This window comes from Sminthopsis crassicaudata, chromosome 5, assembly GCF_048593235.1.
Source record: "Sminthopsis crassicaudata isolate SCR6 chromosome 5, ASM4859323v1, whole genome shotgun sequence".
NCBI lineage: Eukaryota > Metazoa > Chordata > Mammalia > Dasyuromorphia > Dasyuridae > Sminthopsis > Sminthopsis crassicaudata.
The window spans coordinates 63,584,254-63,656,342 of record NC_133621.1 but is presented as its reverse complement, the minus strand read 5'-3'; the positions used below and the strand labels follow the sequence as shown (position 1 = coordinate 63,656,342).

The 72,089-nt window shown below is 34.3% G+C and overlaps 1 protein-coding gene across 1 annotated transcript; it reads right to left on the bottom strand.

Moving 5' to 3' along the window:
• Positions 1-22,741: 22,741 nt before the first annotated feature.
• RAB18 (RAB18, member RAS oncogene family) lies at positions 22,742-70,580 on the bottom strand. The gene is made up of 7 exons (XM_074266997.1): positions 70,230-70,580; positions 62,795-62,850; positions 42,995-43,056; positions 27,107-27,179; positions 25,561-25,679; positions 25,421-25,487; positions 22,742-24,056 (listed from the first exon to the last, which is right to left on the bottom strand). The coding sequence occupies exons 1-7, from the start codon at positions 70,295-70,297 to the stop codon at positions 23,884-23,886; spliced, it is 618 nt and encodes a 205-aa protein (XP_074123098.1). The 5' UTR covers positions 70,298-70,580; the 3' UTR covers positions 22,742-23,883.
• Between the last annotated feature and the right edge of the window lie 1,509 nt (positions 70,581-72,089).

Here is a 72,089-nt window from a genome sequence, read left to right as displayed (position 1 = left end):
ATTAGACCCAGATTCCATAAGATTTTTGACCACCATATCACACTTCAAGATGCAGTTGGGGCCCCAAGGCTCTAGAATACCATTACTAACCCTAGTCTCCCTGAAGTTGGGCTCAGCAATCACATAAATGGGGATTTCCACCATTGCCTCCACCCTTTACGTGGCACATTATTTGAACACTACTTTTATCACTTAAAAAGACTTGAAGTATTGCCTCCAAATACAATGTTTATCCAAAGTCTCTCAACCATATGTGAAACATCAGAAGCCATTGAAAATTCAAATATGTAGAATTAGTTTCCCAAAACGAAAACTTAAAGAGTGCAAACTCTTTAAAGCCTTTAAAGCACTCTCTAGACTACCCACAAAGCTTTCTTTATTAAACGTCTTGTTTCTTTTAGTTGCTGATTTAGCTAAGTCCACATAGGATTACAGAAAGGGAAACAGCACACTTCTTGTATAAAATACAATCTTTCCCCCAATGGCAAGAAAATCCTGATGCCTAAGAATTCTTCACTGTATTTACCTTTGGAGCTTATTGACTTTGCCTCTCCTGGTATTTTGCAGTCTAGGAATAGCTCCATGTTACCTTTGCTAACTTAAGCCCCCTGTATTTGAGTCTCTAAGCAAGTCACACCCATTTAAGGAGAAAACATTTGGGTGGGGAAGCAGTTCAGTCTAGAGCAGGTAGCAAGTTTCACAGAAAATAATTTACATAACATTTCCCCTAGCAAGGGGAATAAAAATGCTATAAATTTGGACATGGGACAAAAAGGTGAAATTAATTTCCTCCTTACCAAGGACATTTTATAAATCAAGTTGATATTTAAATGTCTATTATCTTGGATTCTATGCTAAAAGGCCTTATTAGGTAGGATGATTTTTCCATTATCCAGCCTCACTCTAATGCTGTCCTTGGGGGCTTATGTTGAGGGACCACTTTATAGGTCAAACAGGCCTATAATGAGTTCCTTTCATTACTTCAGTAACTAAACCCGCTTGGATGGGGTCCAAGATGGAGCTGCGTTATGCTGGATTCTAATGTGAATAGTATAAACATATCATTATGGTTAGTCAAGTCTACTGATCTATGCTTCCTGTCCAGGTGTGGGTCCCTTGGAGAGCAACTTGCCAGGTGACACCTGCCTCACAGACAAATCCTACTCTAAATGTGCTCAGGTCAATGCTTTCTAATTAATATGTAGAAAACAGCACTTGGATTAGATAAATGGAGAACTGGGTTCTAGTCTTACTTCTGGCACTAATTTGTTATGGGGTTACAGGCAGGCTAATTAATTTCTCGTCTGGTTTATTCCTGTGGAAAATGAATGGGTTGGGGTGGATGATCTTGAAAGTCTTAACTCCCGAATCCTGCATTTCCAATGGCATAAAATAAGATTCCTTCAACCTCAAATGAACAGACTGAAAAAAATCCTCTATTTATCCTATCTCCAACCAAGCAGCCCGGGATGGAGTTTATAAGGGAAGGCACAAAGTATGAGAAATCTCGGAACATAAAGCACCATCCTCCCCATTTCTACAGGGAAAATATACTGAGTGCAACTCCAAGCCAGAATCTGTCAGAATCTGTTTTCTGAAGACTTGACATTTTATGTTCATATATATACTATAAAAAAGTCTTGGAGAATTAGACACATGAATACGTTCACACACACACACACACACACACACACACACACACACACACACCCGTAAATAACCTCAAAATGCAATCATTATACTCCTGATTTCTGGCATTGATCTGCACTGTTAGCTGCTCAAAATGTCCTGATGTGATCAGGCAGAGTCCAGACTATATAAGCCATTCTACAAAACACTCATTTTGAACTCAACTCATAACACACACTCTATAAACAATGTTCTATGTCCTATAGTATAAGTAGGTGTTATCATGCTTATATAGAACCCAGAGACATACTTTGTAAGGCGTGTTCTTGTAGCAGGCTCTGTTTCCCACAGGCAGGGTTTTCAGCTGAGAATAGCAAACAGACTGGGCAGCAATTTTGGGGAGAAAACAAAATTTATTTTCTCCTATTAAAAGGAAAAAAAAAGTCAAAGAGAAAACCGGTCTTCAATTTTTAAAAAAGGACTACCTTCAAAAATTCCCTGATGTTTTATATAGATGGAAGGAAAGTGTGATTTAGTTGGTATAGGAAATATCTAATGAGGAAGTTGCTTTCCACCAAAGTAGGTCAGTGTCCTCTTTGCACTCTATACTCTTAGAAGTTTCTCAGAGCAGAATTATCAAACACAGAACCAATATTTACTAAAAGGACACATAAGACTACAATAAAATGTCAATAACATTTTGAGTCTGATCCCACTGACTTAGATTTGCTCAGAGCCCAAACCAGTATGTTATAGGCAGGATTTGAACCCAGGTCTTATATTTTAAATTTCGTTGATACATTGTTTTTATATTACAAACATTTACAGATTACTCCCATGTTATGAGTGATTTCTTATAACAAAGTAAAACAAGTAAGTAAATCTAATAAGTCAAGGACTTTATCTAGAAGTGCATGCAATAATCCATATCTGTAACATGCTCTCACCTCACAATTAAAAAAAATTAATATAAATCTATCTTCTCTCCCTCCTGGGAGGAAAAAAAAGAAAAATAAATTTCTTCTAACATATGTATAGTTAAATAAAGCAAATTTCCTCACTGCTGTATATAAAAACATCTCATTCAACACCCTCAATGCATTATGGCTCTGAAGAGACAGAATGTTTCATCATCAGTCCTCTGGATTCATGAATTGTCCTCATAATGATCATAGCTTCTATATCATTCTCTCTCTCTCCCCTAAACCATGCTGTTTCCAAGTCCTAGGAAGTTCACTATGAAGTCTTTCTGATATGGTTTTAGGCTGATAGTTCTAGAGAATACATAGAGGTTGTTAAAGTACCAGGGCTACCTCTTCCTTAGCTGATGGAGAGAATCCTGGGGAAGAATATTTCTTATGCTGATTTAGAATTACTATTAGAGTCCTCTGTGCCTCAGTTTCTCTAGTATCTAGTTTTTTTGAACCCACAAAAATGGTGGCTTCTTCAACTCTTGAGCAATATCTTAGATAAAACTCACCTCTTCTCCTGGAAAATCAATGCATGGGGCCCTGAAGCTGTGCACCTAAAGCATTACACTGAAAATCTTGGTTCTTATTACTTTTACACATAGTAAACACTTAATAAGTGCTTACTACCTGATTGATCTACACAAAAGGGAAGCAAACTATATAAAAGGATCACAGGCCACATTTTCCAATGAAGAAGGAAGTTAGCTTGTGCTTAAAATAGGGCTTTGATTTGCATCATATCCTACACCAAAGTACATCATTTTTATAATGATAATTGGTATCTATAAAACACTATTATTTCTATCTGTATAATCTATCTGTGATCTTCAAAATTTTTGCTTCTGTTCAGTTATTTTCAGTCACATCTGGCTCTTTGTAACCCCATTTGGGGTTTTCTTGGCAGAGATGCTGAAATGGTCCGTGGTCATATAGATAATGAATGTCCAAGTCAGGATTTAATCCCAGCTATTCTGACTAATAAGAAATTATTTCAGGTTTTTCATTGGAAGATCAAATACTGAAGCTGAAGCTTAAATACTTTGGCCACATAATGAGAAGATAGAATTCATTGGAAAAGACCCTGATGCTAGGAAAGAATGAAAGCAAAAGGGAAAAGGGATGGCAGAGGATAGAATGGATAGATAGTATCATGGAAACAATGAACATGAATCTGGTCAGACTTTGAAAGATAGTGGAGAACAGAGGTACCTAGCAAGCTGTGGTCCAGCTTGTGGTCCATCACAAAGAATTGGACATGACTAAGCAACAAAAACAACAAATATTCCCACTCAAACAATCTTCCATGCGCTACCAGATTTGTCTTCTTAACTCTGTTAGAATATTGCTCAAAAACATTCAATGAATTCCTACTATCTATTGAGAACGTTTCAAACCACTCCATCTCACAATCTACTCTCTCACAATCTGATTCCAACCCACCTTTCCTTTCGATCCCACACTAACTCTGTCCATATCTTTTTCTAACTACACTAAACTCCTTGGTACTTTATATATAGACCTTCCCAGAGGTACTTAGATGTGTCATGTTTGTTTTTTTTTTTTTTTTTTTTTTTGTACTCTAGTTATTGCTGTCCTTCCTAAATCCTGTTCTGATGCTTCATGATGGTGCAAGGGAGACTGGTATTCTAAAGGCTATGCAGATACAGCACAGATTTTGGAAGGATCTACCATGTTTAAAAAGCTTCAGGATGGGACTAGTAATAATCTATGTATATTTTCCAAGGTAAAGCCTGTTTTCTCAGCTGTAAAACTAATTTAAACAAAAATAAAATGAATGTTATTAATATGCAGCTAAATGTTGCCAAGGCTGGACTCAGGAAGATCTGAGTTCAAATCCATCTTCAGATACTTACTAGCTGAGTGACTCTGGGCAAATAACTTAACCTTTGTCTGAGTTTTCTCATCTGTAAAATGGGCCTATAAATAGCACCTACATCCCAGAATTATCATGAGGATCATATAAAATAATAATTGTAAAGCATTTAGCATAATGCCTGACTCATTGTAAGTGCTACATAAATGTTTAATATAATTACCTTCAAAACAGGTTGATATATAGTGAGACTACCAAATATATCCAAACTAGAAGAATAAAAAGTGGAAATGTATGGTACAGAGTTAATACAACTCAAACCTGAATGATTTAAATACAATTCAATGCAAGAGAGAATAATTAAAAGAACTGCCACTGATGTGGGTTATCACCATTTCCTAAAGCACACACCACAACAAGGAGACCAAAAGAACCTAGAAACAGTCTTAACTGGAAACTATTTCATCTCTTTGCCAGGTGGGGAAGTATGGCAGCCAAGGGCAACACCAGTTTATAAAATCTTATGGAAGAGGATAGTAAGAGACTATGAATAATGTCACCTCATAAAGCATTAAAGAACAGTGAAGGAAAAAACAAGATTATGGAAAACTTGGCAAGAAAACCAATAAATTCAACTCATATGGAGAGTATTTAAGGCTGAAATTGGATAGAAGCCAACAGATTTTTAAAAATAGAAAATGACCTATCAAACTTTTTATAGCAGACTTTTATGCATCAATAAGTGTAAAAAAATATTATCATGTATTTTTACTTGTATCAGAAACAGTAAGGTAGTGTTGTGGATAGCACTGGACCTGAAGTCAAGAAGACCAGAGTTCAAACCTTTCCTCAGATACTTACTAGCTGTGTGATGTTGGGCAAATCAGTTAACCTCTCTTTGTCTTTATTTCCTCAACCATAAAAAGGGGGATAATAATAGCACCTATCTCCCAGGGTTGTTGGGAAAATGAAAACGAAATAATATTTGAAAAGCACTTAGCAAAGTGCCTAGCACACAGAAAGAACTATGTACATATTATTTATATATAAATATTTATGAGACATATTATATATATAACATAACAGTATTATTTAACATAACAACAGTATTATAGAAGGAAAGTATCTATATGTACAAGAAAATTTTAAGCAGAACTTTTTGTAGTAGCAAAGAATTGGAAACAAAATAAATGACTGTCAGTTAAGCTATGGCTAAACATATTACATATTACATACATGTAATGAAGTATTATTTCACCATAAGAAATTATGTGACAGATTTAGCAAACTAGGGAAAGGTTTGGACATATGAATAGAGTAAAAGATGAAGGATCAGGAGAATTTACATAATGACAATGCTAATAATATCAAGGAATAAAAACTTCACAAATCTGATCAAAATAGGGAATGACTTCAAAAGGCTCATGAAACACTACCTTTTAATGGATAGGTGAGGGACTAAAGATACAACAACTCAAATAGAAATGGGGTACACTAAACCATATAAAAGGATTACTGTGGGCCTCATGTTGACTTAAAGTGTAGTGAGATATTTTTATGTATTGTTAACTATTTCCCAATTCCATTTGACACCTCTGCTTTAGATGATCCTTTTTGCAAATTACATTGTTGTGACCCTTGTATCAGTGTAAAATCTTGCTGAGGATGGAGTCACATGCCTGTAATCCCTGCTGTTAAGGAGGCTAATGCTGGTGGAATGCTTGTGCTCAGGAGTTCTAGGCTGCAGCAAGGTAGAGAACAACAGTAGGGTGTTCTTACTAAGACTAGCACCAATATGGCAAATCCCAGGAATAGGAGGCCAACAAGTTGTCTAAAGAGGAGTAAACTGGCCCAGATCAGAAACGGAATAAGTGAAAGTTTCTGTGCCAAGCATAAGTGGGATAGACTCTGTGAGTGGCTGTTGATCTTCCAACTGTGTGAGGTAGGAAGATTCAATTTAAAAAACAAAACACACAGGAGAATGTCCTAAATGTTATTCAAAATCACTCAGAAGCATTCCACACAGGAAAGACAAATGAACAAAGGATGCTTATTATCTGGGGTATAAGATACAGTGTTGGACAGAGAAGCCATAGAGCTAATATATCTTAAAAGGACACTGCAGCTGGACAAAGAGACTAAAATAAAAAAGGACACATGAAGACTGGATTGGCTGCACCATGAAATATAAGGTTCATTTTTTAAATATCGATATTCTTTCAATGTAGCTGAGTCATGGAATAGCATTTCCCAAGAGTTAGATGGAAAATGAAGAGATGGATGGACTGGGCACCCACTTTAAATGGAGTGTTTGGGAGGAACTTTCCACTTCATCTTCCAGTCTGAGAGGCCCCAGGGACAGAAGGTACTATTGAAATGTGAGGACCAAGGCCAATATGATTTTGCAGGATGATGAGGTTCCTGGAAATGTGATGCAGAAGTCCAAAGAAGTACAGCCAGGAAAGAAAAGCCAATAGTCTTATTATATGAACTGATGCTAAGTGAAATGAGCAGAACCAGGAGATCACTGTACGTAACAACAAGAAGATTATACAATGATCAGTTGTGATGGATGTAACTTATCAACAATGAAATGATTCAGGCCACTTCCAAGGATCTTGTGATGAAGAGAGTCCTCTACACCCAGAGAGAGGTCTGTGGGAACTGAGGGTAGATCACAACATAGCATTTTCACTCTTTTTGTTGTTGTTTGGTCGAATTTTATTTTCTTTCTCATTTTTTTTCCTTTTTGATCTGATTTTTCTTGTGCAGCAATGTAATTATATAAATATGTATGCCTATATTGGATTTAATATATGTTTTTACCATGCTTAACATATATTGAATTATTTGCCATCTAGGGGAGGGGATGGGGGGAAGGAGGGGAAAATTTGGAACACAAGGTTATGCAAGGGTCAATGTTGAAAAATCATCCTTGCATATATTTTGAAAATAAAAAACTTTAATAATAAAAAAAAGACAATAGTCTAAGGGATTAGTGCTAAAAATCCTAAAAAAAACCTTAGTCCATAAATACTTGCCTAATTGTATAGCACTTATATTTACTTTAACCTGTCATATTTTCCAAACCATCACATGGTTTTGACATTAGAGTGCAAACCATTTCCCAAATGATGGTCAAACAAATGTGCATACTTTTGTTCGCATTCTGCAGACTGCACTAGAGTAATTATTTCATTCCCCTCTTACTCTGTAATCATACCTCATCAGCTGCATAATCATGTGATCAAGTTATTGTCAAAGTTCGTATTCTTATAGTCCCAATATCTGTCTATTTGGATTAATACACATTTGTATTACTTGTACTAGAACGTTATTATATTTAACAAGTATTGAATATAAAAGTAAAATTTTGCTATAAATATATTTTTATTTTTTAAATTATAGCAATCCAGTGGATCATGAAATAAAGATAGGTAGTATATAGAAAAAGAATGATAAAAATATGTTAATGAGGAATCACAAAATATTAATTCATATCTAGCATGCTGCTATCAAGAAACTGGCAAAAAGTCATTCAATAGGTCACAACTACAAATACAATGTCCAAAATATTTGTATTACAACAGGCATGGGAAGAAAGAAATATTATGAGGATTCAATTAAATTTGGCTATCTATTTCATGAAGATAATGAATCTCTATGACTGATGTGTATAACTTGGAGAAATTCTTATAGATAGGAATTTAAAATTTTCTCTTTTGTCTTGACATTTTCAATTAAAAGATGAAAGCTATATTTATAAACACTGATTTTCTAGGTATAAAAATTATCTGAAAACATATAAATGATTATATAAATAAAAAACAGAAAAGCAAAGTGTCATATTTAGTAAGTTATCAAACTACCAAAAAATGGAAAAACTCATATTATCACAGAAAATTTAATTTTGTCACATGCCAAAGCCACTGTCAATAGGAGACAATTCCATTAAGAAGTTAGAAATGATATTTGTTTCTACAATAAGTGTTTCATTGGATACATGCTATATTTAATGGTGTTGAATCAATTACTATAGAGTTTTAAAAGCTATATTTACACTTTGCTATTAGATAACTGGTGTTTGTAACCTAGCAATTTAAATTGCATTTATAAGATATATACAATAATAAAATGGAAGACAATATGCTACTGTTATCAGCTAACAGAATATGCAATTGGAGAAGGCATTTTTAATCTCATTGATTAATACTCTGAATGGAAAACAAATCAAATTCGTCCTTTTCTGTTATTTGTAAAGAGAGTGCAAAATAAATGACTGAAAAATTTGGCAGGCATGGTTTCACATATTAAGAAAATTAACAAATATAATATAGGCACATTGCAACATACACAAAAGTTTTGGCATCAAAGGCATAACAACTTTAAAAAACATGCTAGATGATGCTGTCAAAATCATTAACTTTATAAAATCCAGATGCACTAACTCTCAAATGATCATTTTATGCAAAGAGATGGGCAGCAAGCATGTTACATTTCTAATGCATAAAAATGGCTCTGCCAAGGTAGAATTATTATTCATCTATCAGAACTGGTAGAAGAGTTAGGGTCTTCTTCACTGACCAGCCAATTCACAGAGTGAGTATATGAGCGCTATGACATGGTTACAAAAATTAGTGTATTTAGAAGACATCTTTTTAAAAATTAACAACACATCATCATAGGATGCAAATACAAACACATTCAATGTTTAGGATACAAAGTAAAAAAAAAATATGACTAGGAAACAAAGTTTGAAATTGCCCAACTGAGAACAATATTGACATCACATAATTCCCTATTAGAAAAATGAACTGTCTTTGGAACAGGCTACCAAAAAGACATCTGAAATTTTTAGAAGTTACTTTCAATGACTATTTTCCTGGAATTTTGAATAAATTAAGTTGGATTCCTAATCCATTTGATGTTTTTCACTTCTCTGGCTGATGAACTGATAGTGGATGAAAAAGAAATTTTAACTGACACACCAATGGATTAGACTGCAAACAACATTTGCAAATGACAGCCATGTAAAATTTTGACTAAAAACAAAAATGGATTTTCATTTCTCAGCAAGACAGCTTATAAAAATTCTAACATTTTCTGCCACATGTTTGTGTGAGGGAGCATTTTCACTTTATTCTTGTTTTAAATCTATAGAAATTATAAACCAATGCAAAACCGGATTTAAGATTGTATTTATCTGGTATAAGGCCAAACATTGCAAACTTTGTTCAAACAAAAAAGTGCAACATAATAAAATTAAATTTACATATTTATTGTGTTAAACATCTTCTGATCTGTAACATTTCATTAAAATGTTATTTATATTCAATAAAATTTGCAAAAATAAAAAATCTATATAGTCATACAGATAATAGCAAGCATGTGAGGTCTTGTTGGATTGCTTTTTTAAATTCTTTTAGAATATCCCATGTTTTAAAAATATTTGTAATTATTGTATAAAAATTTATTATACAATTTTATTATAATTACATAATGTATTAATTTGTATAATTTGCCTCAAATATAATTTATAGGCAAAGTTAATGTAATTATTATAACTCTTTAAGGAATAAATCTAAAAGATTGTGAGTAATATATTTATCAAATTATACTGGGAGTTCACAGCACATTTTGTTATTGTTGAAAATGTTTCATAAAACAAAACAAAACAAAAAAATGCTAGGAACCAATGAGCCATGTTTTCCACCCAACTCTGCCTTATGCAAAGTATTTCTAGTACAAAAAAATAACATCATGTGAAAGAATGCAGGAGGAAAATGAGTGAAAACTGGCTATTTAGATTTGATAAAAGAAAAAGCTTCCTAAGAATGAGATTTGTCCCCAAGTGCAATGGCTCTTAAAAAAAGCTGGATTTCCTTTCAATGGAGCTCTTCACATAGAGACTTGATAACTTGTTAGGTTTCTTTATACAGTATGGATTAGACTAATGGCTGCAGAGGTCTCCTCCAATTCTAAAATTCTATGATTCTGAGCAGAATTTGCAATTTATATTTTCACTGCATACTTATGTCATACCTCTGCCCTTGTAAGACTTTTTGGCATGTCATGTCTTCTCTGGAACTGTTTTTTCATCTGAAAAATTAGAATCTGGACTATATTATCTGGAAATTCCTTCCATTTCTACATTTCTGATTATTATTTTTTTTTTCTTTTGAGAAATACATCTCATTTCAGGGAGGTGGCCTAGCTTTAGGGGTGACCTAAATTTAGAATAATTTGATGTGTTTTATAACTAGTAACTAATGTTTTATTTATAATACTTTTATAACAGAATTTACTCTTAAAGAAAACTTCTATCCTCTCTTTAGTCCTACATATTATGCTTTTCAATGCAGTCAGACATCACATATGGTGGCCATATCAAATTGTTTTAGTCCACTACAATCTCTAAATCTTTTAACTGCTATCTAGTCATATCTCCCCCATTTATGAAGTTGATTCTTGAAACCCAAGATCTGGCTTTATTTTCATTAATTTTCATTTTAGAGGCAACCATGGCAGAGTGGATAGAGTTGACTTCAATGTCAGAAAAACCTGGGTTCAATTTCTACCTCAAAGCCACACTATCTATTTCATCCCAAGGCAAGTGCCTTGTAGGCAATTCTCTAAGACTGTAAATTGCAGATAAGATGCAGTCCCATCTCAGTAGAAGGAGTTTTCGCTTTGGGGAGTTCCCAATATGAGTGAAATAGGTCTAGTCTTTATCTTCCACACCAGATATTCTCTCTTGGCTCCAGGCATTTTCTGTGGCTATCCTCCAAATGCTCTCTCATCTAGGCTGCCCCCAGACCTTTAAGTCCCAATCAAAATTCCATATTCTACAGGAAGCCTCTACTAACCCCTCTTAATTCCAATGTCTTCCATCTTTTAGTTCTTGTTCAGTCCGGGCATGTTCTACTCTTTTGAGTACCTTGTACAAGATCATAGTGGATGCTTAATAATTTTTGACTGGTTAGGGCTTTCATCCTGTTATCTGTCCTTGTTCCATCTTCTATTTTTAAATGAATTTCTTTTACATTTGCATGTGCAAATTCTCTTTAGACAAATTCCCCTTTTTTTCTCATTAGAATTTCTTTGTTTCTTCATAATTTCATTCTAGAAAGCATCCTGTCACTTCAGGGTTTCATTTATCTATCTGAATTTTGGGCCATAGCATTCTACCCAGTCATCCAATGAGCCCTTCAAAATCTGCTTTCCAAAAATTTACAACACATGGCTTTCTTATATTTCTCTATCACATTATTCCAAGTCAAAGTGACCATTTCAACAAACATTTATCAAATGCCTATTATGTACCAGGCAAGAGGCAGCAGCCTCAGCTAGGAAGACCTAGGGTAAACCCTGCCACTTTAGTTGTGTCCCATCAACTCACCAACCTCATGTTCTTTCCTTTGTAAAGAGTTGGACCACAGGATCTGAGAGATCTCTCACTTATAAATCTCAAGGAAGGGGCAGCTAGGTGGCGCAGTGGATAGAGCAACAGCCTTGAATTCAGGAGGAACCGAGTTCAAATCCGATCTCAGACACTCAACACTTCCTAGCTGTATGACCCTGGCTGGGCAAGTCACTTAACCCCAGCCTCAGGGAAAAAAATAGATAAATCTCAAAGGAAACAGCACATGTAAATGAAGATATGTTTGTGTGTACCACTGGAGAAATTAGGGAGGTGGCACTTGAACTTTGTAAAAGGAGCCAAAAGTTCCAACACAGAAGTGCAGCCTGGTACAAAGGCATAGAGAGCAAGCCAGTATTGTTGGAATGTCAATTCTTAGCGGCCAGTGTCACTCTAACATTAGTGATTTTCCCTTTTGTTCATCTTTGTCAACCTCAAAATTGTTTTAATGTGCACTTTTCTATTTATTGGCTTGGAATTATCTTTTGGATCTATCCATTTTTATCTATCATTTTAATATATTTATCAATTCCTTGTATATCCTAAACATCAGACTTCTACCAGAGAAGCAAACTGCAAAATTTTAAGAGTTAATAATTTCCCTTCTAATCTTAGCAACATTTTGTGAGAGGTAAATTTTCATTTTAGATAATTGTCTGTTTTCTATGATACTCTCCCTTATCTTTTCATGAACTTCTCTCCTATATTTCATTATAAAAGGTTTCTATTTTTCCTCCAAATGCTGCTAACGTCACTTTTTTTCATGTCATATTTGGATGTTGTAAACCTAATTTCTGCCTTTTTCAAGTTTTCCCTATCAGTTTTGCTGAAAAGTGAATACTTACTTTAGGATTTTTGGATTTAAGTTTAACTGTATTAATTTTTTTTCCTCTTATGTTGAGGACCTAAAGCCCTCAGATACTATTAGGCCACCTTCCTTTTTTCCTACTTTTAAAATCTTTTCCTAAGAAAATTAAGATATTATTCCAATTTATATATAAGGAAACTGAGGAACTCTGAGGTAGTGAGTTGCTCAGGGTCATACAACTAAGGGTCTCAAGTTGGAATTGAATTCAGGTTTTTCTGACTCCACACAATGTTCTATCCACAGCATGCTATCTAGTTTAGTCGCCTTGGTGAATCAATTAATTTAGGTAGCTGTCATCTTTATTATGCTGGTATGGCACAACATGAATAATAATTGTCTTTCCATTTATATATGCCAAAATTTCTAGTGTTTTGAAGCTACATCCATATAATTCCTATGTCATAATAGGTAGACCCCTAAATATTTCATACATTTTTTTATTTTGGATGGAATCTGTCTTTTTCAACGAGGTTTTGTTGGTAACATAGAAGCTGATCATTTATGTGGGTTTATTTTACATATTGCTATTTTCTTAAAGTTACTTTCAATTTTTTTTTTCCTCTTTAGGACTTACTATGTAGATCATCATATATGCAAAGAGATAATTTTGCTTATTCACCACTGAAATCTGAACAAGGGAGTTACATAGTTAGACTTATGCTTTTGAAGAATCAGTTTGGAGATCAGAAGCTAGATCAATTAGAAAGCTAGTGAGTGTTTTCTTGTCTTTTAAGATGAGATTATGAGAGCCTGAATTAAGATGGTAACTGTGTAAGTGGAGAGAAGAGGAATGGTGTGAAAAGTGGAAAACAAATTAATAAAACTTGGCAACTGATTTGAATATGGAAGGGAAATGAGAGTCAATTCAAGATAACTTATACATTGCAAGTCTGAATAACAAGAAGAATTGGGGGAGGGGAGCTACCTTGACAAAAGTTAGGAAGGGGTCAGTTTAAAGGGAAATATGAACTCTATTTTGGACATATTGAGCTTGAAATATTGAAGGGACAAGGTGAAAATGTCCAGCAGTGGGGAATGACAGAAATCCGAGAGAGAAGGCTGGATAATATAAATTTGGGAGTCATCTTCAAAGTGATAATAGCTAAACCTATAGAAATTGATGAGTACAAGAGAAAGAATGTAGTTAGGAAAGAAGTCTCAGCACAAGAGTCCTAGAGTTTTAGTCAGAGAGACGGAAATGGAATAATGATTCTCCCAAAGAGAATTACAACTGAATACTATTAGGAAAAGCCAAGATGAATAAAGTATGCTATAGAGAAAGGTGTTTAGCAGTATAAAAACGCTACAGAAAGACAAAGTATGAGAACTGGAAATTGGATTTTATTTTTAGGAGAAAGCAGTTTCAATTAAGTGATGGAAACAGAAGTGAGAATGCAGAGGTTGAGGAGTGGAAGAAAGGAGTGTAAAGAACTTTGTTCTTTTTTCTCCCTTCCCCCAAACCAGTTTAGCTGGCAAAGTAATAACAGACAACCTGAGAGATGGTAAGGTCAGTGGAAGCTTTTTAAGGATGGGTGACATTTGGGCATGTCTGTATACAATAAGAAATGAGTCAGGACAAAGAGATTGAAAGGGATGAGGTTAAGACTATATGTTGAAGAATTGAATATGACAAGAAGAGCAATCTCATCCTGAGAGAAAAGAACGGATGGGAAAGGATGAGGGATGAAAGGATATGAGAAATAGGAGTGTGGGAGAGAAAATTGAAAAGGATGGCCCCAATTTTTTTCAATAAAATGAGATAAAATTCACTGGTGAGAAGAGAGAGATGGTATAGAAGATTTAGATTGGATATGAGCAATGCAATAGACTTCTTCAAGCAAGAGTTGTAACAGTAACAACAATATTTCTATAGGACTTTAAGACTTGTAAGGCATTTCATCAATATTGTCTCATTTGAAGTTCATAACCACCCTAGAAAGTAGATGCTGTGATTACTTTCATTGTACAGTTGAGGAACTGAGGCAGCTTTGTTAAAATATATGCCCAACATAAAGAACGAAATCATAAATAAATTGGAGGAACATGGGATAGTCTACCTCTCAGACTTGTGGAGGAGGAAGGAGTTTGGGTCCAAGGGAGAACTAGAAACCATTATTGATCACAAAATAGAACATTTTGATTACACCAAATTAAAAGTTTCTGAACAAACAAAACTAATGCAAACAAGATTAGAAGGGAAGTAACAAATTGGGAAAACATTTTTACAGTTAAAGATTCTGATAAAGGCCTCATCTCCAAAATATGCAGAGAATTGACTTTAATTTATAAGAAATCAAGCCATTCTCCAATTGATAAATGGTCAAAGGATATGAACAGACAATTTTCAGATGATGAAATTGAAACTATTTCCACTCATATGAAAGTGTTCCAAATAACTACTGATCAGAGAAATGCAAATTAAGACAACTCTGAGATATCACTACACACCTGTCAGATTGGCTAACATGACAGGAACAAATAATGATGAATGTTGGAGGGGATGTGGGAAAACTGGGATACTAATACATTGTTGGTGGAGCTGTGAAAGAATCCAACCATTCTGGAGAGCAATCTGGAATTATGCCCAAAAAGTTATCAAAATGTGCATACCTTTTGACCCAGCAGTGCTACTACTGGGCTTATATCCCAAAGAAATACTAAAGAAGGGAAAGGGACCTGTATGTGCCAAAATGTTTGTGGCAGCCCTTTTCATAGTGGCTAGAAACTGGAAAATGAATGGATGTCCATCAATTGGAGAATGGTTGGGTAAATTATGGTATATGAATGTCATGGAATATTATTGTTCTGCAAGAAATGACCAACAGGAGGAATACAGAGAGGCTTGGAGAGACTTACATCAACTGATGCTAAGTGAAACGAGCAGAACCAGAAGATCATTATACATTTCAACAATGATACTGTATGAGGATGTATTCTGATGGAAGTGGATATCTTCAACATAGAGAAGAGCTAATCCAATTCCAAATGATCAATGATGGACAGAATCAGCTACATCCAGAAAAGGAACACTGAGAAATGAGTATAAACTGTGAGCACTGTTTTGTTTTTCTTCCCAGATTATTTTTAGCTTCCGAATACAATTCTTCCTTTGCAACAACAACAACAAAATTCGGTTCTGCACATATATATTATACCTAGGATATACTATAAAATATTTAATATGTATGGGAATGCCTGCCATCTAGGGGAGGGGGTGGAGGGAAGGAGGGGAAAAAATTTGGAACAGAAGGGAGTACAACGGATAATGTTGTAAAAAAAAAAAAAAAAATTACCTATGAATATGTACTGTCAAAGAAAATGTTATAATTATAAAATTAATTTAAAAAATTAAAAAAAAAATATATATATATGCTCAAGATCACACATCTAGTATAATAGCAGGATTTGAACTCAGCTGTTCAGGTCAAGATATCCTGACTCCAAAGTCCAGCACTACTAATGGCCTTGTTGGGAGCAGATAAAATCATTCAACTTGGTTAGTATAACTTTGTCCTCTGAGCATTCAGCACCACACAACCAGTAATATAGTAATAACTAGCAACATAGATACAGAATTTAGAAATAGGACAAAGAAGTTGAGATTTTAGGATAAAAGGATAATTCAACTATAAGAACAAGATTTTGAAAAAAGGGAAAATGAGATTAAAAGTAACAGCCTGGGAAAATAAATTCTTTGTTGGAGAATAAAGGCTGAAGTGAGAATGGAGAATAAGGACTTATCTCCATCTTTAAATAAATTAGGTCCATAGTAATTCCCCTTCCTTGGTTCTTATATTATTTTCAAGGATGAAATTGTTGTTAAACCAAGAAATTATTAACTGCTCTGCTTTTGGAGAAAGATAAAAATTCTAGTACATATACAACCAACTTACATCCCTTATCAATACCGTATCATGCTTTCCTGCTAAAATTTCTTTCCCATTTCCCAAAACTCTTTTTTCTTTCCATCCAGGTAGCCTGGACAGAATATTCCAGTGACAATAAAATGTTTACTTCTGCCTTCATTGATCTTTTACCATAATGTTTTCCATGTTCACCCTTCCAAATTCTTTCTCACAAGCATGACAACTTTCTTTGTAAATAATGTTAGTCCCCTCAGTCTAACCAGTACAATTGTTCTGAAGTCTTAGGCAATTGTTTTACAATTCATATTTACATATCGCTTTAAAGATTCTTAAGTTCTTTCCTCCCAACAACCCCATGAATGGACAGTATATCATAGCTATTTCATGAGGCAATTGGGGCTAAGAGGTTAAGTGTCAGAGTCAAGCCTCCAACTCCTTTTGGATCTCACTCACCCATTCACATATACCCCCACGCACATAATTGCCATCGTTGTCAAATTCTGATCCAAGAAAATTATTTTGGAGTGATACAATTTAGAATTCTTAAAGGTAAAGTTTGTAAGAATTTAGGGAAGAACTGGTTAGAGACTGCTAAAAAGAAATATGGTCCAACTCTTATATTTTACAAATAGGAAAACCAAGACCTAGAGATAAGTGATTTACCCAAGTTTAGTTATACAGTGGTAGAAACAAGAGTTTAAGACTGGTCTTCTGACTTCTAGTTATTACACCAAATTCCAGTTATCTCTGAATTTTGCTCCTTCGAAGAACATCTGTTCAATACACCATGTATTTACTGGCATAGTTCACATCCATCAACACTAGGTCCAGACGTGGTGTCATAGTTGGGCAATATTAGTCCTTCTGTCTAAAGACATAGTTAAGAATGGCAAAGCCAGATTGATGAAGAACACAATAACAGAATTGTCATCTAATGTAAAACATTTGGAGAAAAGAGTCTATTAGAATTAAGATGTATTCAATATCCAGGAATTGAAATCACTGACCAATTTAGTTTTAAAGTTTAGTGGAAAATGAAATGCAATTTGGAATCCTTTATTTTAACTGTTTCCAGAAAATAGCAATCTTTTTCTCTCCCTTTCCCCAGAAGAGTGCCTACGATCTAATTTCCAACCCCCCAAACACAAAAGGAGGAATAAAAATTTTGGATTGAAAAGTGCCTCATTTAATTCACTTTTAAAAACTATTGGCACCTCTATTGCTTATGTATCATTAGTACCCTGCCCCCCAAAATCTTTTACAAAAAAAGAAACTATAACCACAGAAAAGAAACCACCCCCTTCTCCAAAATACAGGATCAATTATGCCTTCATTTTCCCCACATTCAGCACAGTCAACCACTGTGAATGCTGGACTGTAACCTGACACTGAAGGCTGTTGTGAGGTCTGCTTGTTGACATCAGCATCAGCCAGCCAGTTCTGAACAACAGAAAGACTTAGATCAAATAAGAAAGGCGTTACCCTGCTCATCTCTGGCCAAGAAGGATTCCAAGGGAATAGGTGACAAGGGAGCAGAAGCTGGCAAAAGAATATACAGCCGGTATGAGTTAGGAATCAGAGTTCTCTTCCCATGCTGCCTTCCCAACAGGCCAGGCCTCTGGGTTCCCCAGGTTACTTAAGAATTGCTGCCACCTCATGGAAAGATGAAAAACATCTCAAAATAATTCTGCAGTGATGTCTAAAATCTGCCTTTTTTTTTCTTAAGACATTAAACAAAAATATGAGAAGGCTTCTGAATTTTTGTGATTTTTCTAAAGCAATCATTTCTGAGCTATACATATATTTGGAAGCATTCAGAACAACTTTGTGGTCATTAATCCAAAAGGAACAAAACATAGTACAGTTTTTACTAAGTTTATCATAGAGCTTCTTTGCTCTCAAAACATGTCTCCTCAGACAAATACTTACAGAAACCACATAATGTGGTTAGGACCTCAAACTACAGCTCACAGCTTAATGAAATCTTATTTGCTGAACCAGATGCAGGGGTCTGGGGTGGTACTGCAAACATCAGCCAACCTTACTTTTTGAAGACAAGAAGCCACCTCCATCTCAACACTACTTCCTCCCTCCCTCATTCACAAACCCCTTACAACATCCTCTTTGAGTAGATTTGCCCATCTCAACTTTTTTTTTTTTTTTTTAAACAATCTGCACACTCCCTGAAATTTTGAGAGCTGTGGCTCCATCAGTGAAGATGGCTTGGCTCATAACCTCACTAGTGATGAGGTCACTGCCAGGAAGCTGATATCTGTAAATATCTGTAACTGGCAACAAATGGCGGTGTGTCCTCTGCTCAGTGTCTGAGTCTGATGCACAGGAGCCACCCACAAAGTTCTAAGTCAGTGGCACTACTTTCCAAACTTGAGATGCTTGGCCAGAGAAGGAGCATTCATTGCTCACAAGTGCAAATGAGTTTGACATGTTTTTCAGATGCATGCAAAACTACTTTGGGTAAAATCTCCTAACAGTGAAGCTTGCTTTCTTTAGTCATCTATACTGGATCTACTGATGTCTAAGAGCAAATCTGTGTTATTCAGTCTTGATACTTCATGTTCCTATCCAAGTTAGTCATCTTCTGATTATTCCAACTGAGGATGAAAACTCAGTATGAGTCCAATTTTCTTCTTTCACACTATTCCAGAACTTCTCAAGCTCTATGTATTGTCATATGCATATGGAGGAAGGGAGGAAGAGGAGGAATTATAGGCTTTACCATTACTCCAATTCTATAGTTTTATTCAAATTAGTAAAGAGCAAAGAGGGAAAATGGTAGCAATATACAAGTCTTATATGTTAAATGGACGCCTGAGCTTTATAAAACAGAATGGGGGCAGCTAGATGGCTCAGTGGATAGAGCACCAGCCCTAAAGTCAGAGGACCTGAGTTCAAATCTGGCCTCAGACAGTTAACACTTCATAGCTGTGTGATCCTGGGCAAGTCACTTAAGCCCAATTGCCTCAGCAAAAAATAAAACAACAAAACAATCTAGCACATATCTACTGTATTCCTACTATGTATATTATGTGTATTTCACTGTGCTCTATGTCATATACAATCATATACAATACATATAGATCTAATTTTTCAGATTACCTTATTTACAGTATAGTAGAGACCTACAAACATGGAATATAAGTGCTGGATTATCTGGTCCAATTTCAAAGTATAATAAAAGTTAGAAAAAAAAACTGATCACTGGGATACAGAGTACTCACTAGAGAGGTCTCACTGGAGTCTGTGTTTTTACAGAGTACATATAGACTTATTTTACTACATATTTGAGCTGTGTATTTTCAATCTTGCTTTGCCACATACTTTAAAGACAGGTCTTGAATCTTGTATTTCCTATGTAAAACAGTATATAGTGAACTCATTGGGCTTACCTGAAAAATGTTCTATTGGTATTAAATTGCTATACAAATAAAACTAATCTTCATACTTTTGCAAGGGCTTCACAAAAGTCACAGAGATCCCATCAAAGGTTGGAAAGAATCTTACATTGTTACCACTGAATTACAAAGTATATTAACAGATCCTTTTGGATATAGTGCAAAGAAAAATAGCTTTTCTGAATTCAATAAACCTACCCTGACTCCTTCAGTCCCTCAAATCCAAACTGATACAATCTATGGACAAGTTAAAAAAAAAAAACAACACACACATACAAAGAATTCTTTATTGGCACTTCTCCCTAGCTCCAGTTCTTAGCTATGTCTGGAGGTCTTAGATCAAAAAAATGCCCTATCTATATTCATTTTTATACACCCCCCTCACCTTTTTTGGCTCCTGATTACTAAAAAGATCTCATTTTGTTTTTAAAACACCATCTTTCAGCCTTCCAGTCAGCTTAGTTAGGGTACCCTAAGAAACCATACTTTTAACTCCCAATTGAGATCTTAAGGTCCCTCCATCTCTCTCCACCAATAACTTTGTTCCTGAGCTCAGTATTCCTATTCCACTTCCTTCTTCTATGTCTGTCATCTATACTAGAGAGTAGTCTTGACCGGTGAAGTCACGATTTCTGATCAGCCATGAAAAGCCAATAATTAATCCTTTATCCACTTTCTAGATTTGGCTATTATCTTAAACATAATACCAGCTTTTAAAACTTTTTTTTTTTTTTTTTTTAGGCTGGGTTTAAGTGACTTGCTCAGGACCACATAGCTAGGAAGTGTTAAGTGTCTGAGACCAGATTTGAACTTGGGTCCTCCTGAATTCAAGGCTGGTGCCCTATCCACTGTACCATCTAGCTGCCCCCTGCTTTTAAAACTTTTAATTAATTTGCAATAATTCTCTTCCTTCCTCAATTTTTTAATTTGAAAAATTCATTGGAAAACCAAAAAAATTTACAAAATTTCCCAATTTCTATCTATTTCTTTTTTGGTTTGTTTTTAGCTTTTGCTTTCAGTGAAAGATGTCAAATTATCTTGGATACCAAGGAAACCACATCTTGAGGCATGGTGGGAAAGAGCAATGAAATGAGAAAACAAAATTGGATGTTATTCCAGCTCTGGATGAGCCATAATCTTCTTGGACTTCTTTCTTCATCTCTAAAATAAGAGGGTAGAAAGAGATGACATTCAAGGTCCTTCCCATAAAGTGATGCTTACTTAGGTCAATCAGACTTGAGACACATTTGTACCAGACATTAATCTAGGATCAAAATATCTTAATTTAATTAGCAAGCAGAGCAGAAAGAAGGGGAATAAAAAACAAGTTTCAGTACAGAGGCAGATTACTCCAATGCTAGCCTCAACAATCAAGAGTAAAGTTACTTCAATTACAACGGTTATTTCTTATATGTATCAATAAAAATTAGTAAATACTGATAAGGAGTCCCACAAAGTCAACTTATAATTTATCTTGGAATTATTTCTCCTACTTCCCCAAAAGTTTGTTGTGCTGTAAACTATTGAGATACTATCAATGTACCCTTACTAATAGACTACATAAAGTAATCTCAGAGTAATTATAAAACCAATCCACTTAAACCTGTGGATAACATCATTTTACATGGGAATGTTTTTGGCACCATACATCATCTCATTTTAAATAATGTCAATATTTTTGACAGATCTGAATTAAGTTAATCACTTAATTTCAAGCCTTCAATTTGAAATTCAGTGGAAAGTCTAAACACATAATAGGTCCTCAACAATGACTCCCAAAAACTATGCCAGAAAAGGGCAAGCTCTTAGTGTTTCTGTAAAGATTTTAAATACAGGTCTATTGACATACTGTTTCTGGTGTTGAATGAAAATTCCACTGGGGCTCTAGAAGGTCTTTCCCCATGATGTTAATGTAATAGATTTTTAACAGGTAATATTACTAAAATATGCTTACAAGGGTAAATTTAAAAGTTCTGAACCATCTAGAAAATGAAAAAAAGGCAAACGGCTTTATACTCCTAAGTACTTCATAATCCACATCCTTCTATGAGGTGAAACAAATAAAACTTTTGAGATTTCTGTTTTCTGCAAAATGAGATGGTTTTTGGTAACCTCTAAGGTCCCTTCAGCTCTAAATCTAGGTTTCAAGTGCACTGTGACTAATCTTGTTACGCTCTAAGAATCTAATCAATAGAAGGCTAACCATAACAATTCATGAAAAAGGATTTAAAATGCACTAGTAGAGGGATTACCCACACAAAGGGCAAGAAAAAAAATCATATCAACCCATGCATTATATAAAGAACTCAGTAATATGAACTAAAGTTTTAATGAAACATGAACAAATTACAAGTACACATCTCGATTATCTACCTTCTTCCAACAGTACAATATTACTAATACAATATTCAGGTTATTTTAAAAACCACCCAACATATATAATGCTACCTACCCAAATGTAAACAAAGTAGAACATGAGGATTTATGTGAAGAGACCAAGCTGGAGTGAAATCAATTCTTTAAAAAACATACCCATTATGATGTTGAAATATATAAAATGCTTTTGAGCTCTAAATTCACATGTATAACAATTTCCAACACAAGAATACTAGTCATCTGATGTCATGTATTATGGTGATTGACTTATTTTTGGCATAAAATAGCAGAAACTAATATGTAATAAACTTATGTGTATGTAAAAATATACAAGTATACAATAGTAAGAGGTTAGAAAACTGAATACTTTGGAAAAGATTTATTAGTCTGTACAAGTTAGTTTTGATAAACCACTGCTACTTGTTACAGTAAATTCAAGATTTTCATTGCAATAGTATTTCCCCACACATCAGAATCCAGAAGCTATATAATGCCTTTTCTCAAACTGTCACTTCGTGCTTTTCTCCCTGACCCCCAAAACATAGAAATAAGGTTCATAATATCAACTAGCCATTTAAAGCAATCATATGATACATATCTTCATAACATTAAACAAGCTACAGTTGAGATACTTGGACAAACACTACCAACATTTAAGAAAGTGTTGGTTTTAAAATGTGCTAAGTACTATATGAACAAGTCACAATGAACACACTAATTTCATATCCCTCTGGAAACAAAGTGGGGGGAAAAAACTTGACTGCCACTATCAAACACTGCATTAAAAAATGTGCAGTGCAAAAGTGCCATGAATCTAATGTATATATCACAGGATTAAAACTCCAGTTAAACAACTGAGTTATTCATTGAAGTGAATTAAAAATAGGTCCCAATTGTTATTTCACTGCTAGTTCAGAAGCATCATCAGACAAATGCAGACGACTATAAATTGGCCTCAGCCATAATGCATCTTGAGTTTTTGCTAAATACCCCCCCAAAAAAATTTTAAAAATAAATCTGTAACATCAGCTTCTTAGAGAAGCTTTAAGAACATGCTGTTAAACCTGCAAAGGAATTTTATCAAGAATAGATCTGTTACACTTATAGCTCCCAGTATTTCTAGGAGTTATACAAAGCAATCCAATAATCAGATAAAATTAACCAAAAGGAGACCAAAATGCAGACAGACAGCTTTACAAAAGATATTTGTTGGATGGATTAAAAAAAAAAAAAATACATGATGAATGGTCATAAAATCGCGTGCACTTAGTAATGCACACCCATTTTATGTTACATAAAAGACTGAAGAGGTTGCAATTTGTGCATGCTTACCATAAACATTTTTATCTGGGAAAGCTGATGAGTGTTTTCTTATAAATGTTCATCGCCATGATACAAAACAAATATGTGCAAACTGCAAGGTCCCTAAAATAGCAGTTAAGGAGTTTATATACAGAAAGATGACACTATCTGATCAAAAACGCAAAAGATAGACCTTCCCAGAGTTTATAACATAGAACAATATCCTCCACAAGCTCCTCCATGGCTTTCTTCCCTGTGGGATAGCCTTACTCCTTTATTCTGGTTCTCACTCTCCCATAGTCCAGGGGTTTGAATGATCTTTTCAACAAGTTCTTCAAAGGCACATTGTACACCATCACAGGTTTTTGCACTTGCCTCTACAACATAGAAAACAAAAACCAAAACCATGTTCATTTCTTTTGAAAAAGAAAAATAAACACTTAGAAGTAATATACAACTTAATCTGTCTCTGTATTATCAAGTTTTTCTGGGAAATATTTTACTTAGTTTATTGTGACACCAAGAAATATTTTCCACATGTCTCCCACTAGTCTTTCCTGATACATCTCTCAAAACTGTATCATAAAAATAACTGATATCAACTGAGGTCTCATAACCTGTATTACAATTAATTTTCAATAATTCACACTGGACTATAACCCAAAAGAAATCCTAGATATTAGATGGACTTGATTTCAGAGAGAAAAAATGACTCTGCCTATATGAATTTGCCATTTTATGTGGTTTTGGCCAAAAGAGATGATTTAACTAATGGTTGACTCATTTAAACTCATCAACTTTTCCTTATAAAAGGATTCAATTATATTGTAAAAAGGAAAACAAAAGTAATGTAATTTTATTATTTGCTATTTGTAATGCAATGCAAATAAGAAAAAAGTCAGGGGAAACAATTTAACAAAAATTACTACCTTTCCAACAGTTACACAATTTAAAATGCAAAGCTAAAGCTGATTTTAAACACAAAACCAGGCAAAATCAGGACTATAATTCAAGAAATAAAATGCTAAGATCTTTGTCAATCACTTTGTCAATTCTTATTGAAAAGTTTTTTAAAGGATAAAATATTTATATTTAATAATATGATAATGTAGAGGGTCACAATCAGTGGGGAAACTCTGGGTAAAGTATAAAACCCTTCAGCCCAGAGGGAACGTGCTAACAATGTCTGGTTCGGCTCCCCATGTCCCCTAAAGGCTCAGTCTTCCTGAGAAGTCAGGGGATGGTGACAACCTGTATTGAAATAGAAGCAGAGTGATACCAGGTGGAAAACTACATACAATAGCAAGTTGCTTATATAGTCTTATGTTAATTGTTACATTATAAAAAGGGGAAAGTCCTTGAAATAAATGGACTCCATCCTTGGAAGTCCTGCCTCATCACTTCTCCACTAGGAAGATATATTTTAATCATCCCAGTGTGGGGGTTCTAGAAAGCAGGACACAACATGACAATATGACTACTTCATATTACAGAAATGTCTTCAAGTAGCCTGGTACAAGAATCTCAAACATCAAGAGGTAGTATCACTGATATTTAAGTAATAACATTAGATCCAAAGTTTTTTTAGATCTATCACTTTATTTTATTTTGGCATTATGAGGATTTCCACAAGATTAAAGAGCCACCCACAAATGAATATCAAAACAGCACTACTTCAATAAGAAACTGCTATAATTATTTCTCGGTGAGTTAGTTAGAACATACAACTTTAAAAACCCACCTATAAATAACATGGAATGCTTCCGTGCAAATTTCAGCCCTTCATTTCTATCAACTTCACGGTTTTCCTAAAAGAAAAGATGTATTAATAAAAGTTCTATATAACAGTGTTAAATGAGCAATTCTTTTTTAGCTTCTTACCTTATCAATTTTGTTTCCAACTAGCATTTTTACTATGTCGTTTCTCGTGCAGTATGTTTCCAATTCGTTTAACCAATTATCCAGCTTAACAAAAGTATCTCTTCTTGTGACATCATAAACTGAAACAGAAGAGTTAAGAGCCACAAAATACATATTAAAAGGCAAGAAAGAATTTTTAAATACTTAAAAAACTTGCAACAAATAGCTCACATCTTATAAAGTTCACATTTCTTCAGCTACAGCTACTATTATCTACTTTATCCAAAGGAAATATCACAATAAAATTCACTTTTAATGATTATAAAAACCAGGTACTCTTATAATGTATTCCATGTGATGGCAAAATAGCAATTGATTCAGCCACAGTAGTAAAAGTTGTATGACCTATACTTAATGAATATAAATTAGTAGCATTACTTTTAATTTATTTGTAAGTTTGAATCCAAAGGGATGTTGAATGTATTTAACTTCTAATTAACCTGTTATCCAGTTTTTTCCCAAACCCGCAATTACTACATTTCAAGGAAAACATGCCCCATATGATCAAATAGGTTCCTTATTCTGTCCATTGCTTGTTTTCTTTTTACAGCCTATCACTTTAATCTTATTGTTCCTATTAATGGTATTTGAAAAAACAGTCATATAGTGTTTACATCTTTTCTACTTATTTACGAACCATTAAAGACTTGGAAAGACTGAAAAAAGAAAGCTGAAAATATTAGGAAAATGATGAACAAAAATGAAATTAAAGTGTCACAAATGTTAAGAACTATTTATTCTTCATTGACACTTTTTGGAATTCATTTCATAAAACTATAAATACAAAATCTTGCTACAAAAATTTTTTCAACACACTGCTTGGAATTACTGTTTCAATTTGGCATAGGGTAGTAACTATTGAGCAAACTAAGTATCTTTAACACACAAGGGGAAGTAGATAGTTTCATCCGTAACTTTCAAATTCTATTTTCTATTCCAAATTCCTAGATCTTTCAGTGTTAAGTTGTTCTTCATTGGTCATTATGATTTAGGAGTCTGAAATGTTTGAAGTGAAAAGGGATAAAGAAATCAAAGGTAAATAGGGTAAATGGCAAACAAAACAGCTGAACATGGATTCCTATTGCATAACTTGTAATGCGTCACACAATTTTCATACAAAATTCATAACTTCAAATGCCTTGAGATGTTTTTCTACTAGTGGAAAAATGTTTGTACTGATCCATATACTCTTTCTTTCTCCTCAACATTCTGACCAAAGGCATGGACTGAATAAACATTGCCCCTTATTATCTTCATTAAGATCCTATACTAACCTAGTAAGTAAATTAACTTGGATTTTTTTCTCTTTGAAGGAAAAGACAGCTGAAGAGTAGTCACTATATAATTTTTAGCATAAATAAACACTAAAGAGTTGGCACTGAATAAAAAGGAGACTTTTAAATACAGGATTTAAGAAAACCAAGAAGTTTCTAAAAATATTTAATTTCACAAAAACTTGCACACAGATTTTTTACATAGCACAGTGAAGTAAAATTAAAATGCTTACCTAATATAACACCTTGTGCACCTCTGTAATAGCTAGGTGTCAGTGTTCTGAAGCGCTCCTGACCTGCTGTATCCTAAAATGGAGAAATCAAAGTGAAAGACATTAAGCCTTCTCATGATTTAGAAAATCCCAGTTTGAAGCTGGAAGATAGCATATATTTAGCGCCACCCACTCATTTTATAGAGGGCCAAAGAGGTCAAGTGACTTGCTCAGGGTCACACATAAGCATCAGAGCTAAGATATGAATCCAGATTCAATAAATCCAGTTAATTTTTTCTACTGTATAATGTAAAATCCATAAAGTGGTAAAAAGCCAAAATATCACTGTTCTTCAATATACCACAAAAATATAATCTACCAAAATAATAGAAAATGTTATACAACTGGAAAATTTTCATTAAACATGACCAATATTAACATCTCTCTGGAGAAAAGGAATACATTTTTTATGCCATTTTTCTTTTAAAAATTTATTATGAAACTTCATTTAGGAAGGAATTATAAGCGTATCACACTGTAAAATATAAATCTTAAACATAGTTGACTAAATATATGCTTCAAACTATTTACATTTTAATATAAACTTTAACATAAAAATATTAAGTATTCCTGTGTACCTTTTACTTACATGTATACTTTTTTTCCTAATTATCTTTTTACTTTGAAATAGTTCACATTTTCATATTTCTTTATGCTTCTATTTTTTTCACTTAATTCTACTATATTGATACACTACAGTTTTTAGCTTAGATATTTAGGCTGTTTATTTGTTTTACTTTGTTTTGTTTTATTAGGCTGTTTTTATTTTCACACTATAAGCAACTGTAAATATACTTAAATACATACTTTAGAGACTTTTCTCTTTTTCATAATTCAATAATCATACAACCATTCCAAAACTAGTATCCAAAGGGCATGCTTTTTGTGGGGTAGTATTCTACCAGACTGACCTCCAAAAGGATTCCACTAAATTATAATCAATATATAAGTATTTAAGTAACCAATGCAAAAGTTTACATTCTTAGCCCAAGGGCAGAATTTTCTTATTTTTACTCACTTGGGTCAGAGAAATAAGAGCATAGGATCTAAGAGAGCATTTCACCCAACCCTTTCATTTTACAAAGGAGAAAACTGAAGTTCTAGGGATGAATTAGCTTTATCCAGAAAACAAGTAAAAAGGATTATAAGTATGATTTGAACCTAAGTCTTCTAACTACAGAGACAGTTCTGCTGGAACCTCAGAGGCCTTTAAGATATCTTTTCTTAAAGAGAAGTTGAACATTTTTTCAAGTGAGTATTTATAACTTTTTTTTAAAATAAATTACTTCTAGATCATTTACCAGTTCAAAGTGGATGTTAATATCTTGCATTAAATGAGTTCTTGGTACACATAAATGTCATTTTTTTTTTTTTAGCAATATATTTCCCCCACTTTCCCCAATGTCAACTAATAAATTTTGCTCCTTTTGATTATATAAAAATCTGGACAAAGTCATTAATTCATTAACATAGTCAGAAATTACTCATAAATGTGCAAATGTAAGAGCAAAAAAATTCCTTCTGTAAAGCAAGATGCGGGATTTAAAAAATAACATTAAAGTTAACATAAAATGGAATAATGTGAAAGAGAAATTTTGATCCTTTGAACAAGTGAGAAATTATTTGGAGACAATGTAGACAATATTTTATAACCCACAGGATAAACAGGTACAGAATGCTCCTTATGAATATATTGCCAAACATTAGAACCAGCAATTGTCCTCAAGGAATTGCAGCATAAATATTCCATATATAAAATACAAATACCTACACTAAGGCAGCTGGCATAGGAAACTGCATCTTCATGAGTTCAAATCATGAGTTATTAGTTGTGTGACCTCGGGTTAAGTAACTTAATCCTGAGCTAGAGAAGCTGCTAGTAGGAAATTTTGTATCTATATCAGAAACATCTTCTTTTTAAGTTTTGTGATGCTAGTTTTGAATTCAAAATTAGCTTAAAAATTCATTAAAGCAATGTATAGAACTGTCAAAGTAAAATAAAAGACAATATTTTATAACCCACAGCATCTTTGCTAACAAAATCCCTAAAATGGGGTCACAAAGAGTCAGACACCAGAGTTCAATTCGGCCCATATCAATCTCTATGGCACAGGAGGCTGAAAATAGCTACTGATAAATAATTCACAAAGGGAAAATAAAATTGATTTAAAAAAATTCTACCGGACTATGACATACAATTGGATAGATTATTTCATTAAATTAATAATGTATCTGGGGAAAGTACTACAGAGGAAGCATAATAATATAATGGGAAGATTTGAATTCAAGAGAAATCTAAGTTGGAATTCTGACATCACATTTTCTAGCTTTGTGGCTCTAGGACAAGTCACTTCATTCCCCTGAAACTCGGATATTTATCCTATATGTAAAATATTACATAGGAACAGCTAAGTGGTGCAGTGAATATAGCAGTGGCTCTGAAGTTAGGAAGACATTCAGATATACCTCCTCTGATTTAATATGTTCTAGTGTGATACTGCGTGACCCTTAACCAAGTCACCTGCCCTGCCCCATCTTCCCAAAAGAATATCACATAAAATGCTTTTTGCAAATCTTAAGACACTATATAAAAACCAACCACTGTTATCATTATCAAAATAACAAAGTTATTGACAAGGACTACACAGAATGAAAAAATACGATTAGGTTGTAATTTATATAAGAGTCACAAAACCACTGGATTATTTAAGAATATAAAATACAGTGTGTGGCAATTTATTTGTTCAAACTAGTTCACAACTAACCAAGATGCTTATCTCAGTGTTTGCTGATGTGAGGGGGAAATGGTCACCCTACACCTTCAGTGGATTATAGCACAACATTCTAAGGGAAAACTCCGAGATGACTCACACAAGGCTAAGACTCCAATGCAACCTCACCCTCACTGCACCCAGCATTCCCTCCACAGTCCCTTCCTTCTGCTATGCAACCTCTCCCTTTATGGTCCAGGGACCCGCCTGCCAGCAGTTATAACCTCACCACATCCAGAGCACTTGCATTAGCAGCTACCTGAGTGAAATTTTGTGTCCCTTTACTTCTACCACTTTACAGCTGCAATGAGTGACCAGGAAGAACCCAGCCTCTTCTTTCATTTTCAGTGGAAGAGAAAGTAAGGCTAGGCTGCAATCAAAATCTGATTCCTTCATATTATCCCTCATCTCCAAATGCTCCATTTTTTCTAACTTTTCTCATTTCTCCTATGACTCTACTATCCTTTCAGTCACAACAAGATCCATACTTTTGGTGTGGTACTAAATTTCACATGTTCCCCTCATGCTGCATATCAACATACCATACATCAACTACCCAATCTTGAAGTTTAACTACAATTTAATTTACAATTTCTAACTCTAATTTATCCTCTGGATCACTGTCAAATTCATATTTGTCAAGCAAAAAATCCAACCTCGTTAACCCCCTACTTAAAATTCTACTGTATCCCCAATAGCTCTAAGATTAAATGTTATTTCATTTTTATTGCATACTTTAAATTTCTGTGTTGTAATATGCACAATAATCACCACAGTAGTACAGATATTTGCTGTACGAATAATATATATTAAAATTGCTCAAAAATTTTTACTGGTGAAATACACAATTATCACTACTACTTTCTGGGCCTCAGTTTTCTTATCTGTAACAAGATGAGAGAAAGCTAGAAGTCTCAGATTCGCTCCAGCTCTGAAATTCTTTGATTAACGTTATCAGTTGTAAGATTTCTAGCATGAAGTCAAAAGCTGTGTATGTTACAACACCTAAACTTCTTAAAATTAAGCAAATTTCATTTAGAAGGGCAAAAGGTAAGAGTCAAATTCTCAAATCACCTCCTTCCACTCTGCTGATTTCCTTGCCTTTTCAACTTCTGGTGTTCTCTCTGCTTGATCCTTCTTTTCCCCAAGAAAGTCACAAGAGTGGAATGTTAAAGGACAGACTTCCAAATTATGTCAGCCAAAGGGAATAACCAATCTAGTAGCCAAATGCACAGCAGATGGAAAAAACATTAGATATAATACATGATGTAGCAAACTGATGGCTGTGACTATTTTTCTGAAAAATAATTGGCAATAGATAGAAGATAGACAGTTCCATTAATACATATTTACAAATACCAAAAGATACTTTTCACTTGACAAGCTTTCTGAGTCTTTCCCATTTTTTACTAATTCTATTCTGTAGGTCTGCAGTTCTTGTCTACAACAGTTAGGAATCCTTCGCACCCCAAACCATAATTTCTACTACTCAGAAACTAAATAGAACTTGTATATGAAAGCTATCTACAAAACAATATGATTCTTGCTGAAGTTCCACAATATTTGTCCCCCTAATTACAATGCTAGGAAGGTGGAAAGAAAAGGTAGGAGTTAAAAGTAAAACAAACTACTAGAATTTTAAACAATTTTAATTTAATCTTATCAGGATCTTTAACACTGGTATTTTAATTAGTGGCCATAAATAACAAGTAAAATTAAGGAAAGACATTCTATTTGAGCCCGTTCTGAATCAGCTTTCCATTTTGGCACACTAATCAGGGAATATCAAATCTCAATTTCAATTTCAATAATATGCAACATTGATAATTGGGAAATGTGACAAGCTGTTACAGAGCTCAAAAACACCACAATGCTATGTTCACACTTAAAAAAAATTTATTAAAGTTCCCAACATAAAAATAGCTTTAATGGCCAACAAATTTAATGACCAACATTTATGTCATGTTACATGACAGCCTAAATAAATGAGTAAATGAAAACTACTGCAGAAGATAGCTGCTGGAAGTATGAACATAATCTGATACTAGTTTTTAGACTAGCCTTAGTTTTAGGCTTAATGGGAGAAGGGAATTAAAAAAAAATTTTTTTTCCCCTGAGGCTGGGGTTAAGTGATTTGCCCAGGGTCACACAGCTAGGAAGTATTAAGTGTCTGGGACCAGATTTGAACTTGAGTCCTCCTGAATTCAGGGCTGGTGGTCTATCCACTGCGCCACCTAGCTGCCCCCAATTTTTAAAAATTTACAATCAGCCATCCTCTCTAATTAATATTAAATTTTTGTTAGCACTAGCAATACCTGTATAACTGTTAAAAGAACTTAATTTCCACAGGCCTCAGGTTTTCTCTTCTAGAAAATAAGGGAGTTGGCCTCTAAATGGCCCCTAAAGTTCCTACCAACTATAGATCAATAATCCTAGAATTCTATCACAATTACAAATGCATGCTACAACCACTATAGTTATATAAAGATCTCCAAATGGTTAAATGGAAATCCCTGATGGTTTTAAGAGGGCTGCACAAATATCTAAAATGGTATTGAAAGAGAGAATAATGGAATTCCAAAATTGATAAAGACCTCAGAGTTGTCAATCTAGGATTCTTCATTTAAGGGGAAATTAAAACCTCCTAACAAAGATAAATTCTGACTAAGGTGAACAAATGGTAGAGCAAAAATGTACTATAAGTTCAAGATTACTCCCACTAGCATTCTTTTCATTATGTCAAGTTGGCAAAATAATGCCCAGGGAAACCATGTCCTGCATCTTCAGCATGAAGGATCCTACTACTCCATTACTGCTATACCCATCCTATTTGTCTTTCATACCCAGAAATGTAACTGATATTCATTATACTAACTCAGGAATAAAAAAGGCACAGGAGGAGTTTTTCAAATGCAGCTTCACACAATTTCAGGCTTAGAATGACCCTAAAGGCGATCTAGCCCTACCCAAACATATTTGAAAAATAATTTCCTTTGTGATAAATCCAACAAGTGATCAAATCTTTACTTAAAGACTTACTATAATAATGAATTAATTAATTCCACATTTAGAAAGCCTTAACTATTAGAAAGTCAAAATAGCTCCTCCTTTAGTTCCTATTTTGTCCTCTGGGGCTAAGCAAACTAAATATGATTTTTTTTTCCACAAGAGGGCCTTTTAAATACTTGGACATGGCTACTGTGACCCACCTATCCCAATTTTCTCTTCTCCAGGATATATATATATATATATATATATATATATATATATATATATATATAGCCTCAGTTCATATAGCATGAACCTAAGACCTGTTCAAGATCCTGTTCAGAATATTTTCCCCACCGTCAACAGATTGGAACACTTCTCCCAGTAGGAACAGTCTATTGCTAATTACTTGGTACTATAGCTGAATCAACATTGGTTGCCAATAATGAAGCAGGAAAGGAGTGAACAGCTTACAGAGTTGGTACCCAGCACCACATTTACACATCTGGGCCAGAATATTTGCAAACATCAAGTCTGAAAAATGATGAAGAAATTCATAACAGGATAGTTCATCCCTTTCTAAAAATGGCAGCCTTTACTTCCATCAAAAGTAAAGTGCAAGTAAAACTTTGAGAGATGCCAGATTCTTGGCAGAATAAGATGGCAGCTGAAATTTTGTTTTAAGCTGATAGTAACAATCCAAAGTGGTTTTATGATGCCTTGAAGGCTAATTATGGGTCAAAGACCTAAAATATATTTCAACTACTCAGTATTGATGGAGCCATATTGATTAGTGTGAAGGACATCCATGTATGGATGAATACTTACAAAAATATAAATTTTGTGGATCAATAGAAGAAGAAATAAAATACTTAATATTATTTTAATAGAAGAAATTGAATAAGCCATCAACAAACTCCCTAAGAATACATCTCCAGGACTAGATGGATTTACAAGTGAATTCTATCAAACATTTAACAAACAATTCGAATACTACATATAAACTATTTGGAAAAATAGGTGAAGAAGGCATCCTGTCAGACTGCTTTTATGACACAAAACTGGTGCTGATACCTAAACCATGAAGAGCCAAAACAAAGAAAATTATAGACAAAAATTCCCTAATGAACATTGATGTAAAAATTTTAAAGAAAGTATCAGCAAGAGATGACAAAAATTTATTACAAAGGGGTAGGATTTATACCAGGAATGCAGGATTAGTTCAATATTAGGAAAGATAGTAACTTAAATGACCATATAAATAGTAAAACCAATAGAAATCACATGATTTATCTTGACACAAAAAATGAATGTAATAGGGATAAGCTAGAGTGAAGTAAGGATACCTCTTATCACTTCTTTTACTCAATCTTGTATTAGAAATGGTAGCTTTTGCATTAAGAGAAGGAAAAAATAGGCAATAAGGAAAAAAAGTATTATATAAAACTTTCACATTGGTGACAATATGTTATACTTAGAAAATCCTAGAGAATTAACTAAAAAAAATTACTTGAGATTATTAACTTCAGCAAAATTGCAAGACTCAAATAAACCCACATAAATAATCAGCACTTATATATATATGTTACCCACAAAGCACAGCAGCAAGAGGTAGAAAGAGAAATATTTAAAATAAGAGTAGACACCAAAAAAATATTTGGGAATTTATCTGCCAACACAAATCCAAGAACCATATAAACATAACTTATAAAACTTTTCACACAAATAAAGTAAAATTTAAGAAATTTAAAAAGAATCAGCTACTCATAGGTAGGCTAATATAATAAAAATGATAGTTTCTACCTAAATTAACTTACTTATTCAATGCCACACTAAACTCCCAAAAAACTATTTTATAGATCTGGAAAAATAAAATTCACCTAAAATTACAAAAGCTCATGGATTTCAAGAGAATTAATGAAAAAAAAATGCAATAAAAGGTAGTCTAGCCATTCCAAATCTAAAACTATGATACAAAGTAGCAATCATCAAAATTTTTTGGTACTGGATAAGAAACAGAGTGGTAGATCAGTGGAACAGATTAGTATACACAAAACATAACAGTAAATGATTTTTATTATGTACTGTTTGATAAATCCTAAGACTCCAGTTTCTAAGATAAGCACTCACTATTTGATAAAAACTGCTGGGAAAACTGGAAAATAGTATGGTTTGTAGGCACAGACCAACATATCACAGCAATCAGATAAAGTACATGACAAGGATGATACCACAAGCAAATTAGGAAAGCAAGGAAAGGTTTACTTGTCAGATATATGGAGAAAGGAAGGATTTATGAAATAGAAAACATTATTGTAATGCAAAATAGATAATTTTGATCACATCAAATTAAAATGTTTTAACAGAAACAAAACAAATGCAACTAAGATTATAAGAAAAGCAGAAAGCTGGGAAACAAATATTACAGCCAATATTTCTGATAAAATATAGAGCCAAGTCAAAATTATAAGAATGCAAGTCATTCCCCAGTTGATAAAAGGTCAAAGGATATGAATAGGTAGTTTTCAAATGAAATTAAAGCTAATTTAATGAAATTAAAGCTATAGCTTTGTTAAAAAAAAAAAAAAGCTCAATTGTAAAAAATGCTCTAAATCACTAATGATTAGAGAAATGTAAATTAAAACAACTTTGAGGTACCACCTCACACCTATCAGATTGGCTAATATGATAGAAAAGAAAATGAAGGCGATGTTGGTAGAGTTGTAAACTGATCTAAGAACTCTGAAGAAATAATCTTTTTGTTGTGAAAAAGAGTTGGAAATTGAGCCCATCAATTGGGGAATGGCTGAACAAGCAGTGATATATGAAATGTACTAGAAGTATAAAAAATGATAAACAGGTGGATTTCAGAAAAACCTGGATTTACATGAACTGATCTTGATTGAAGTGAACAGAACCAGGAGAACAATGTACACTGCGTATGATCAACTATGACTGTATTGCTCTTGAGCAATCTAGTAATCCAAGACAATTCCAAAAGATACACAATGAAAATGCTATTCATATCCAGAGGAAAAACTATGAAGTCTGAATGCAGAAGGAAGCTTTCTATTTTCAGACTATTTTTTGTTTTTTTTTCTTTTTCATGGTTTTTCTCTTTTGTTCTCATTCTTTTTTCACAATATGTGAAAATATGTTTAACATGATTGCACATGTATAAGCCATATTAGACTGATTGCTATCTTGGGAGGCAAAGGGACATAGAAGGAAAAATTTGGAATTCAAAATCTTTTTAAAAATGAATATTGATAGCTATCTTTACATGTAATTGGAAAATAAATATTTACAAAAGAAAAACATTATTCTCCTAATGGCATATATCCAAAAGAAAATATCTGCTTTCCCATTCTTTTTTTTTAAAGACTATATTAAATATCAAGTTTTAACAAAATGATAGTTAAACATTTACAACTGGTCTAGAATATAAAAATGCTTAAATACTGAGTGAGGTGATTTTTTTAAAAGTATTTGTCATAGCTACTGAGACAGTGGTCAAAGGATCATCTATCACCCATTAGGAACCTCAGAAATCATCCAGCCAAGTAAAGTACCTTATTTTAAAGATATAGAAACTGAGGCTGGGAAAGTTAAATGATTTGCTTATAGTCTTAGGGGGATTAAGCATCAAATGGAATTTGAATCCAGGTCCTACAATTCCAAATTAGCAGTCCCTAGACTATTACTGTCATTAATTTTACAGATGAAGTCAATTAAGAACAATTTTTTAAACTTGGTTTGTTAAGCACCATGCCTAAGTGAAGGGCAAGTCAATTCTCTGAGAGCCTCCACAGCTGTGGATCATAACACTTGAAGGAGTTGCAAAGCAGCCTTTGCTGATGCAGGTGTTCCTTGTGGATTGGGAATGAAATAAATTGGAGAGAGGGGGAATAGGAGAGAGATCAGAGAACAGCAACTGCCTCACAGTCTCCCTGTATCATCATCATCCTCTCACATGAAAAGATCCATTCTCTGGTCTGAGTTAGATCTCCAGCAGTCATTGGCAGGTTGTTCCCATATACCAACATATGGTGCCTGAACGTGGAGCATAAGAAGCACAAGAATTACAAGCAGCAGCAGCAGTGTCAGAGAGCTGTTTATGAGCAGGATCCTCCCAGAGCTCTTTAAGTAATCCCTCGGGAAAGAATAGAGATCCAGTAAGACTTTTTTTTTAGTCAGAGCAATTAAATGGGCCAAGACATCAAAGGGTTGAGTCAGGAGATTGATGAGAGACTTATGAAAAATGCCTGTTCTGATTACAGTCCTCTTCTCTGATTGAAAGTTTGCCTCCATGACAACTCACAAGATTCAACACCTGCTATAGTGCTGTTTGCACTCCCTAGCATGCGGATTCAGATAACAGCTAATGCACAAACTTACTGACCATATTAGGGGGAGGGGGAGGGAAGGGGAAGAATAATCACAGTCTCATAAAACAAAAACACGGGAATTGTTAAGGACCAGCTTAAGTGAGGAGGCAGGTCAATTCTCCAAGACCCTCTGCAGCTGTGGATCATAAACTTGAAGGCTTTGCAAAGCAGCCTTTGCAGATGTTCCTTGTGGATTGGAAATGAAATAAATTGGAAGGAAGAGGAGAGAGGGCAGAACACAATTGTCTCTCAGTCTCCCTGTATCATCATCATCCTTTCACATGAAGAGATCCATTGTAAAAGTCTGAGTTAAATCTCCAGCAGCCACTGGCAGGTGGCTCCCGTATCACACAACATGGCTGGTAGGCAAACAGACTAAGTGAGGAATCCTGGAAGTCATCTAGACCATTATCTTAATAGAAATGAAGGAAATGAGACCTGAAAATCTGCCCAAGAAAAACACAGGCAGTGGGCAGCAGAGACAGGATTTGAGCTCAAGGCCTGTGCCTCAAAGTTCCTGGTTCTTCCCATTCCCATTCTCCTCAGATCTCTGGCTTCCTACATCTGGAGCTAAAAGGCCCACTTCACTAGTGAGGGTGGGAATACTAAAGACAAGACCTGGGAAACAATAGGATAGCTTAGAAAAACTCTAGGTGAGGAAATTGAGTAAAAACTCGATTGTGTGGACACATGATCTCAATGGGAGGATTCCCTTCATGATGAAGATCACATTTCAGTTATAAATGCCACCCTAGCCACAACCTTTCATGAATACAAAGGAGAAGCATTCGATATGTTAAGGGGTCAGCTTTAAGATCTCTTGACATCTCACAGTTATTGGGATAGCCAACAGTCATAGTCTTTTTCACATAAACAATCCCCATCAGCATTTTAGCCTGGATGTTATTTTGAAGACTTCAGAGTGATTTTTAATATCAATACCAAAGAGACTGTAGTCAAAACCATGCAATAGTACCAAAACACTAATTTTTAAAAGATGGATTTTGATTGAGGGGAGGGAATTAAAAGGTCATTTAAAAAGACTAGCAATTTAGTAAATGTAATCCAAATCACAAGCTCCTTCCTGTTTAATTTTGTGCAAATTAATATATATAATAAACTGACTTAACTCCCTTATAATAGATTGATTTAAGAATTGAAGGAGACATTATAAGTCTTCAGTTCACCTCTTTTTACAAATAAGGAAACTGAAGTTGAACAAAATGAAGGGATATATTCTTTTCTTTCAATATATGCATATATATAGTTATCTTACTACACAAGAAAAATTGGATCTAGAAAGAAAAAAAAAAGAAGTAAAACAAAAATGCAAGCAAACAATAATGGAAAAAGTAGAAATGCTATGTGGTGGTCCACACTCATTTCTCATAGTTCTCTCTCTGGGTATAGCTGACTCTCTTCATTACTGAACAATTGGAACTGGTTTGAATCATCTCATTGCTGAAGAGAGACATTCATCAAAATTGTTCATAGTATAATTTTATTGTTGCCGTGTGCAATGATCACCCAGTTTTGCTCATTTCACTCAGCATCAATTCATTTAGGTCTCTCCAAGACTCTCTGAAACCATTCTGTTGATTATTTCTTACAGAACAATAATGTTCCAAAACATTCACATATCATACGTTATTCAGCCATTTTCTAATTGATAGGCATCCATTCAATTTCCAATTTTTTTGCCACTACAAAAAGGGTTGCCACAAACATTTTTTGCACATACAGGTCCCTTTCCCTTCTTTAAGATCTCTTTGGGATATAATCCCAGTAGTAATTCTTCTGGATCAAAGAGTATGCACAGTTTGATAACTTTTTGAGCATTGTTCCAAATTGCTCTCCAGAATGGTTGATTCGTTCACAATTCCACCAACAATGTTTCAGTGTCCAAGCATTCATCATTATCTTTTCCTCTCATCTTAGCCAATCTGAAAAATGTGTAATGGTGTCTCAGAGTTGTTTTAATTTGCATTTCTCTGATCAATAGTGATTTAGAGCACCTTTTCATAGAACTAGAAATAGTTTCAATTTTTTCATCTAAAAATTGTCTATTCATATCCTTTGACCATTTATCAATTGGAAAATGGCTTGATTTTTTATAAATTTCTTATAAATAAATCCTCTATATAATTTGGAAATAAGGCTTTATCAGAGCCTTTGAATATAAAAATGTTTTCCCACTTTATTGCTTCCCTTCTAATATTGTCTGCATTAGTTTTGTTTGTACAAAAACTTTTTAATATAATCAAAATTATCTATTTTATGATCAATAATGATCTCAAGTTCTTTTTTGGTTACAAATTCCTTCCTCCTCCACAGGTCTGAGAAATATACTATCTTATATTCTAATTTATTTATAATTTCATTCTTTATATCTAGATCATGAACCCATTTTGATCTTATCTTGATGTACAATGTTAAGCGTGGGGCGATGCCTAGTTTCTGTAGTACTAAGTTTCTAATTTTCCCAGCAGTTTTTGTCAAATAGTGAATTCTTATCCCAAAAGCTGGGGTCTTTGGGTCTGTCAAATATTAGATTGCTATAGTTATTGACTATTTTGTCCTGTGAACCTAATCTATTCCACTGATCAACTAGTCTATTTCTTAGCCAATACCAAATGGTTTTGATGACCACTGCTTTATAATATAGTTTAGATCAGGTACAGCTAGGCCACCTTCATTTTTTTCATTAGTTCCCTTGAAATTCTTGACCTTTGGTTCTTCCAGATGAATTTTGTTGTTATTTTTACTAGGTCAGTAAAATAGTTTCTTGGGAGTCTGATTGGTACAGCACTAAATAAACTGATTAGTTTAGGTAGTATTGTCATCTTTCTTATATTCGCTCAACCTATCTAAGAGCACTTAATTTTTTTCCTAATTGGATCTGACTTTATTTGTGTGGAAAGTTTTGTAGTTTTGCTCATATAGTTCCTGACTTTCCCTTGGCAGATAGATAAGGGACATATTCAAGAAAGCACAGCCATTATCAGGCAAAGCCAGAATTCATGTTAATCTGCTGACTCCAAATCCATGTTCTGTGAAGAGTATACAAAAGGTTGCATTTGAGGTTATTGTTTTTCTGTCACATTGCATATCTTAAATATCTTTCCCTATACTCACCCAAGGAGCATGTAATTATAATAAAAATTAAAAATATTAAGTTAAAGCAAAAGTTTTGCTAAATGACTCTGCAAAATTATACTTTAAGAGTTTTTTAAAAAAACAACACCACAATAAACACAATGAGATCTTTTGTCCTCTACATCTTTTAAGTCAACTGTAAAATAAAGACTAATCTATTATGAAATGTCACTTCCAAGTACTTCCTGTTCCCTGTTAATATCATCATCATAAATGCACTTAATGTGGGTGCAGATGCCACAGATAATCAGATTGAAAATGTAATTGGGAAATATTTAACAAATGAAATACAACAAAGACAAGGTTAATAGGTCTAAGTTCAAGTCAATATTTTACATATGATTTAATGGCTATGGTTTGAGACCACTGTGTAGATTATCCAATAAAAAAGCTTCATATAGATAGGAAAAGATATTTATATCGGCACTTATTAATAATGGAAACAGTTTATTTTTAAATTTAAAAAAGGACCAAGATTTCTTTCCTATCTTTTGTTTTTTTTTACTTTCCCTGTAATACTTTGAGAATTGCTCTCTTAATGAACTCAAAATTGGGTCAATGCTATTCCAATTACATTCTTGATCTACTTCTGTCATTTACTCCACCTTTGCTCTCACTAGAAAAATGTTGGCTTCAACATAAGCAGTGAGAACTGTTTTAATTAAAAAGTTCAAATACAGTGGCTCCAATATTAATAGTGAGTCATGAAAAATGTGTGCAGTATTTCCTATCTTTTGTCTGTTGTATCCTTCAAAGATTTTTCCTTAAATGCCCTTAAGATGATTTTGCTTAATTAAAGCTAACCTTAACCCATTTTGTTTACTAAATAAAAGAAAATATTAGACTTGCTTGTTTTTGTAGGCTTTACGAAATGCTGAAATTTTCTGAGACTTGCTATATAATTAAGCAGTTACCCTAGTGCTACCCTGAAAAGTCATTTACTCAGAACTTTCTTCTTGTATTTAAGTTTAACAAATTTTAAGTAAAAAGATTTGAGAATAAGATATTATGAGTACAAAGAACTTTAAAAAATCAAATTGTCCAATTTTATCATTTTATAAACAAACAAACAAACAAAAAAACCCTAAGACCCCAAAGAAAATGAGTGAATTTAACTCCAAATTCAGTCATATAATAGATATATAGTATTCAATTTAAGTTCAGAATGTAATATCCACACAGATAAGAAGGGAATAAAACTGATTGCTGCTTATTAAATGAATTTTTAAAAGTAAAATTATAGTAATGTCTTTGATTTTTATATAATCTCCATTTCCCATTATATCCTTCTCATCTCACTTCCTAGGGATACATACCTTATAATGAAAAAAAAAAAAAAAAAAAAAAAAAAAAAAAAAAGAGTTTAAAAATAAAGAATACCAGTTTAATAAAGCTATTAGTATACGAAATGTTTTACATGAATGGCCCTTCTCTGCAAAGAAGGAATGGAAATTTTTTTATCATCGTTTTTAGTTTGTTTTGATTATCTAAAAAAAGAAGTTTTTGAAATATGGGAGCTCAGAAGAGAAAAAAAAATTTAAGTTGTCTGCCAAATATAACGAATCTCAAAGACAAGAATAAATAAATAGAAAGGCATTTGGGATGAGGAAAGGGAAGAAAGATACTTATCTAGGCACTATCCTCACTTCCCAGAAGTTCAGGCTTTCCAAAAACCAGCAGATATATTGGGAGGCTCTGAAGAAGGAGCCATTTCAGGAAGAACCAATTTACAAGGGTAAAGAACTATCACAATATAGCTATTCTGTATTTCTGAAGGGATTGCAGAAGTTCTGATTATTTTCTATTGGAAGACACCAATGAAGCTAAATTGAATGAACTAATGATCTGATGATTCCATGAAAAATGGAGGTTCTTGATTCTCTGGGATTTCCCACAAGTACACTGGAATTCCCAAAGTATCCATGAAAATTACCAGGGTTTCAATCTATTTTCTAGATCAAAGATGATTCACATCTTTACTTTCTGGTACTATTTAAGAGCAAGCATACAAGCCTGTTCCAGCACCTTTAAGAATTTTTTTTTTAACCTGGACATTATATTACTAGTGTTCCCACTATGACAATAATATGATGGATTCTAATTAGAATTATAATGAAAAAAATCTATACCTCAAAATAAAAGAGAAACAAAGCAAATCAAAAAGAATATCATGTGACAAGGTGTTTGGCAAATCACCAAACTTTACAAATAGAATGTTAAAATAAATTCCAATTTGATATCCACTGTATCACATTTCTTCTTATCAAATACCTTCAGTATTAATTCATATTGAATGGCCTTTCAATATCTGAGTCACTTCAAGTTGAAAATGTTTGATTTCTTTTACATTTCTAATTCTATCCTTACCCAGAATTCTGACAAAGGTCCTAATAACATTGAGATCAACTATTATTTTTAAAACTGGTAACAAATTATCATATCTGGAAGCTAATCAAAATGTGTCTTTTAGAAAACTATATGTATATCTTACAGATTCCCAAACATTTATACTTTATAGACAGAATTTTTATTAAGCATGCACTTACCCATATTGCAAGCTTAGCTTTATTTCCATCAACTGATATAGTCTTCACCTTGAAGTCAACACCTGGAAAAGACAACATCTAATTAAGTTTACAATGGCTCATCAATTCTAAAATAGACTACATAGACAAAGATATAAAACAACCCCCAAGTTTTATGCTCAAATGTACAAAATAGTTTAGAGATAAGGGAGGGAGTATGGTATGGTGGTAGAAAGAATGTTAGACACAAAGCAAAGCTTGGCTTAATGCAGAGAAAACTGAGCACAGCCACGAAAACAATGTATACAGTAACAACAACATTGTAAGAGGGAAGAAAAAAAAAAAAACAAAACAAAACAACAACAACAAAAAAAAAACCAATGCAATATCCAGTCATCTTGATGAAACCTACCACCCAATTTCTTACAAAAGAGTTATGGACTCATGGTTCAGAATGACTCATATTTCTGAATATGACAAATGTGTGAATTTTTTTTACATAACTAACCCTATCACAAAGATTATTTTCTCCTTTTACTGGGGGGATAGAGAAACCTATTGATTGACAACATCCAATTGGGGCATGGGTAGGGGGTCAATGGCCATTGAACATTTTTTTTAAATACCAAAGAAAATAAAAACTCAGAAGGAGAAAACAGTTTAGCTAGACTACTTTGAAACATATTGAACTTATTACATACTGTTCTTTTAAAGCAATTAAAAAAAAAAGTTATTCATGACTTTATATATAATCCTTTTTCCCCCAATTCTATAGATATATGGAAACATCCTGTTTATTGCTGTTCCTTAAATTCAGAATAAAAATATAAAATCTGGAAGAAAAAAAAAACTCAACAAAAGAAAAAAGAAAACAAGTTCTGAGAAAAACTGTGACACAAAGGACAAGTTTGGGATAAATATGCTGGATTTGTTATATATATTTTTTTAAATGTGTACTATATCATATTCTATTCTTTATACACAGTTATTTTCATTTTGTTCAAGTTTGCCAACAGAATACCAAAAATAAGAGGAGATGGGCTAGAATCCAGTGGCACCACTAATACTTGACAGATGAATAATCTCAGGCACTATCACTTAACTTCTATGAATCTTGGTTTCCTCATTTGTAAAATGAGAAGGCTGAAAAAGATGTCCTGTAAAAGTTCCTTTTAGTTCTAAATCTATGATTATGGTATATTCAAGAGGCTTTTATTTTATTTGTATAGATACAGTACAGGAGTTTTTAGAATTGAGAAATCAAAAGTTTATTGACCTTAAGCCTTTTTTAAAATTCCCCTTTGATTTGATATCTGCCTTCACCCTACCCCTTTACCCCCTCTGCCTCCCAACTTAATCTGTACTACAAAAAATTGAATCCGTATAATGGATAGCCATGACATTATAAGGGAGAAGTCTGAGAGAGCTGTTCTTTAGATTAGAAAGACTTTAAAAAACTGATATTTCATTCCCAGGCTGCTTCTCATTCCAGCCAAAAGTCAACTAAGGTTTGAAATGCAACTGTTGTAACACATTAAAAATTCCTATTTAAATTCTGTTCAATACTATTTTTTTACTATCCAGGCTCTCTTTTGCCCTAAACTCTGTATTTTTAAGTGAAACAAAAACTTGACAGAACTGCATTATGTTATTTTATTATTAAAAAGTAACTTGATTTATAATTTAAATTATTAGATGAGTAGAGAAGAGTTAACAATTTTGTATTCAAATTCCTAAGAATCTCAGAGCCTATCAGGATCACAAAATTTTATGAAAAGCTTTTCTCAGAATTATTTACACAAAGGGGGGCAAGCTCTTCATAAGCAGTCACATAAGGTTTTGCTATAGCTGTTCAACAATTTCTCCCTTTCCAGGAAAAGAGGCTGAAATATGCCATCTGGCTCAAATGAATGGTAAGTGCCCAAACCTCTTTCATGAATATCAAAAATGCATGTAGCTTATCCCAGTGACCAGAGGGAAAACATTAGCACACAAAGTTTGGAAAGAAAACTTTTTAAAAAATCTTATTAGTTTGTCACAATCCATTTAGAACAAGCTCAACTAAAAAAAAATGTGTGCTTACTGAGCACCTGTCAATAGTATGGAAATAAAACTCTTAGAGGTTCGGGATGATCATGAAAAGGTTTTGCTTATGGAAAATTCATGAATACAAATTAGGTATTAGTAAAAAAAATTTTAAAAATTAAGCCAAGCTTTCTTCCACATACACTAAAAACGACCGATTTAGGTGATCAAGATTATGAATGCACTTGATGATGATGAATGACTGACTGACAGGACCAAGTATTCAATAGCTTAAGAGTATATTACTTAGAGAATCAATGAAGCAGATCAGTCTCCTAGATGTCCTATTTCAATTTTTTCCCTACTATCAAGTAATCAAATCAAAGTCTTCAGCAAGGTAACAATAAAAATAGATAAATGAAAATAAATAACTGTAATTCCAAAGATAATAAAAAGGTAGTAGCTCCAAAAAAAATAGCTTAATACAGCAAATTAGAAAAAAAATTAACGTTTTCCTGAATAAATATGACATCAGGGAGGTGATGTTGTGACATGCAAGGCTGTGTAAAATCACCTGCCTCACTTTCCCCTCCAAAGCCATCTGCGTGACTGAAGATGGTCCTGGATGAAATGGGAGATCTTGTTTTTTTTAAGGGCTTGAACAGATCTCGATTTGATTTAAGGCCACAATCAATCAGTGATTAAGGCTAGGTAGTAATTGAGGTAAAGAAATCTCTTGTTTCAATACTGGAAAATGAATGTGGACCACAATATAGCATTTATACTCTCTGTTATTGTTTGCTTGCATTTTTGTTTTTCTTCCCAGGTTATTTATCTTCTTTCTAAATCTGATTTTTCTTGTGTAGCAAGACAACCATATAAATATATATACATATAATGTATTTAACATATACTTTAACATATTTAACATGTATGGGACTACCTACCATTTACAGGAGGGGATGGAGGGAAGGAGGGGAAAAGCTGGAACAAATTTTTGCAAGGGTCAATGTTGAAAAATTATCCATGCATGTTTTGTCAAAAAAAAAAAGCTATTAAAAAGAATCTCTTCTTTCACCTGATCCTCTCATCCCCTAAAAAAGTAAAATCTAAATAAATAAATCTGAGAGGGGAAAACCCTCAGGATTTCTCCACAAAGCAGAAATGACTTCTATTTACATTCAATCTAAGTCAATCAGGACTCAAACAATGACCAAATGGGATTTGGCCTAGGACCTAGTGTGGCCAATCAATGAGAATCAACTTGATTTTAGACAGCACTGTAATTAATATATGCAAAGCACTTTGTTTATATTATCTCATTTGATTCTCATAACTCAGTAATGTGTGGAGTAAGATATGATGAAGAACTTACAGATTAAGCACATATTGATCAGAGACTGCTAGCTAATGTAAAATCAGGCCTATAGGCCCCAGTTATGTGAAGGCCTAGGCTGCATTCCATTGTCCAAATAGGGCATTAAGTGACCAAAGGTTGTATATCACCTTGTAGGCTGGATCCCACTGACCAAATAGGGGAGTGCAGACTTGTATGACCAATCACAACCTATGGAGGGTGGGATTTTGGAGGTTCTTTGTCTGAAATGTATAAAAGTTGTGAACATTTTCAAGGGAGCGGCTCTCCTGCTGTGAATTTGGCTCACAGACCAGGATGGGGTCCGCTTCTCGAGATTCTAACAAATAATTCTGCTTTCTATAAAGCAGTGATCTCTGAGTTGGCATTTTTGGATAGGATTTTCTATCCCTCACAGTAAGTTTGGTGCTCTTAGGAAGTTTCTGAGGCAGTACTTGCTCAGATAATCTTGACTCTTAAGTCCAGCACTTTCATTCACTACACAACCTAACAAAAATCTTAGCTACCTGCTCATTTCACATTTAGGGAAACTGAAGCCCAGAGAGTTGAGTGACTTACAGTCTAGTTATCAGATTCATATAAGTCATATAAGGCTTACCTCAAAACAAACAGGGAGTAAGTAGTAGAGGTAGGAAAAGAATCTTTTCAAATCAGAAAGTATACTCTTCACCACTATTACTTACCACCCGTGTTAATCTTTCACAAATTCAAACTTTGAATGGCAAAGCTAAATAGGCATACATTCATATGCTACAAATGCTAATTCTGAAAAATGTTTTAAGCAAAAAAAAAAAAAAAAAAACCTTTAAAAAATTAAAAGGACTTAAAGAAACAACATAAAAGACAATGTCACAAGTTGATGAATGGAACGAATAAAACTATAGAGATAAAGAAAACAAAGATATGACTGTGATATATATTTTGTTTTTATATTATATATTTCTTACTGTCTCACAGCTCTCAGAATTTTTATTCTTGATAACTTCATTTCAAGATATGTAAGGAGAGGCAGCTAGTTGGTACAGTGGATAAGAGAACCAGTCCTGAAGTCAGGAGAACCTGAGTTCAAATCTAATCTGGACACTTAATACTTCCCTGGGCAAGTCACTTGACCTCAATTGCCTAGCCAAACAAAGAAAGACAAGTAAGGAGTTTTAACACTCCTTTAACAGTAAGTAGTATTAGTGCCATGGGTATCAATAAGACTGAGAAAAAGAGCCTTGGAAAGTTATGGTAGATAATACAAGGGATTTTGGATAAGTAGTCCCATTTATTTAAACTTAGCTATCTATAGACCTTTTTAACATTTCACCACTATTAAATATTTTCTGTCATTTAAGAAAAAGGCTGTTATACAAACTCCTTCACTAAATTATATTTGGATGCCTCATCATGCGAAGGTAATGATCCCAGATTCACTATGCCTCCTCCCGCCAAAAAGACACCAAGAGTTCTGACAAGTCTAAAAAGATTTGAATACAGTGACTTTATATCTGCCATCTCAGAATCATAACATAAAAAGAGATCCATCACCAGAGTGGTAATGAATTGTTCATTCACATAATTACTCCTGAGGAACTTCTAACCAAGTTAGAAGTGATGTAATTGCATCACTGGAAGGAAATATCCATATAAAGGAAATCACATGCTGTAGAACTATTTAAATATATTAAATGAGGCTTCAACAAACAATCACTCTCCTGAAATATTTGCAAATAGACAGCCTTCTTAAAACAAGACCATTCTACGTAGAAATGAAGTTATTAAATACAGCAAAAATTTAAGAAAACTTTTTGGTTCATTTATAGCTTATCCCTGACCACCTTAAAAAGCTTCTGGAAAGATGCCACTAATTCTAAAAGTAGAACAAAGCGTCAATTTTGCACAGTCTTCCAAAGATCCAACACTAATAATAAAGAAAGTGTTAAATCAAAAGAAAATTAGCAACCAGTACAAATTTCTGTATAAATGATCTCTGATTCCCCAAGTACTATCAAAAAGAAAATAAATGATAGGCAATCCCAAACTAAAACTAATTATCTTCCAAATTAATTTAATAACCAAAGATCAGAAATTATAAAATATGACTTTAATTATGTAAAACAACTTTTTCATGAAAGAGGGAAATGGTGAAGAGGGGGTGGCATTTACCTAACATCTCTGATAAGACTGATATCTAAAATATATGAATTGTCTTAATAAATTAGGAAAATTGGGAATCCATCTACCAAAGAAAAGTCAGGAATTATATGAGCAAAATTACAAAACACTTGCCACAAAAATAAAGTCAGATTTAAATAATTGGAAAGACATTCAGTGCTCGTGAATAGGCCGAGCGAATATAATAAAGATGACAATATTCCCCAAACTAATCTATTTACTTAGTGCTATATCAATCAGACTTTCAAGAAACTATTTTAATGACCTAGAAAAAATAACAACAAAATTCATATGGAAGAATAAAAGGTCGAGAATTTCAAGGGAATTAATGAAAAAAAAGTCAGATGAAGGTAGTCTAGGTGAACCTGATCTAAAGCTATATTATAAAGCAGCAGTCACCAAAACCATTTGGTATTGGCTAAAAAATAGAGCAGTCTATCAGTGGAACAGATTAGTTACAAAGGACAAAAAGGGGTACATCTATAGCAATCTAGTCTTTGACAAACCCAAAGATACCAACATTTGGGATAAAAATTCGTTATTTGAAAAAAACTGTTGGGAAAACTGGAAATTAGTATGGCAAAAATTAGATATGGATCCACACTTAACACCATATACCAAGATAAGATCAAAATGGGTCCATGATTTAGGCATAAAGAATGAGATCATAAATAGATTAGAGGAACAGAGAATAGTCTACCTCTCAGACCTGTGGAGGAGGAAGGAATTTATGACCAGAGGAGAACTAGAGATCATTATTGATCACAAAATAGAAGATTTTGATTACATCAAACTAAAAAGTTTCTGTACAAACAAAACTAATGCAAACAAGATTAGAAGGGAAGTAACAAATTGGGAAAATATTTTTACAGTTAAAGGTTCTGATAAAGGCCTCATTTCCAAAACATATAGAGAACTGACCCTAATTTATAAGAAATAAAACCATTCTCCAATTGATAAATGGTCAAAGGATATGAACAGACAATTGTCAGATGATGAAATTGAAACTATATCCACTCATATGAAAGAGTGTTCCAAATCACTACTGATCAAAGAGATGCAAATTTAGACAACTCTGAGATAGCACTACACACCTGTCAGATTGGCTAAGATGACAGGAACAAATAATGATGAATGTTGGAGAGGGTGTGGGGAAACTGGGACACTAATACATTGTTGGTGGAGTTGTGAAAGAATCCAACCATTCTGGAGAGCAATTTGGAACTATGCCCAAAAAAAGTTATCAAACTGTGCATACCCTTTGATCCAGCATTTGCTGCTATTGGGCTTATATCCCAAAGAAATACTGAGCAGGGGAAAGGGACTGGATGTGCCAAAATGTTTGTTGCAGCTCTTTTCATAGTGGCTAGAAACTGGAAGATGAATGGATGTCCATCAATTGGAGAATGGTTGGTTAAATTATGGTATATGAAGGTTATGGAATATTATTGCTCTGTAAGAAATGACCAGCAGGATGAATTCAGAAAGGCTTGGAGAGACTTACATGAACTGATGCTGAGTGAAATGAGCAGAACCAGGAGATCACTATACACTTCAACAACAATACTGTATGAGGATGTATTCTGATGGAAGTGGATATCTTCAACATAGAGAAGATCCAACTCACTTCCAGTTGATCAATGATGGACAGAAACAGCTACACCCAGAGAAGGAACACTGGGAATTGAATGTAAAATATTAGCACTACTGTCTATTTACCCAGGTTACTTATACCTTCGGAATCCAATTAACGTGCAACAAGAAAATTGAATTTACACACATATATTGTATCTAGGTTATACTGTAACACATGTAAAATGTATGGGATTGCCTGTCATCTAGGGGAGGGGAAAATTTGGAAAAAGGAATACAAGGGATAATGTTATTTAAAAAAAAAATTACTCATGCATATGTCATAAAAAATTTTATAATTATAAAATTAATTTTAAAAAAAAGAAATTAGGATAATTATGTAAGATCAAGATCTATTTTCCTTTAAGCACTGTAAAATTATAACAACCAAATAACGAATAAGAAAATGCAAATGAAAACCATGAGGTAAAAAACTGACAAACTCTGATCCAGAGATCCTTTGAGTAGGCATACATACTTAAGACAAAGACAAAACCTCTAACAGCAGCACTTTTGTAAAGTCAAAGAACTGGAAAAAAGGAAATGCTTATCAAATGAGGCGGATATACATAAAATGTTACTGTATCATAAGAAATGGTGAATATAAAAAATTCAAAGTAGCATGAGAAGCCCAATGAAGATGGTGCAGTAGATTAAACAGATGGGATACTGCATCTCAGACACTTATGAAGTGTGGTACTGGGCAAGTCACTCAAATTGTCTTGATAAACCTACTTCTAAAATGGGGACAAGGAGAGAATTGATCTTTGATAGCTGCTATAAGGATTAAATGAGGAAACATATGTAAAGCACTATACAAATGCTATTACTGTTACAAGAATTGAGAAAATAATGTGAATAGTGAAAGCTTAATCTACCAAACACCTGAATGCTGAGTAATTAACCCAAGTTTAACCCTAGAGAAGAATTAAGAAAATGCACCTTCTTCCTTTCACTGCAAAGATAAGAAAATATGAGCACAGAATATTATATATATGGTAGGATATAATGAATATGTTTGTCAGTTTTGCCAAACTGCTTTTTTTTTGGTTATAAAAGATGATTCTCCGTATAAAAGAAGAGGTATATTTGGAAATGCAAATGGCCATGCAAGAAGCAAAAAATTCCAGCTGTCACAAACATTCCAGCAAGAATTTAAAAAAAAAAAAAAATGCAAAAGAACTGGAAATTAATTTTTTTTCTTCAAAATTCCAAGGAAAAATTGAATGAGGCACTATGGAAAAAGGGGTCCAGGCAAAAAAGCTTGAAGTTAGAAATTCAGTGGACTGACAGATGTTTTCTAGTATGAGAACCAGAGTCCTAGAAGCCACAGTATCTTGGAACAGGAAGGTGTGCTTTCTGACTGCAAATCAGACTTCAAGCAGATATAGCAACAGTCAGGGCACATCTTCTATCAGACTGCCCCCACACAGATCTGTTAACAGAACACAAACCAATCTCCTCTCCAGACTTGTTCACACAGGAGAACTGGTGCAGCTCTTATTAGAAGCCAACACCCATTACCAAACACTAAGTATACAGATCAGTATCAAAGAGAACTCATCATTCTTCCCATAACTATGAAGTCTGACCTTTACACAAAGTTCAAATTCAAAAAGTAAATGAGTAAACAGAAGAAAATACCAATGATAAAAGAATTATAAAGCCAGGGATACAAGAAAAAAATCTAGAAGTCACCAAAAGCAAAGACTCAAAGATATTCACACATATATCACAAGTAATACTGAAATTTTTGGAAGAAATGAAATGAGTTCTAAAATTATCATAAACTAAATAAGAGTTCTAGAGGAAAGAATTAGAAAGTAAACAAGAGAATTAGAAGAACTGAAACAAGAATAGTCAAGTTAATACAGAAAATATCAAACTTTACTCAATTAACAATTTCCATGAAAATTAGACTAGACAAAAAAGACCAATTACTTCATAAAACAATACTAGAAAAAATTCTGGAAAAAAAACACCTTTTTCTAAAATGTATACTATTCAAATCAACTGGAAAAAACAAACAGATCAAGAAACACAGAATTTTAGTTATCATAAATCCACCTGAAAACTGGCCATTAAAAAAATTTTTTTTAAACTAAAAACCTCTCCAAGACACATTTTAACAAACCATGAGTGAAAATTGCCCAAGATCTATTTAGAACCAGGTTGGCAAAGTGAAATTGGAAAAAAATCCACTCATCATTTTCTGAAAGAAATCTCCAAAAAATGTGAGGAACAAGAAAGCCAAAATCCAGAATTTCCAGGTTAAAAAAGAAACAGACAAAAAAAAAAAGTTCAAATACAAAGAAATCACAAACAGGATCACAAAACCCTGGAAACTACCACTTGAAAGCAAAGAGCTTAGAATATGATATTCCAGCAAGAAAAAGACAAAAACTTTTAACCAATAATTTATCCAGCACAGCTAGTATAATTTTATAGACAAAATATAGATTTTTAATAATAGAATTTGCAAGTATTTCTTATGAAGAAACCAAAGGTAAATAAATATCTTGAAGTACAAAACACAGAATAAAGAGAACTAGAGAAGCAAATAATTACAGTTATGAACTATGAGGGAGTGTCTATATTCTAATGGAGATAAAAAGTGTTCTCTAAGAACACAAATGTTCTTCAAGGGGGAAATTTTATTATATTTTGATGATCTTAAGAAAAAAAAGGAAAGGAAAAAAGGAAAATACTAATATTTTATGAAACATTTGATCTTCATAACCCTGAAGTAAGTCCTATTGTTTGTTAATGGTAAATTTGCTAATGTCAGAAATTATGAGTCTTTCAAACTCTAGGCCCACCTACCCAACATGTTTCACAAAGAAAGGAATGACATTTTCTTCTGTATCTGAATGTATGAAGATTAAACATACATGGGAGAAAGAGCATGCTATCCATAAATAAATTTCCTATTGAGGGTAAGAATAGCAAAGAAAGAAGAACCTGTGATCAGAAACTGAGTGAGATTAAAAGAAGAGGAACAGTGGAGCAGAAAAAAGAGCAAACATAGACCCTCCCTCCCCCCCCCTCCCCGCCCCCACATACATCCCTATCTCTTCACAGTCTTTTTGTCTTTGTAAAGTTGGAGTAGAGAGCAAAAAGAGGGTAAAGCAGAAAAGGGCAGTCTGGACACACATAGTGATACACGCCTATCTGTAATTCTCAGATACTGAAGAGGTTATGGTTGGCAAATTTCTTAAATTCTGATCTGCAGGAGACTATGTTGAACAAATGTGCACATTAAGTTTGGCACAAATGTGGTAAGCCTCAAAAAAGCAGAAAGACACCATTCTGGAAAATATATCAGTAACGAGAGAAGCAGTACCACCTGCATTTTCCAGCCACTCTTATTTTTTTTTAAAAAAGAAAAGGGCAGGGTAGAAGAATATACAGAATTCACAACCCTAACTAGAACATGAATAAGGATGAATTAATCCAGAAAACACAGTAAGGTAGAAGAATGGATTAGATAATAAAAAACACAATATGTAATTTATAAGAAACCTATTTAAGCTGATGAATTCACACACAAAAAGAGGAGCTGGAGCAAAATCTATTATGATTTGGGTAAGTTACTATGCCTGCTATAGGCTACAATAAATAGATTTATTTAAATAAATAAAAAAAGATCTATAATTAAATCACCTTTAGATGATGAATCAATATCAATTTATTTATCTGTATTAAGTGGCATAGCACATATATATTTAAAGTAAAAGATAATAAGCAGGAAGAAAGGTTAGTTACAGACAGCATTTATTTAGAGCATTAAAGTTTTTAAAAAGCTTTTATTATTTGTTGATGTGTTTGGTCTTCACAACAATCCTGGGAAATAGAAACTATTTTTTATTTATCTTCATTTTACAGATAAGGCAACTAAGGCACCGATTTTTTTTTTATTAAAGCTTTTTTTTTTTTTTTTTTTAAATTTTCAAAAGATATGCATGAAGATGATTTTTAGAGAGGCCTGGATAGACTTAAATGAACTGATGCTAAGTGAAATGAACAGGACCAGAGGATCATTGTACATGACAACAACAATATTATAAGATCAATTCTGACAAACATGATTCTTTCCAACAATGAGATTATTGAGGCCACTTTCAATGACCTTGTGATGAAGAGAACTATCTAAAACCCAGAGAGAAGACTGTGGGAACTGAATGTGGATCACAACATAACATTCTCACTCTTTTTGATATTGTTTGCTTGCATTTTGTTTTCTTACTCATTTTCTTTCCTTTTTGATCTGATTTTTCTAATGCAGCAAGATAATTGTATAAATGTTTACATATATTGGATTTAACATATATTTTAACATGCATAATATATTTTGTATTGGTTGCCATCTAGAAGAGGGGGTGAGGGGAAGGAGGGGAAAATTAGGAATACAAGGCTGTGCAAGGGTCAATGTTGAAAATTATCTATGCACATGGTTTGAAAATAAAAAGCTTTAATGAAAAAAAAAAAGAAAAATACGAATGGATAATTTTTCAACATTAACCCTTGCAAAACCTTGTGTTCCAATTTTAGAATACAACAGAGGTAATGGTACAATTAGTATTTAACATACTTTTAGATATACAAATATAGCTGAGTCATGCTATAATTCACACTATTACAAAAATAAATCTAAGAAACTTTAGATTCTCAATCATTTTAGCCATTTCACAACATGCAACAAAATGTTGCAAAAGGTAAAGATGGCAGAAAATAAATATAATAATGTAAAACACAACAGAAATGAAATTTAATCCTATGTAATTTTATTGAAGAAGCTGTCCCTAAGAGGAGAGAAAATGAATCCATTTTACCTTTGCAGAGATAGTGGGCTAGCAATGTGGAATGTGACATGCATTATCAGACAATGAGTGTATTGCTTAATTTTGCTGAATACTCTTTTCCCCTCATTTATTCATCTTTGTTTAAGGGATGGTTAGATGGGTGAGACACAGGAGAAACAATATATTTGGAAATTAAGATGATGTAAAAATAAAAGATGTCAATAAAATAGAAATTTTAGAAACAAAAAATGTTAAGGAAGAAAATATGTTTTTAGGAAAATTTTCATAAGGAAATGAAGAATTTCCCAAACTGTGAGGTGTATTTTCCTGGAAAGATATCAATCTCAGTCAAAATCACTGGATGACTTCTACAAGATTAACTAAAATTCAGTGAGAGGTGGAGGTAGGGAAACAGAATAAAAAGGAAAAAAAGGAATAGTGGGGCAGGGAATAGGTGGCAAAAGAATATAACCATCCAAAGCTGCTTGTGAAAAGCAAAAAATAGGAAGAAAGGGACAAGATGCTCCTCCAGGGAAATGGGAATGCATTTGTTACATAATCAGAAAGGTCCTAAATAACACCCAAATATTTATATAGTACCGTCTTTTGTGGTATCAAAAAACTAGAAGCAAATACCCTTCAATTAGGAAAAGACTAAACAAACCATAGCATATCAATTTAATGTAATTGTCATTGTTTTTTAGTTGTTTACAACTGAGGTTTTCTTGGCAAAGATACTGACTAAACTGATTGGCCATTTCCTTCTCCAAGTCATTTTACAGATGAGGAAACTGAGGAGAAACAGGATTGAGTGACTTGCCTAGAGTCACACAGCTAAGAAGTATCCATCATATCTGAACTCAGCAAGACACATCTCCCTAACTCCAAGCCCAGCACTCCTATCTCCTGTGCCACCTCGCCACCCCAATAGAGTATCATTGAACTATAAAAGAAAGGTTAAATAAGGATAGAGAAACTTGGAAAGATTTACCTGAAAATACACAGAACCAGGAAAATAATGATATAACAACGTAAACAGAAACAAGTTTATCGACAAGCATTTTATAATGACTTGCTACGAGGCCAGCACTGTGCCTCATTATTAGAGATGATGGAGAGAGGTTTGGTGGAAGACCTTGCTAAAGCCAAGATTTCAGCTGAGACTTGAAAGAAGCTTGGGTGGCCATGAAATAGAAAGGAAGAGAGAATATTCAAAGTATGGGGAACAATCAATGAAAAGTCATGGAATTAAGATGAAGTGTTACTTGCAAGAAAGAACAGCAAGGACAAACAGTATACTCAGTTCTAGAGTACACTGAAGGGAATAAAGAAGACTGTAAAGACCAGAAGGAGCCAGGTTGTAAGGAGCATTAAAAACCAAATATAGGTGAAGATGTCTGGGGTGAAGTGATTGAAGTCAAGGGTTGCTCTAAGGTGGATCTAAGCTTGGTGACCAAGGATGGTATTGTCCTCTATAATAAAAGCAAAGTTCAGAAAAAGAGACTTAGAAAGATAATGAGCTCTCTGTTTTGGACATGATGAGTTTGAGATGTCTATGCTGCAAGAATCAAGTTTTTATAGGTCCTTAAGCTAAAAATGTTTTTTAAATTAAAACCATTTAAATGATCTCATGCTTAAAATAATGTAGACTGTGTGTATGTGTTCGTGAGCACCCACATGTGCCGCTTTGGGTTTTTTTGGGGAAGTATCATTAAGACTTAGGGAAAAATGCTCCAGGCCAGTATTTGGTCCTCAGGCTTTACAGGATATTTCCCACACTATATTCCTATTCCCCTTCCCCCTCCCCCCCAGCAAGGGTCTATGGAATATCCAGTGCAAAATTCCAAGTAATTTGTGATATACTATTAGTGTCCAAGAATGAGTAGGGTAGTAAATATATTTGCATAGATAATTAATCATATGGGATCTGAAGACAACACTAAATGAGAGAAGAGAGCAGTGGTTTTTAAGCTGGGAATAGATTTTCAGAAGGGTTGTTAACTTGGGATAGGATAAAAAAATCTTTATTCTCACTAAGTGAAAACAAACCAAAATAGCATTTGTACTGGTTTGGCCACAAACCAAAGTAGTTTTAGTAACAGTACCTTGACTCTGTCACCAGTAAAAATCATATATTCATATTACATTACCATTATTTATGCTCATATTTCTTCAAAATTATTGTATTAGATCTTCCATTAAATCATACATGAGTCTTCCTGACTCTAGGCTGTTTTTATATAATTGGCTTTTTTTATGCAATTAAAAAATTATTCTGATACGAGGTCCATAAGCATCATCAGACTGCCAAAGTGGATCATGAGAATGGCAATGTCAAAGAATGCAGAAGTCAAGAATGAGAACTAAGAAAAGGCCCTTAGATTTAGTATTAAGAAATCAATGATAATTTCAGAGAAAATAGTTTCAATTTAATAAATTTGTTTCCAGAGGTTTTAGGACTGAGAGAAAGGAGAGGTGGAAAATTTAAGTTTAGACACTAACCATGAAGTCAAGGCAAGACTTAAAAATGAAGAAAAAAATTTTTTTTCTTATTTAAAAATGAAAAGCATGGATAGACAAGTTTTCAAGTATGGAAGCAATCAATAAACAGAGAGACTGATGATTAGTATGCTAGTAGGGATGACAAAGGGGGGAAATCTGCTGGAAAAGATTTGAAATCAGGCAAGAAAATAATTTCATCCAGTCTTTGAATCAATCAGTAACCCCATACCTGGGACAATGTCCCAAGAATGTCAAAGACAAGAACAACAGTTTAAATAAACCAAAAGATTTTGCTAATTTGTATGATCATCATTTGGGTTATAAAAAACTATGATATAAGAATGTAATCAAATATTGTCATGCAATATGAAATGACAAGCAAAATTCAGAGAAACATGGGAAGATACATATATGAACAGATCAATAAGCAAACTCCAAAATCCTACTTGTTTATCAAAACTATTGGATATCTTTAACCAAAAGTTCAGAAGCCTTCACTGTACCAAATGGCCTGAGACACTTACTAGCTATGTGACTCTGGACAAGTCACTTCATCCTGTTTGTCTCAGTTCCTCATCTGTATGTAAAATGAGCTGGAGAAGAAAAAGGCAAATCCAAATGGAGGTCACTATAGAGTCAGACACAACCTAAAACAACTGAATAACAAAAAAATTGCACTTATCTTCCCCTCAAAATTTCCCTCTTCCTCATTTATTTCTATTGAGACTACCAATAACCAGGTTCACAACCTTGGAATCATAATCTTCCCTCTTCCTTCCCACCCAATTACTTGCCAAATATTATTGTTTGTATTTATACAACAGAGTTCACACCTGTTCTGTTTTCCCTATAAGAATTGATACTTTCTAGTGCAGACTTTTATCACCTCTATCTGGACAAAACTATTTGAACTAAATAACTAGCCCATCTCTTACCTTCTCTACTCAATCTACCAAATGGAAACTCCTAAAACACAGATGTCCATATTACTGCTCATATCTTCTTGCTTCTAGTATTTAAAGCCCTTCGCCATCTGAGCTCCCACCTGCCCTTCCAGGCTCAATGAACATTAATTACTTTCTTCTGGACACTACTGTCTGGCCAAACCAGCCTGCTCACCCTCTCCTTACAAGTATCTGATGCCTTTCATTCCCCAAACCTAAAATAAATATCCCTTTCATTAACTCTTCTTAAAAATCATAACCTCTCTCAAAGCTTAAGTAAAGTGCTACTTCCTATAGGAAACCTATACGAATTCCCACAGTTCCTCGTGCTCTCTTTCCAAAAATTGCTTTGTACATATTTTGTATTTAATCATCTACATATATGTAGTTTCTCACTTCCTCTCCAACCCCCCATACAAAGAGATCCCTGAAAGTAGGAACTGTTTCATTTTGGGCTTGCATCATTATTGCCTAGTGCTGAATACATAGCAGGCACTTAATACATGTTAACTGAGTGAATAAAAGTAAGAATATAGAAAAGTGACAAATGTTTCTACTTTTTTTTTGGTATCCTGTCAGTTTCATGTATGAATTTTCTATATTAAATGTGCAATTCTTCTATACATATTTCCATAATTATTGTGTTGCACAAGAAAAATCCTATTAAAAGGCGGAAAATGACAAAGAAAACAAAATCAAACAACTATGAAAAAATTAAAATACTATCTTGTGACCCACACTCAGTCCCCACAATCCTCTCTCTGGGTACAGATAGGTCTATCACAAATATATTGGAACTGGCCTGAATCATCTTATTATGGAAAAAAGCCACTTCTTTCAGAACTGATCATTATATAATCTTGCTGCTGCTGTGTACAATGTTCTCCTGGTTCTGCTCATTTCACTTAGCATCAGTTCCTTTAAGTTTCTCCAGGCCTCTCTGAAATCTTCCTGCTGATCATTCTTATAGAACAATAATATTCTATAACATTCATATACCATAACTTATCCAGCCATTTGCCAACTGCTGGGCACCCACTCAGTTTTCAGTCCTTGCCATTACAAAAAGGGCAGCTTCATGTATGAATATACTTGGGAATATTCACACTCATTAGCTAAATTTTATTGAGATTCAAATTAGAAGATGTTGGTGCTGGTCCAAATCCAGCAAGGGCTTTGGGATACCAAAAAAAGTATCCTCCCCAAACCTTCAATATTTACTGTATTTATTTCATCTGTACCAAAGAAGCAACTTATCTCTCCAATTGTCAAAGCTGGTTCCAATACCCACTCTCACAGATGAAAAAGGACCACCCATCAATGCAATGAAGTAGAACAACCATCTCAACTTGCCAATTACAAAACACAGTGCTTTATGAATATTATCTCACTTAAGGAATCTGAATCTGAATACAAAAAAATTAAATACAAGCCAAAATGCAAACTTTTCCTGTTCTATACAAGTATTATTTTAGTAGTGTGGTTAACACCCTGTGTGTGAACACAAGTTCCAAACAGTGCAGATCAGCTACTGTAGTACATAAGTGCCAATAAAAGGTTTTAGAGTAGACTAGAATACTAAAAAGTTAAGTGATTTGTCAGCCAAGTCACTATGTGACTTGAGCTAAATTTAAGAAAGGACCTAAGCTTTCCTGATTCCAAGATGATACCTCTTACCATCCATCCTATCTTTCATCTAGAACTGTCAATCATCAAAATAGACTTTAGTTCAACATTTTTGGAGGGTTTAATGCAGAAAATGAAAATACAATACTAAAAATATCTTATCAAAGGGGGAGTAGCAAGAAATAACCACCGCTTGACAATGAGATCATTTAAAATTAAGCTTTTGTTACAAAGCAATGAGAGTTTTGTGAGAAGCTAGTTAAAATGTAGATAGACTATAGCCTTAGAATTAGAAAGACTTGGTTTCATTCAAGTCCTTACTTTGTGGTCATGAACAAGTCATTTAAACTTAAGTGACTAAGCAACTCCATGACTTAAAGCACTTACTACACAGGAAAACAAATACTGTACAATGCAGTGTGAGTGAGAAGCAGAAAAAGTAGATCTCTGCTCTTGATGAAAAAAGAAGCTAACATTTAGACAGCACTTTAAGTGTATGCAAAGCATTTTGTGTATATTATCTCATTTGATTCTCATAACAACTCAGTAAATTTGGTGCTCTTGAACGAGTCTAAGGCAGGACTTGTTCAGATAATCTTGACTCTAAATCCAGAATTTCCTTCTACTACACCATCTAGCAGGAATCTTAAGAAACTTGTTCATTTTACATATAGGAAAACAGACCCAGAGAGTTAAGTGACTTACAATTTAGTTACCAGATTCACACAACTCTACTGGCTTACCTCAAAACAAAAAGGGTAGCAGAGGCAGGAAGAGAATCTAAATAATTCATTATTCTTGATGACTTTGATGGTTAGCTTTTGTTTGAAATGCGTTAGGCCTTTGAAGCATTCATTGTCAAATTAGTTGGATATTTAAACCCAAAAGCTATGTAGTGATGTGTTCACAAATAAAGTCTCAGCTTTCAAACTGTATTACTGTATTCAAAATCACAGTATGAAGAATGCAAAATAAAACTTTTCAAAAGGAGAAGTTTCTCCTAATTATCCAGTCCATTTTATTATATGTCAAGTCAGATATTTTGGTTAATTTGCACAAATTGAAGTAGCAGAAACATTCTAGCTATTATTCTATAGCATTGGCATAAAACAACTAAAAGCAAGCTTTCTCCTTTTTATTCACATGCCTACACTGTTAAAAAGTCATCCAAAAATAGTTTTGTGCCAGTAAGAAAAAAAGATATCACTACATAGAAACTAGGAATTTAATAGATCCAAAATAGTACTAAGGGTCATAGCAATGTTTAATCAAGTACTTCATTATTTTGTAAATGTTGTTTTCAGATGTCAAATGAGAATGAAAGCGATTAAAGTATTCTGGTATATAAAAATGTTTTAAATATCTGGATAGCAACATAATGCTTATTATAATCTCTAATAGTAACCCAAGAACTAATAGTTGTAAGAAAAGCTGTTTTCATGAGTTTAGGACCCAAGGCCTAGCACAAGAATAAATTATGCATGTTTTAGCTTTATTTCTTGCCAAAATATGTATGGTCTCACAATAAGTCAAGATCTACATGTTTATTTTTTTTTAAATATACAGTGTCTTTCTATAATCTGCTAAAGATTAAAATAAACCTAGACAACTAAAGATGATTCCTCCTTTTGAATACAGATCAATCATTCTTAAAGTTCAATTGATTTGTGTTTAGTAAATATAATTAACTTTTGATTACTGTTGGCAAAATTTTTATTCTGAGTTGATTTACCATTTAACATACAGCACATCTCTAGACAGCCTTTCTTAGTTTTAAGTTAAAAAACTTTTAAGTTTAAAAAAAAAAAAAAGGCAAGTTTTCATCATGGTCTTATTAAATTAAAATTAATTTTAAAAGTCACTTAAAAATAGCAAGAAAAATGCTATAATATAACCCAAAATCCAACAAATGTCTTCTGAACTACCAGATGTTTGAAATCTTCTACACTGTTCTCCATTTATGCAACTGAGAGGCAATTACAAATGCTGCTTAAAATCAAAGGACTATATCATTTGAAGTGTAGTTTATATGAATTTGAATAGTGGTCATGTAATCTAAAATGCTCACATTCTAGCCTGAGAAAAGACAGATACAATGATTCTGACTTACTAATGTCACAAGCATAGTTAGTGGCAAAGCTAGGACTAGAACTCGGTCCAGCACTGTTCCCATCATAATATGCTACATCAAGATATTGGTCCACAGTTCCAATGATCTTGTGATAGAGAGCCATCTACACCCAGAGAGAGGACTGTGGGAACTGAGTGTAATTCACAGTACAGCATTTTCACTGTTTTCATTGTTTGCTTGCATTTTCTCTTTTTTTTTTTTTTTTTTTTTTTTGTGGTTTGATTTGGTTTTTCTTGTGCAGCAAGATAATTGTATAAATATCTATGCATATATTGGATTTAATATTTCTACCATGTTTAACGTATACTGGACTACTTGCCATCTAGGGGAGGGGATGGGAGAAGGAAGGGAAAAATTGGAACACAAGGTTTTGCAAGGGCTAATATTAAAGAATTATCCATGCATATGTTTTAAAAAATAAAAAGCTTTATTATTTAAAAAAAAAAAAAAAAAGATATTGGTCCACTCACTATACAAACCATACTCAAAGCATTTCCTTTTATCTTCTATCCAAAAATATTTGACAATGCATATGAATTTCTATCAGTCCACTTGATTGAGGGAGTCACAAATACAAAGTCTTACCTTTCATTAATACTACCATTTTCTTTTAATATAGCTTACCAATTGTTGCTGCAAGCTCTGGATCAAAGGTATCATCTGTGAATCTCAACAGAAGGCTGCAAGAGATGTTAAAAAAAATTAAGTTTAGAAACATTTCTCTTTCAAACACATTGAAAAAAGTTTATTAATGGCTCTTAAAATTTGCAACAATATATAAAAAGAAAATGACAGCGGATTTGCAATGATGGCATAACCTCAGGCATAAAGTGAGAAGGGAAGTAAAAAGGGGATGCTATAGCGATACTCAAAAAGTCATGCTGGGAAATTTTAATAACTTGAAGATGAAAATTCTCTACCTACAGCAGAAGTATAACTTAACCATACAATTGTCCTTTTGGGGAAATTTAATTACCATCTTTATTATCCATCTATATTTATTATCCATCTTTACCTCCTTCATAATCTTTATTCCACAACTCAAAATTCCTCCACCTCTTCACCTGTCTTCTTTGCACAAGTCTGAGGTAAAGTTTTGCCAAAATTGGCAAAGATGACAAAAAGATGTATTAAATAGTTAATGTTAGAGAAAGTTCATAGTTGTATGTACGCAAGCAAACTGACACACTGTAGAGCTTCTGAATGGGTGTAAATATTCTGAAAGACAACTGGAATTACTAATAAGGGATGAGTTGGGAACAAGAATCATAAGGAAATATTGGTAAGGTATAAGATTAAGAATGAATAATACACTAAGATTTTGCTAGGTATCAAAGTCCAGTTTGTGGGGCTACATTTACAGTATTTTCTATTTGCCATCATTCTTGCTAATATACTTCTCCTTTCCTGTCTTACAGTTGTCAAGGCTTGTCAATTCTATCTACACGAATTATCTCGTATACATCTGTTCTTCCTTCACAGAACGCCAACCAGGCCTCAGTTTCCTCTCTATAAAATAAAGTGAATGAAGTCGTTTAATGACCTGCAAGGCTTCTCCCAAACCTAATTATCCTCTGATCTCTTCTCACCTGGATGACTACAACTATAACTGTAGATCCTAAGTCTTATAACATTTAAAGTCACATTTTTAGGGGTGGTGTGGACTTCAGAGACCATCACAGCCAACTGAGGCTCAAGAAGCTTATGCAAGATCACACGAGTAGTAAGCATCAAAAGTGGGATTTGAACTCAAAATATTCTGACTCCAGACCCAGAACCCTTTCTATTATTCAAAGCTATTCTTCTTCTACTGTACCAGGCTAACAGATTTTCTATAATCTCCATGATAAACCACAAACAACTCAGCTGGTTTTCAAGGTCCTTCAACATTTGGCTCCAATCTATATTCCTGGTCTTATTTTATATCATTCTCCTTCAGATTCACAAATAGATTTGATGGTATCTTTTCAACCTTCCATTTCATCTTTTCCTTTCCATCACTCGCATTCCCAAAAGCTATCCCTAATTCAATGAAAATACATTTACTCACTTTTTAGAATTTTTATATTCCTTCAAGAGCCAACAAGATTCCACCTCCTCTGTAAAAGCTTTCTTCCCCCAACTGTGAGTTCTCTCTTTCTCAAACTAACCCATATTTCCTTGGGTTCACAGGTATATTACCACCTACTCACCCCTAAAAATGTAATACCCTTTTGGCTATTAAACAGTTTTGTAACCCAACTGCTTAGCACCCAGCATTGCACAAAGTAGAGGCATTATATTCATAGATTTAAATGGTGTACTTTAGATTTATATATCTTTACATATATTATCTTATTTGATTACAAAGAAAACTCGGTGAATCAAGTAATCTAAACAATTTAATCCCATTTTACAGATGAAACCATCTGGAGGCTTGCCCAGGCCACAAGGTTACTAAACTGCAGGTTTTCAATAAAATGAAGAAAAAGCTTTGAGGTGTCATTTCTGTTTGGCAGAGAAATAAATAATTTCTCTAAGTCACTAATAAAAGAAAAGCAAATCAAAATAACTCAAGTTTTTTGCTTCATATCCAGCAAATTGTCAAAGGTGACAAAAGATGAGAACAGGCAATGTTGGAAAGGTTACATACACTAATTATTGGTGCAACCACTATTAAGAAATTCGTACTCATGTAAAGAAAATTATTTTATCCTTTATCCCTTTATCCTTAATAGCCCATAAGCTAGGCATAAAGACCAAGAAGGACAAAGACAATAAGGTCTCCTATTATCCAAATATTCCATGCAACACTTTTTATAATAGAAAAGAACTCTAAACCAAACAGAATACCATTAACTGGGGAATGGCTAAATGAATTTATGTGAATTAAGTAGACTACTATGTTATAAGAAATAAAGAATATGATGAATACAGAGAAGTATGAAAAGACATAGATAGAAAGTGAGTAAAAAGAACTAGAACATGACATACAGATGTGACTATAACAAGGTTAGAAAAATGAACCACAATTTAAAAAAACTTATCACTGTATAATTATTATGAACAAGTTTGAGCTTGTTATAAGGTTTGTTTCTATGTAGAGGAGTGAATATACTGAGAAATAAAGTTGCTATTAAAAAAATATAAGAGCAACAAAAATATTTTTAAAAACTCAACTTAAAAATTATCACAAGTTTTCTGTACTAAGTTAATACTTTTTACTATTAGATTATGAATATTCAGGACAAGTTACCGTGATTAAAGTAAAGAAACGTTGCATAAAACATTGAAACAATTTGGACATTTTAATACAGTTTTAAGTAGCAAGTCACTCATGTTTTCTTTCAACTTGTGTTACTATCTTAAAAGGCTCTAATTTAAAGGCTGTAATATTTAAGTCAATTCAATTGTCCAAAGAAATAGAAGGATAAATAGCTTTATAGATGTTAAAAAGCAGTTCATTCACATGGTCCAACATTAGGAGAAAAGCAGAAAATAGAGCTGGGTTACTAGGTGGTATAGTGAACTGGGCCTGGACTCAGGAAGATTAATCTTCCTGAATTCAAATCTCATTAGATCTGTGGTCATGGGCAAGATACTTAACCCTGTTTGCCTCATTTTCCTCCTCTGTATAATGAGCATAAGGAAATAGCAAACCACTTCAGTATCTTTTTCCAAGAAACCCTAAATAGAGTCACAGACTCAAACAGTACTGAAGAAAAAGAAAACGGGCAGGGATAGGGCATTTTATAGCCAGTTTTTCAGATAAAAGCTTCCTATCTCAAATACATATGAACCAAGTCAAATTTATAAGAAAATGAATCATCTCCCAATTGATAAAATGGTCAAAGTATGATATTGAACAGGGAGTTTTGTGAAATCAAAGCTATATATATAATAACCTTAGAAGTCACTAGCAGTTTCTTAGGGGATGGCATTTTAGTCCTTAAGCTGCATTTATTTCAGTTCTATGTACTGAATCACATTTCATTTACGGAAGTATGTATTATATGGTTGCACATTTATATATTTATATCTAATATTGGGTTGGGACAGAAGAAAGACAATTCTTTACTTAAAATGCAACCAGAAAATAAACAATTACCCCCCCCAAAGGCAGTTCATGTCTCCTTTTGAAATCTTAAAAGTCCAACTCCTGATTCCAACTCGTACATCCAGCCTACTCTCTATTATACACTATGATTTCTTGAACTTTTTCCACTTACAACCCCTTTTTACTCAAAAAATTTTGGTATATAAAATAGGTATGCAAATCAAACATTTATTGATAATAAATCCTAACTTTTGTGACACAACATTCAGTTATACAAACCCATGATAGTATTGCAAACCAGTTTTAAAGGCTCTGTACTGTATTACGTTGCCTTTTTTCTACCAAGTTAGTTACTATCCAAAACTTCTCCACATCCTGAAACAAAACTCTATTAAGAAATTTATACTCCCCTTCAACATAGAGAAGAGCTAATCCAATTACAATTGATTAATGATGGACAGAATCAGCTACATCTGGAAAAGGAACACTGGGAAATGAGTGTAAACTGTTATTTTTACCTTCTGAATCCAATTCTTCCTGTGCAACAAGAAATTCGGTTCTACACACATATATTGTATCTAGAATATATTGTAATATATTTAACATGTATAAGACTGCCTGCCATCTGGGGGAGGGGGTTGGGGGAGGAAGGGAAAAAATCTGAACAGAAGTAAGTGCAAGGAATAATGTTGTAAAAAATTACCCAGGCATATGTACTGTCAAAAAAAAAAAAAAAGTTATAATTATAAAATATAATAAAAATTAAATAAAAAAAAGAAATTTATACTCCCTTAAACATAGGAAACATCAAACATTTCTTGAATAAAATAAACCGAATTATGAACTGCTTTTAAATTGTTTTTGAGTAAGTCAAATTTTCCTCTCACTTACTCTTCAAATTAAATTTTCTAGAGGAAAAAAGTAATAAAGTTTATTAATGGATTGAGTTTGGGGGAGGCAGAGGTGATAGTAAGCAGTGAAATGAGATTCCTTAAGGTATGATATATCTAGAAGCAACAGATTTTCAGTAAGGTATCTTGATAAGTTAAAATATTTAACATGCTCTCAGCAAAAGCACAAATATTGTTCAAAAGCACTCCAACAGGCAGAAACTTACAAATGGTGAGATTTGGGAAATGGCAGCCCCTCAATGGAGATTTAATCTCCAATAAGCACATCATGCTTATTATAAATATGCATATTTGTTTATTCTTTAGACTCAGTTTGGAAAGAAGCTTTGGAGGTCAACTAATAGAAATTTTTCCTCTCACACAAGGAACAGTCCAACAGGTGGAACTCCAACCACTTCAGTACCTCAAAGAGGAACCTATTCTACTTTCAACTGGAATTCATACTGAGCTGAAATTTGACTGCCTGGAACATTTGACCACTTTTTAAATGGTAGCAAACACAAAATCTAGTCCCTTATTGGACCTTCAAATATTTGAAAATTAAGTATCTTTCCCCTTTCAAAGCCTTCTCTTCTTTAAGTTAGATAATCCTAGTCTCTTCAACCAGTTCCTCATCCCTTCACCATCTTGGTCAACTCCCCAACCCCTTCTTAAAAAGTGATATCCAGAAATGTACACAATGCTCAAAAGCTGGACTTTTTTTTTTTTTTTTTTTTTTACTGTTTTGACTAATGCATACTAATATTGAATCCAATTTGACAGCCCATCCTACCATGGACTCCCACTAAGCTTCCAATCAACTAAAGCTCTTGTATTGTTCCCATATCAACTACTGTTAAGCCACATTTTCCTCATCTTATATTTGTCTGTATCAAATGTTTGTAGCTGCCTATCACTGAGATTTTTGACATTAGTAATAAAGATGACAGAAGACAAGAGGGAATAGGCTGACCCATCATAATAGGTGATTATGATTTTGAAGGGGTGTTAGAAATCATCTGATTCTGCTTCCTTTCACAAATTTCTTTCACAAATTTCGAAGTGAATTGTCCAAGATTATACCGATCAGACTGGAACTAGAACACTTTCTTGATCTCTCTAGTCTAATGATCATCCACTACTTCAAATAAAATTAGAAATCACAGATCCACTGATTAATAGTTTTAGAAAGGGGGCAGCTAGGTGGCGCAGCGCTGAAGTCAGGAGGACCCGAGTTCAAATCTGAATCTGGTCTCAGACACTTAACACTTCCTAGCTGTGTAACCCTGGGCAAGTCACTTAATCCCAGCCTCAAAGAGGGGGGGAATAGTTTTAGAAAACTGTCACTCAGGAATTTCTTGACACAATAACAACTCATAAAGCTGACAGGATTTAAAGTAGTAAGGAGCCTTAGAGATCATGACCTCCATTTGATTCCAAAATAACTTTAACTTTCAATCGAGAAATTAATTATTGGTATAGTTGGTTCAGGTTGCCATATGTTATTACTTGCTTTAAAATGCCTGAGCTTCCATTATTAGTGAGACATCAGGAGGCACTGAAAAGGGGAAGGGATTGTAGACAGAGGAGCTGAAATGGAATCCTAGTTCTGACACTTATTACCTTTATAGGCTTGAGTTAGCTCACAGGAAAATTGGAACTACCACCACCCAGCATCCAGCAAGTGTTTTATAAATCTATAGGTGCCGCAATATAAATTATCATCTCAGCTGCCTCATCATTGGAACTAGATGGTCTCTAAAATCCTCTCCAGCTCCATGATCCTAATACCAATGCGAACAATTTCTTGAAAAGGCAGTAATCAAGGCCTAGAGTTAAAAAGTTCTCATGAGTACCTTTAACATTTACTAAATTTGGAGCGATAATGGAGGGGAGAGAAAATAAAAGCATACTAAAGTTAATCACATTATATAGAGCATTTATAACCATATATATATATATATATATATATACTCTATTATATAAGCACATGTAAATATACATTTTGTTAAGTAGGTCATTAATATAAGTAAATAATATTAAATCTTAAAACCCAACATTGCTATAACAGTTTTCTGGCCCCAAGGATGTGGAATATTTTCCCCAACTCACTAAGGAAACAGGACACATGGTAATATTGTAATACTTTTCAAAATGTAACTTTCAGGAAAATGCAAACAACTTCAAGGACTCACAGGCATGTTAAAGATCACTTTCATTTTAGCTAAACAAAATCCTGATCACTGAGAAAAATCAGTATGTAGCTTTAAGAAGAGCAGGTAGAGAGCACCTGAAACTTTAATCTTGTCTAAACATCCCGGCTGCCCATAGGCAACCTTACTCATGATCAAGTGACCCAACGATGACTTCATCGGGACTTTGCTCGGAAGGGAACTACAACATTCCTGCCCCATCCACCTAGACCCACATCAGAGGGTGGCTCCAAAGACAAGCCGTGGCCTATCCTCGCCCCAGCCAACAGTCAACATTATTCATGAGGGAGACAAGAAAAAGCACCCAGTTCAGAATGGCTACCGCATGAGACAAGTCTCCTAACTGGAGCTGGAACTTGGGGCGGAGGGCTCCGGCCTGGGAGCAATCCTCAGCCCCTCCCCACACCGTAGCGACGGCCAGCGCCGGTTAGTCAAGTGACCCGAAGATTTTGGAGACTCCCAGGTCCCGGGCTACGTAGTTAGACACCGGGAAGGGAGGGGGGACAGGGCCAGAACCTTCCTTCCCCGCCTCGGCCTAGGCCCGGCCTGCCCCGGAGCAGATGACACCCGGGCCACGCCTTCGGCTTGTTTTCCAGCCGGCTGGTGGTCCCCACCCCCACCCCTTGCAAGGCTCTCTGGGGGATCCCAGCTGGGCCAGGCAGTCCAGGGCCGGGATGGGGGTGAGGCAGCGGGGACGTAAACCCCCCCGAGAGGGAGGGGAGAGAACGAGGGGGTGGGGGGAAAGCTAGCGGCCCGGCGCAAGTGCAGGCCTAGGCCTAGGCCCAGACCCGGGCCCCGGCCGGCCTCTGCCGCCGTTTACCGTTCCCAGTACCCCGTTCCCCCTCAGGACAAGAACTGAACAGAGCAGGCGAAGAGGAGAGGGGCAAACCAGCCGGACGCACTCCCCGCGAAGCCCTCACCTGGATTTGCCCACCCCGCTCTCTCCAATAATTAGGATCTTCAGGGTGGTCAGTACGTCCTCATCCATCCTGGCCCCCGGTCGCAGCTCCTAAGCCAGCTGGCCGCCTCACTTCGGCGCTCTCCCCTTCTCTGAGGGGGAGTGGCCTGCGCATGCGCGAGTCACCGCCGGCCGCTGCTGCCGGTTTTTTTTTTTTTTTTTTTTTTTAACCGGGTCTATTTGGGTTACGGGTGAAGCTCCCAAAAGTCGCCTCTACCCTCCCCCGCCCAAATACAATTCTGCGCCTGCGCAAACTCAAGTGGCTCTACGTATTCCGGCTGTCGTGCTGTCTCTTACGCAAGCGCATTCCCAAAGGGAAGCCGGAGTGGTTTGCTCTGACCTTTGCCCGGCCAATAGTCCCGCCCACCCATCTGACCTCTCCCCGCCCCCTTTCTCCACCACCTCCCATACGTAGCTTCTAGATGACGTAACCCAGAGATCAAAATGCTCATTTGTTTCATCCCACGTGGCTCTATGTGTCACCTTTGGTTAGGTCGATAAGCGTCCCCTTTTAAATTTTTTCAACATATTAACCTAGAAACCTATTCTTTGTAAACCTTAAAGCATGGCAAAAATCAGGTTATTTTTACTTGCAAGATTCTGGGGAAAAGCTCCAAAAACGTGTAAAGCTCAGGCTCTATTTCCCAAAGAACTTGTTTTATTAATAATGTGTGGTACGGAAATGGTGAGGGAACACCATTTAATAAAAAAAAAAAAAAAGCTGGAGAGAGCTCTAGAGAAAAGCAAAGTTTATGGAAATGCCAGTATGACCCCTTTGTGGGGAGAAGCCCCCTAGGGACGAGAGACCAACAATATTACCCTTTTACAAGGAATAGCTCAGACATATTTCCAAGGGAACAACCTGCTCTAAAGGGTCATTATTGGATCTGTGGTTTAACTGCCTATACTCATCTGCCTCTTAATTGGACAGGGAATTGTTATATTGGACTAATAAGGCCAAAAGTTTTCTTTCTTCCCGAACAGGCAAACCAATATTTAGGGATTCAGTTGTATGATGATTTGGGAAGGGGGAAACGGAGTTTAGATACCTCCATCACTTGGACTGGAGATGCAAATGGTTGGGGTGAGGCCTGGCCTCCAGAAAGAATAGTCAAAGAGTATGGGCCAGCGACCTGGGCTCAAGATGGAAGTTGGGGATATAGAACTCCAATATAGATGTTGAACAGGATAATTAGGCTTCAGGCAGTTGTAGAGATTATCACCAATCGGACAGATGAGGCACTACATCTTTTGGCTGATGAAGCTACTCAACCAGAGAGGCTGTTTTACAACATAGACTTGTGCTGGATTACTTGTTGGCTGAGGAAGGGAGAGTTGTGCTAAACTAAATTTATCCACATGTTGTATAAAGATTGATAACAATGGTAATCTAGTGAAGGAAATCACTAAGAACATCAGGAAACTTGCTCATGTTCCTGTACAGACTTGGACCCTCACTGTTCAATACTTCTAGATGGTCCTGGTTTGGGAAGCTGGTGGAAGCAGCTCCTTTGGTTTGGCCTTCTAGCTCTTAGTGGTGTTATATTATTCCCTATCTACATCCCTTGTTTGATCAGATTAATAACCAGAATTGTCCAAAACTCATCATCTGGAATGATCAGGTTGGAAGAGAAAGCTGAAGGGTCTGTTAGATGGATGCTGTTAAAAGGGTAAGGGTGGAGCCGGTGGCCCAAGGCCAACAGGAACCAGAAGGAAGTGAGGAATTCATAGGGAATGTGAAATTATGTTACAAGAATTTGAAGAGATCTCAGTGTACAAAATAAGAGGAGGGACTGAATGAGATGAGGTGAGATCTTTCAAG

Bases quoted from the DNA above. Each gene is read 5' to 3' on its own strand.
- RAB18 (XM_074266997.1), bottom strand. From the start codon at position 70,297: ATGGATGAGGACGTACTGACCACCCTGAAGATCCTAATTATTGGAGAG. The intron at 43,057-62,794 runs GTAAGCTATATT...TGTCTTTTCCAG, and splicing joins AGAGCTTGCAGCAACAATTG to GTGTTGACTTCAAGGTGAAG. The intron at 24,057-25,420 runs GTGGGTTTTTAA...TCTATGTTGTAG, and splicing joins GCATTCCATGTTATTTATAG to AGGCAAGTGCAAAAACCTGT.